General features: G+C 35.1%; 1 protein-coding gene and 1 pseudogene across 1 annotated transcript; one reads left to right on the forward strand and one right to left on the reverse strand.

Annotated features, from left to right (window-relative positions):
• Positions 1 to 47,514: 47,514 nt before the first annotated feature.
• Positions 47,515 to 52,509, forward strand: LOC120207532 (aspartic proteinase 39-like). The gene is made up of 10 exons (XM_039206982.1): positions 47,515 to 48,007; positions 48,573 to 48,702; positions 48,804 to 49,051; positions 49,456 to 49,683; positions 50,222 to 50,384; positions 50,568 to 50,641; positions 50,759 to 50,843; positions 50,976 to 51,042; positions 51,718 to 51,789; positions 51,884 to 52,509. The coding sequence occupies exons 1-10, from the start codon at positions 47,784 to 47,786 to the stop codon at positions 52,048 to 52,050; spliced, it is 1,458 nt and encodes a 485-aa protein (XP_039062913.1). The 5' UTR covers positions 47,515 to 47,783; the 3' UTR covers positions 52,051 to 52,509.
• A 1,163-nt stretch (positions 52,510 to 53,672) lies between these two features.
• On the reverse strand, positions 53,673 to 55,612 carry LOC120207490 (annotated as a pseudogene).
• Between the last annotated feature and the right edge of the window lie 9,429 nt (positions 55,613 to 65,041).

Below are 65,041 nucleotides of genomic sequence, written 5' to 3' on the forward strand. Positions count from 1 at the left end.
GATTCTTCTCAACTAGTACTAGGAGCAACTCTTCATATGTCACCAGAATTTTACTAATAGGGGTCTTCTCTCGGGTCATTTTATAAGGTTTGGCCCCACGATTAACTGAATAAGAACTCACCGTATTGACATCGACTCCTCTCTTAATGTTGATGCTATCAGAGACTCCTATCTTACCATTCCTAATGGCGTTCTCGATTAATTCCCCAGAAATAACTAGGTCGGTAAAGTTCTTGGTAGCATTTTCTACCATATGCCCCAGATATGGTGCCTTCAAGGAATTCAAAAAGATAATTGTAGCCTCTTTCTCCAGTAATGGGGGTTGTACTTATGATGCCACATCGCGTCATCTTTGGGCGTACTGCCTGAAGGTTTCGCTGTGTCGCTTTTCATGTTTTGCAACGTCCACCTGTCAGGTACCAGGTCAGTGACGTGACGATACTGCTCCAAAAATGCTCGTGCCAAGTCCATCCATGATTTAATCTGGGATCGGGTCAATTGATTGTACCATTCGACCACCGATCCAGTCAGACTATCCTAGAAGCAATGTATTAGAAGCTTCTCATTTTCAGTATAACCTGCTATTATCCTGCAGAATATGGTGAGGTAGGCCGATGGACAAGTGGTCCCGTTATATTTTTTGAAGTCTGGTGCTTTGAACTTTGGGGGCAATATGAGGTCAGGAACCAAACTTAGATCCCTTGCGTCACTCCCATAGAATTCATTGACCATCTCCTTGGATTTTACCATCTCTTCTATATTTTTCACTCTTTGGACAATCTTTTCCCTTTCAGCTAATTCATTTAGGCCAGGGACCTCCATATTAGTATAACGTTTACCTGGCTTCAGCCCAGACGCAACAGGAAAATCAACGGGGAATGAAGCTCTGACCTGATATTATGGGTTCTCGACTGTGAAGCAAACTGGTGATCTAATTTCTTGACGCGCAGAGGTGTGCTCTGGAATGTGAACATGTGTGAAACCCGGAGGATGTATGGGGTCTTCCATAGTGGTCTTTCCAACAGTCAAATGTCCTCTAAACATTTTTTCTACCTTGTTCAGTAGATCGAGATGAGAGTTTGTGATACTAGCTTCCATTTGTGTCAACTTGTTTCTCATTTCTTCTTGAATATCTTTATGTTCTCTCTCAATTTTGGCTAACTTAACCTCTATTTCTTCAAGCATTTTCTTTTGCATGCAGATGATAAGCGTCCTCGCTACTAGTGTAAACCTAGATCACTACGATCGGAAACCTTATCTTATTATTATTATTTTAATGAATGAACGATTTAATGCATGATTCGATAATGTATTGATGAATGCAAATGTCATGCAAAATGAATGTATGCAAAAGACATTGGTCCCAAAATAACTGTTCCTAGAACAATGCTTAAAAAATTGACAATGTCTCGGTACATTAGGGAAGTGAAAATCTGGTCCATCTGTAAGTTGCCTAGCTCTTGCAAGCATCTAGTACTGCACCGTCTTCAATGCTTCTACCTCACCTCTTTCTTTCAGAAGTCTTTTTGAGCTTGTTCGTGATATTCAACTATTGGCTTCAACGACGAATCTTCTTGAATTCAACTTGTTACCTCAGCATGTATACGTCCGGCTCATCTCCTTGGTTGGTAGACTCCCTCTAGCTACTCGATCTAACGTGAAGCATCTTTGAAATCCTATCGATCCTAGAGAAAGACATTGCTGTGGTATTGTTTTTCAAGAACCTTCTATATGACCAGTCATTTAGGGATCAATACCTTTGAATGATATGTCATGTCCATGCAAAAATACAATAAGAGCAGACAAAAAGAAATCAATGTTAGTAGAAACAAGACAACAAGAATCAAGTTAGTTGAAAAGATTAGTCCAGAAATGTAGTCTTAGCATTAATAAATATGACTCAAAGTTGAGACTGAAAAAAAGGCATACAATGAAAATTAATAATCTTAACCGCATGCGTTCTAGTTCTCATAGGCTATCCACATGGCTCTAGCGGGGTAGGCTTACTAAATTCTCTATATGAGGCTGGGTTCTAACAAAGGGTTCCCAAGCCATTTTATAAGATGCTAAGGTTACCCCTGATTCTAGCCCATTACAGACTTACGAATCGAGTTCGGCTCAAGGGATCACACGATATCTGGATAGGCAACTTAGGGTGCTTTCCATAGATACTTTGTCAGACCCATACAAGGAAGCCCAATGCTCCTCGTGAGGTGTGACGTTTCTCTCTACTTAGGTAAATCGAGTTAGAGCTTGGGTTCAGAGTTATGATATGCAACAATCCTAAATATTCACAAAAATGTAAGCATTAGCCAGAAAGAGATATGTTTTTTTTTTAAATAACATAATGAACCGTGAATTAAATAAGATCGAACTCATAATTTCCAAAATAATAAATATAGGGTAACCAACTCGTGGCTCAACTCTCAATTTGTTTTTAAAAACAAAAGTCCCGAGCGGAGTCGCCAAGCTGTCGCCATCATTTTTCGCCCGGGCAGGGAAAGATCGATACCGACTCGGGGGTTTTCTCTTTGAAAATCGTTTCGATATGTGAGGAGTCGCCACCAATCATTTAAGGTGAGATTGGAACACCATAAAAATCGGGTGATTTTAATAAAACATTTTATTTTAATAAAACATTTTATTTTAATAAAATATTGAGTTTTAGGGTCTGCAAAAATCCAAAAATCAGGTTCGGGAGTCAGTTACGCGTGGGGAATGATTAGCACCCCCACAAGCGCCCAAAAATTGGTACCTAGTTGATTACTCTATATTTAAAATTAGAAATTTTGAGTTCAATCTTTATTTAATTTGAAAATCATTACGGATGCAAAGTTGAAAATGATATTCGTTTATTGAGACCAATAGCATTTTCCCCTGAGCGTAAATGCGGGAGATCATCTATTGTGCCTAATAACCGGACATTGCCTCGTTTTTAAAAAACATGATGTGGTTTTGAAAGGATATCGACCTATTTAGGGAATTACCAGTAGTCACCCCCTAAGCACGATCGCGGAGGATATACTATTAACTCCTTAATAAGTGAACAGTGCCTTAAGTTTTAGGTGGTGTTTGTTTTCACTGTGCAAGCTCTTCAAACCACTTATGTCTGCGTCGCGCAGACCACGCGCAGACATTAGGCTTCGTAGACTGTTTGTTTTTTAGAAGACAGAAGCTCTTCAAACATCTGCGCGAGCTCTTCTTGGTGTAGACTTGGTTTTATGTCTTCAAAGGTCTTCAAACCTCTTCAAGAACAATTATAAAATATATTTATTTATTAAAATAATTTTAAATAATTTAATAAGGTTATTTATTTTAAAATAATTTATTTTAAAATAATTTATTATAAAATAATTTATTATAAAATAATTTACTTTAAAATAAATTATTATAAAATATGGATTGATTTATTTTAAAATAATTTATTTTAAATAATTTATTAGTATGAATTGATTTATTTTAAAATATAGATTGATTTATTTTAAATAATTTATTAGTATGGATTGATTTATTTTAAAATATGGATTGATTTATTATTGTAGTTGTATGAATTGATTTATTTTAAATAATTTATTAGTATAAATTGATTTATTTTAAAATATGGATTGATTTATTTTAAATAATTTATTAGTATGTATTGATTTATTTTAAAATATGGATTGATTTATTTTAAATAATTTATTAGTATGTATTGATTTATTTTAAAATATTGATTGATTTATTTTAAATAATTTATTAGTATGGATTGATTTATTTTAAATAATTTATTTGTATGGATTGATTTATTTTAAAATATGGATTGATTTATTATTGTAGTTGTATAGATTGATTTATTTTAAATAATTTATTAGTATGGATTGATTTATTTTAAAAATATGGATTGATTTATTTTAAATAATTTATTAGTATGGATTGATTTATTTTAAAATATGAATTGATTTATTTTAAAATATGGATTGATTTATTTTAAATAATTTATTAGTATGGATTGATTTATTTTAAATAATTTATTTGTATAGATTGATTTATTTTAAAATATGGATTGATTTATTATTGTAGTTGTATGGATTGATTTATTTTAAATAATTTATTAGTATGAATTGATTTATTTTAAAATATGGATTGATTTATTATTGTAGTTGTATGGATTGAAATAATTAATTAGTATGGATTGATTTATTTTAAAATATGGATTGATTTATTTTAAATAATTTATTATTGTAGTTGTATGGATTATTTAAATTTCAGTATTGTAAAACTAAAATTATTTAAATCTCAGTATTGCAAAACTCTTTTAAGTTTAAAAAGTCAGTTTATTTATATTTCAGTTCATTTTAGCAGTCTGCAGACGTTAAAAAACAAACAGTCTTCTTCTTGCAGACTGCAGACTTTTGGTCCACCTCTTCTGCTGCAGATGCCTGCAGATGTGGTCCGCAGACTGCAGACCTTTTACCTCTGCAAAAACAAACACCACCTTAAAAAACAATGCAATCAAGCAAAATTTTATTTAATCCTAATTATACTAAAAATAAATTAAGGTTTTTTCTAGCTTAAAGTGTTAAATTATGAAAATTAAAGAACCTAAGGGCTCAAGCCTAAAACGTAGGCTCTAATATAATCCTATTTAATTTTAATTAATTATTGAATCGAATAATCAAGAAGGACCCTCGGGCGTTTACGCGAGGGCCGACTCGAATTACCCCCTAAATTAAAAGACTAATTAAAATATAAACTAAAATTGAGGCCCTAAAATAAAATTAAAAGGAATCTAAAATAATGATCTAAAACTAAAAACCTAAAATAAAGAACCAAAATGCATAAAAACAAAATGGTAACAAGTAATTCGAAGGATTAAATTATAATTAGCAACATAATATAGGGACTAATTTAAGCTAATCTTAGAATAATGACCGAACCTAAATAAATGTAACATGCAAAACCTTAGAGGTCCAATGTCTAAAACATCAAAGATTAAATACAACAATACTTAGGACTAAAATTAAATGCAGTTAAAATAAAGGGACCAAATTATAACATGCAAACACTGATTTATGGACCAAGTTATAATGCACATAAAATATAAAGGCCAAATTAAAAAAGACTCGACTTAAGGACTAAAATGAAAATCTTGAAAAAGATATGCGGAATATGCAAAGTTACAAAAACTTAGAACAACACAAATCAGGACTGAAATGTAACACGCATAAAATTTGATGACAAATACTGAAACTTTGAAAAATCATGAACATAGATTAAAATACAATAATAAAAAAATAAAAGGATTTTCTCTGCCAATAACCCACCCAAGTACTGAAACGGGTTCTCCTCCTTTGATGATACGACGTCGTTTCAGTGCATGCATATATATATATATATATATATATATATATATATATATATATATATATATATATATATATTTTATGTTAAAAGTTAACCCTAAATTCATTCTTCATCTTCTCATCCTCACAGTCGCTCTCCACACCCTCTACTCTTTCTTTCTACAGCTGAGGCTTAGAAAGCCTCATAACCATCACCGGGCACCCCAAGTTGGTGGCACTTTTGCTTCAACCTCCGCACAGATCGACTGCTTTCGCGATGAGAGGACCGACCATGAAGGTAAACGACCCCCTCTCATCATCTCCAAATTTTGCTTTCAAACGTTTTTAAAATCACCTGCATACACACGAACAAAGTGGAAGAGAAAGAAAAATGAGAATTCGAAATGAAAAAATACCCCTGATAAACCTCTGATTGCTTAGAACTTCGAATGTTGTATTACAATTATTTTTTTGTTTGTTTTTGAATCGGGTAGCAGAAATTTCTCTACAAATTATTTCCCTTCTCTTCATTGTACACTGATTTGGGGTTTTATAACCCATTACATATGTAAAAATTAATTAAAAATGCTATTAGTGCTGTATTGGAGCAGGGCATGAGCGAATATCATGGGGCTGCTCGGTGGAGGATGGACACAAGATGGGTTTTAATTAAAATATGTTGCTGGAGAGAATACTAATAAACAAGTCATTGTGAATTAGATTTCCAATGCTGCAATTCAGCTCATGGCCCCGCTATTGTTCACACTTCAATGGGAATGGTGATGTGCACCAAAGGTGAGGCAGCAATATGGGTTTTAAAATAAAAAAATGGTGATTACAAACACCAACCAGAGTAGTTGCATGCTCTATCAAACATATACATATATATTATTTATATTATATTATCGGGTTTATCTAAGGAAATGTGCACTAATATAAGGTTAAAAACGGCGTGATCGAGAATTTAACAAGATAATCAACAAATTTGGTAAAGCATTACCGGAAATGTTGACAGACTCATAATGTTGCAGGTGGAAAACATAAAGAATTATTAAAAAATTTGATAACCAGTAAACTTTGGTTATCGGTAGGTATCGATACATATATATATATATATATATATATATATATATATATATATATATATATATATATATATATATAAGTATTCAAACTTACTTCAATGTGGAAACTATTAATTTAGAGTTACCTTTTGAATGAGTTTTAAGATATTAATTTAGTAACTATAAGCGTCTAATGACTTATTTTTATATTACGGTATATATTATTATTAAATTAAAAATAATAAACATATATATTACATATTTATTATTATCTTTAGTTAAAAATTTTAAATTTAAATCCTAAATAATATTTTATAAAAAAATCTAAATAATCAAATTTTTTTTTATGTAAATGAAATTATTAAATTAATGTTGTAAGTAGAAAATATGAAGAACCATTAAAAAAACTGAAACATAAATTGCATAGCTTCTGTATTCATACTTACTCTAAAAGTATAAATATTGTTTCGATAGTAAGCTATGTCCAACTATTGTTCTGAAAAAGTATTCATACCTATATTGTATGTATCGATACTTATATTTAAAACTTAACTGGTTAAAATAAAATAGGCGCTACTTATTATGTTAAACTACCTATCGGTTTGTTTGAAGGTTACTAAAAATGAAAACGGTAAAATAAAATATGTGCTACCTATTACATTAAAATACATATCGGTTTGTTTAAAGATTACGAATAATGTAAACGGTAAAATAAAATAGGCGCTACATATTATGTCAAATAGACGTTACCTATTACGTTAAATAATTGTTACCTATTACGTTAAACTAGCTACCAGTTTGTTTAAATGTTAATAATAATGTAAACGGTAAAATAAAATAGATACTACCTAACATTAAAATACCTACCGGTTTGTTTAAATGTTACTAATAATGTAAAAGGTAAAATAAAATATGTGTTATCTATTACGTTAAATATGCGCTACCTATTATGTTAAATAAGCGATACCTATTACGTTAAACTAGCTACCGGTTTGTTTAAAGGTTAATAATAATGTAAACGCTAAAATATATACAACTTAACCGTTTAAAATATTTTTTAAAATTCGAAAGTATGTATACTTACTCTAAAAGTATGGATACTCTAAAGGTTAATAATAATGCATCCATACTAACTCTAAAAGTATGGATATTGTTTCGACAGTAATGTAAACTGTAAAATATATACAACTTAACCGTTGGAAATATTTTTTTAAAATTTGAAAGTATGATTACTTACTCTAAAAGTATGGATACTCTAAAGGTTAATAATAATGTATCCATAATAATAATGTATCCATACTTACTCTAAAAGTATTGATATTTACTAAAGTATCGATCATCATATCATAGTAGTATCAATATTTATTTTAAAAATAATTGTCATCTAAAGATACTAATATATTAAATCTTACTGATATCATTAAACACAACTTTAATATTCCATATTGCAACCTACTTCTTTATTCAAATTAACAATATTGGATGCAACCTAGTATGCTAATATTTATTTATAACAAAATAAGAAATTGACATATTTTGTTGTCGTGAGATTTCGAAGGCCCTATCAGCTTAAATTTTGGTAACATTTTAGGCGTTACCTAATATGTTGATAATATTAATAACAAAATAAGTAATTAATATATTTTGTTATCGTTAGATTTCTAAGGCCCCATCAGCTTAAACTTTGATAATATTTTAGGTGCTACCTAATATGTTGATAATATTGAAAACAAATTAAGTAATTAACATATTTTATTATAGTCAGATTTCTAATGCCCCATCAACTTTAAAAATACGCTACATATTATATTAAATAAACGCTACTAGTTATGTTATTATGGTTAATAATATTTCCAGTAATTAACCTATTTTGTTATCGTCGGATTTCTAAGGCTCTATCAGCTTAAATTTTGGTAACATTTTAGGCGCTACATAATATGTTGATAATATTGATAACAAATCAAGTAATTAACATAGTTTGTTATCGTCAGATTTCTAAGACCTCGTTAGCTTTAAAAATGAGCTACCTATTACATTACATAAGCACTACCTGTTATGTTATTATGGTTGATAATGTTTCCAGTAATAAATCGGTTATGTTAAAGTCAATATTTTTTTGGTGCATTTTATATATGATGATAATATTCCCATTTATTACCATTATTATTGCCAACACAAATAACATTTCCGGTGAAAACATATAACATTTCCGATAGCGCTTTTAACTGGTCACCTATTTAACCAGTCACGCCTTTTTTAACCGTATATGAGTTCGCCCCACAACAGAAACTCCCTATATTATCAAGTTTTGTTAATGACTATCTTTGAGCCCTATTTAAAACTAATTAACATATTATTTATATTATATTATTTTAAATATAATTAGATTTTATGACACACATACATGTGTGTGAACAAATGAAATATTTAATTTTTAAAATAATTTATTTATTTTAATAAACATAATTTTTAATTTTCTAAAATTAACTAAAAAGTTATATTATAAAAAATAATTTAAGGTTTAAAATCCACTTATACCTAGTGTAAAACTAAAAGTTTTACACATTTTTAGGATTGTTAGATGGGAGGAAATCAAAGGATAAGATTAACTCATTGTTTTCCCCCCAGTAAATATATTCACATTTCTTAATGTTAATCTCAGCCTTTGATTTCCCTTCATCCAACTATACTAAATTGGTGTAAAACTAAAAGAGTTTTACACTATATAATTGGATTCTACCCTATAATTTAAATATTTACAATTTATAAAATTAATAAGCTTTAATAATAACTTTTGTTTTTAATAAATATTTATCAAATAATAACTTTTAACTACATCCTATAAAAATTATTAACTTTTTATTTATATATTATAATTTAATTTAATTGTAATTTCTGAATTAGAATTATGTTTATAAAATTTAAAGACATCAAATTGAAGTAGACGTTTTAAAAATATATATTTAAAAATTAAAATAATTTTTTATATAAATAGTTTATTTTTAAAAAATATAGATTATTAAATAATTATTTTTTTGAATAGTGTGAGGTGATTATAATGTAGTATGTATTTAGAATTTTTTTAATTATTGATAATATACATATTGCAAACTTAACTGTTCAGAAAATAACATTTATTTTTATCACTAAAGTCGTTCAATGAATTCCAAATTATTAAACAAATCCATTGCAAGGAACAACACTTATGGAGACTATTTGAATAGTGATAGATCGAGAATATGTAACACCCCAAATTTAATGAAATTATGGACTAAATTGAAAGTTTTAGAACCTTGTAACCTAGATTTGAACTTTTAGGGAGTTCAGGGACTACTTTGGAATTATTCCATTTTTGGTAAGAAAAAAAGGGTTAAGGTCGGTGGGATTTGAACCAAGACAGGTGGGTAGGGTGAACCATGCCCTAGTCATTAAGCTAGGGCACTATTAGTGTCAAAATTTCATTTTATTTATTTATTTTAAATATTACAGATGAGATTTAAAATCCCAAAATCAGATGGATCATAGGGACGATCAAACCAAATTTCCCCAAAATTTATTTTCTCTGTTGTCGTCGTTTCTTTCTCAAACCGTCATCCTTCAACCACCGTGTCATGCACCGTCCAATACCATTGTGACAGGCGTCCACCCACAACTAAAACCCTTCAAACCGTTCATCGTAAAAGTCCCTCGATTATCAGAAATCGATCTTCGAAATGCTTCAATAAAACCATCGCCACCTTGAACTTTATCATAATTTTACGTCATTTTTTCCACTGTAACATCCCAAAATTCGGGTCAGCGACCAAAATAGAAGTTTTGAAAACTTAGTGACCAATCTCAGAAAAGATTAAAAGTTAGGGGACTTAATTAGAAATTTTGATATTGGATTTAATAATAAAGTTTGAAAGTAATAAGGGTATTATTGTCATTTCTGCAAGGAAGATTTTTATTTCCCTTTATAAAGGGTATAAAGCACGTGGGAAAGGAGAAATTTCTCCAGAGTCTTCTTCAATTTTCTTTTTCCTCTCCACTGTGGGTTCTCGCATAAGGTGAGTTTGTCTCTAGTTAAGATTTTCTTTCGTTTTAAAGTTGGATTTTATTCTTGAGATAGTAAGAAAGCTTAAGCAAAACTTAAGGTAACTTAAAACTCAAAGAATTGGAAATTATGGAGGATTGAATGTAAGAAGTTCATAAGTGAGAATTTGAATAAGAAGGTTTAAATGAATTTGGAAGTTGAATTTGACTTGTCATATGTATGAATAAGAAGTTATAAGTGTTAGAACAAAGTTTGAATTACATGGAATTTAGTGAGATTCTTAGTTTTAAGAATTTGGATGATATATGGAAGATAATAAGGTGTTGGAATGATATAAGTTAGTTAAAGTGTTTATAGTTGAGTTTGGTGGTATGAAAGAAGCTATATATATGAAAATTTAGTGAAGTGTTGATGATTTTCGGGCTTAAAGGTGATTTTTGGGCAAGGAGGTATCGATACATATTCAACAGGTATCGATACCTCAAGAGTAAAATTCAGGAAGATATGCAAAGGGTACCAACACCTTAAGGAGTGTATCGATACCCCCTTCCAATAAAAAATATCAAATGTAATTTGGGTACCGATACATAAGCAGTGTACCGATACACCAGTGAAGGGATGTACCGATACCCTATAGTGTGTACTGATACACTTAAAAAGGAAAATGGAAAAGATCTTTCTTTTAGTTTAAGAAATGATAGATTAGAGTATGCCAAGTGGAATGTTGATATGTATATTATATGTATGATTGTGTAGATATCGATCGAGAGAAACGTCCAGGCAAGTTGACTAGAAATAGGCATCGAGATAAGATAAGGAAGCGGTATTGACTAGTGAGGCCAGGTGAGTGTATACTAGTGATATGTAATGTTTAATGGAAATCAGACTTGTGATGAGTCTGTTTCCTAGAGTAATATGCATAAAGTCATGAACATGAGCATGGTTTAATATGATTATATGATTATATGTGCTATATGTTTATATGCTTTGTATGTGATACATGATTTATGTAAAATACTATTATGTATTAATGGAAAAGCATAATATAAGTTATGTAATGATATGCTTATAAGAGACAAGTCATGTAAGTATATGCTACTAATAGAATAATTAAGCCAATGTTTATTGTGATGTATAAGAAAGAAATGTAAGCTACCTATAATTGATGTCACGAAGATATGTGACTATGAGAATACTTAAGAGAACAAAAATATAAATCAGAAGATAATAAATTAGGAGACTCTATGAAAATAATGTATAAATTAGGAGACATGAATATAATGATGATATGAACCTATAGGATAATCACTATAGGAAACTATGATATAGGAGTTATAAAACGAAGATCTGTAAAACCCTATGAGAAGGTTATAGGAGTTATATAGAGCTAAATTAAATAGATAAAATAAGCTTGTATTTAAATAATGTGAGATAAGTGATAAAGGTTATATATTATTGTACATGCTAGTATAATAAACCATGTAAACTGGTACCAAGAGAAAATGAGATAAAGATAAATAACTTTTATTTATAGGATTAATATATGATTATATGCCGGTATGACAACATGAAGAAGAGAATTAAGTTTTGTGATATTGATCCCTATGAGTATAAGTAATGTGATTACATGAACTATATATGTTTATAAGATTTGGTACATGCCATTGGATTCATGTGTATACATGTAGAAAATATATGTGAATATGAACTATGCGCTTATAAGTGATATGATCACACGATGTGATAAGAAGCTAAGAGAACATGTGTTTACGTGATATGATTATGTGAAATAAGATAAATAATAATGTCATGTTATGTGTCAAGAGAGCTAGAGGTATAGTTGACATGCCAAGAGTCGAGGGTTCCACGTGGTCCTTTGGGGCATATATGTAATTCTGTGGAACATGTATGTGGTACTTCGGTACACTTATTTGGTCCATTGTATTATGTATATGGTTCTTAAGGAGTAGTCATTCGGGACATAGTGGTCATTTGGGACAAAGTGGTCATTCAAGACAAATATTCAGTGCCCCTAGTGGGAATTATATGAGTTGTGGTGACAGCATAGTGCACAACCTCTATGTACTCACATATCTTTAGTTCTCAGAAGTATACATGGGCTAAACAAATAGATAAAATGAACATATTACCTGTAAAGTATATGCTTTTGTGATATGAATTGTATTATATGATTTATATGATGATATGTATATTGTTTGATTAAATGAGTCATATGTTGATTAAAAATATTAGGTACAAGAGGATATGATTAATACATATAAATGATAATAATATTGATAGTGAAACGAGGTTAATAAAGGAAATTATGAGTGATATGCATATGTGTACATCTGATTATATATAATGGTATATTGTTTCGTGTGAAAGTATGATATGAAATGTTCATGCATGGTTGGGTATATAGAGTTCATAATATACGTGTCTTATGTCTTACTAAGTCATAGACTTAGCGTGTGATTATTTCACACATAGGTTTCGAAAAGTAAGAGAAGAAACTCAGAGGAGTGAGACATGTCAGTATCTCCTTTACGAAATCTAGATCATAAAAGTATTGATTAATATGTATTTTATTCTTTTGAATATAGTTGGCATGTACTAATAGAATGGAGTTGAATACGCTCTGATATGTTTTGTAAAATTAATTGATTTTAATTAATGTAAAAAATCATTTTCTTGAATTATTAAATTTGAATATATTTTGACATTTATAAAGGAAAGGTTTAAAAAGTCAATGTGCACCTCGGACTCGTATTTGGGTCGGATACGGATTGGGGGTGTTACATTTAATGGTATCAGAGCTAAGGTTTAGCCGATTCTAGGCTTAAATCGAAGTCAAATGAGTTTTAAAATGTGTACATGCCAACTCAAAGTGAGAATTTCTGATATGATAGTGTAAGGAGTATGTTATCTTCCTAATAGAATAAAAAATTAGTAGGAGATAATTATGAGAATGGTCGAAATGAATCGAGAGGTGATAAAACTGATGATGGTAGTAATTCACCTACCCTGGCTAGGCAGGATGAAGAGCAGACACCTCAAGAAGTTCCTCGTAAGATTAAGGTGTATTTCAGAAAGTTGAAATCATATCAGAATAGTGATCGAAAGTTTCTATTGTTTTGAATAAAAAATAATCAGGAGTAGTTTCGTTATTTAATGAATAAGATGGAATATGGTGAATAAGTGTCACCATAAAAACTTTAAAAAATCTCCACTGTTTTGAAGTGAAGAAGTTAGATAAAGTAGTCTAGTTACTATGTGGAAGAATTGAAATATAGTGAACAGATGTTAACATAAGAATGATAGAAGATTCAGGGATGTGGTTATTAGTTAGAAAAGTTCTAGAATAAGTATTCGATGATAAGTTTATCAGATATATGAAGTCAAAGTTTATGAATTTGAAATAGATGAATCATAACGTGTATGGATATGAGTGTAGTTTGATAAGTCGAAGAAATTGTTGTTAGGTTAATTCAAAGGAAAATGATGTATGTAAGTGATGTGTGGAGGGTTTATGCCTAGACTAAAAGAATATTATTGGTGTTGAAATTATTTTTTTTCAAGAAGTGGTGATTTATGTTAAATATCTAGAGAGATCTCAGAAGGATTAAGAGAATTAGTATCTCACAGAAATCAACACCATCGAAGAGAGACAAAGATTATGATTTTCAAATACAGACTCGGTTTGAATTTGTTGTATTCCATGTCAATGGATCAAATCTGACGAAAGTCAGACTCATTTAAACAGTAGAGTCTTGTACTGGAAAATTAAATAAGTAGTTAAAGATAGATATGAAGTTAAGTTTGGACATGAAAGTGGTGGAATGCATTGAAGTTCTGGTAGGAATTATATAAAGTGAAATATAAGAGGAATTTTAAATGGATCAAGTGATATAAATACTGTTTTGTATGAGTTTAAGAATGGGAACATCGATGATTGGTTTATGAGATGAAGGAAGTTGTAAACCTTGAGTTTGAATACCGAAAATTTCATTATGAATGAGTATGGGTTTAATAAGTGAATTACACTGGTTTGATTTTAACTAAAAGGATGTATATGATTAGTTTGATTAGAGTTTATGCCCTAGATTGAAAAGTTGTTACTGATTAGCTGTAATGGTATAGATAATAGAGTTCTAAGATTTAAAGGAAATTTAAAGTTAAGTTAATCAAGTATGATATAGATCTGGATGTGGTTGTGTATTTTGATCATATAGATATGATGTAAGCAATGAGATAAGTATTTATATGTTTTAAAGGGAGCTTTAAGGAAGGAAAATATAAGTACAAGAGATGGTAAAGAATGAGGTTCTGTATAAGTGAAGTTGATTGACAAAGTTATAAAGATGTGATAAAGATGGGTAAGTAGAGATAAGTATAAGTAATAGGAAAAGAGTATGTGAACATAAAAGAAAATATATGATATGTGATATGAAAGATTGTTGATTTTGCAAAGTATGTCTAAATCATCTATAATGAAAATTCAAGGTTATGTTTCTTGGGTTAAATAGATGTAGTTAGAGAAATAAAGAATGATTTTTGTGTCTTAAGGAAGTTTAGAGACAGTCAATTGATGATGAAAATAAAAGTTTGGTTATTATTATAAGGAATTAGAGATTGACGAGGAAATAAATTGATTTATGATTTTGAGTGATAAGAATTAATGTTACTACATACATGATGAGTAACATTATATGGATTTTATAAAGGTCAAAGGAAAGTATAGAATTGAAGGAGTGAAAAGACAGAAATTTGATTGAGTTCTTTGGGAATTAAAGACAAGTTATTAAGCACAACTGTGAAAGATTATAGTAGAGAAAGTAATATGGGAAAATTTGAAGGTATATGTAGATAATGTTTATATCGATATTTACAGTGAAAATTCGAGGATGAATTTAAAGGAGGGGAGATTTGTAACATCCCAAAAGTCAGGCCAGTGACCAAAATAGAAGTTTTGAAAACTTAGTGACTAATCTGAGAAAAGATTAAAAGTTCAGGGACTTAATTAGAAATTTTTAATGTTGGATTAAATAATAAAGTTTGAAAGTAATAAGGGTATTATGGTTATTTCTGCAAGGAAGATTTTTATTTCCCTTTATAAATGGTATAAAGCACGAGAGAAAAGAGAAATTTTTGTAGAGTCTTCTTCAATTTTCTTCTTCCTCTCCACCGTGGGTTCTCGCATAAGGTGAGTTTGTCTCTAATTAAGATTTTCTTTTGTTTTAAAGTTTTACTTTATTCTTGGGATAGTAAGAAAGCTTAAGCAAAACTTAAGGTAGCTTAAAACTCAAAGAATTGGAAATTATGAAGGATTGAATGTAAGAAGTTCATAAGTGAGAATTTGAATAAGAAGGTTTAAATGAATTTGGAAGTTGAATTTGACTTGTCATAGGTGTGAATAAGAAGTTATATGTGTTAGAACAAAGTTTGAATTACATGGAAAATTTAGTGAGATTCTTAGTTTTAAGAATTTGGATGATATATGGAAGATAATACAGTATTGGAATGATATAAGTTAGTTAAAGTGTTTATAATTGAGTTTTGTGGTATGAAAGAAGCTATATATATGAAAATTTAGTAAAGTGTTGATGATTTTCGGGCTTAAAGGTGATTTATGGGCAATGGGGTATCGATACATATTCAACAGGTACCGATACCTCAAGAGTAAAATTCAGGAAGATATGCAAAGGGTACCGACACCTTAAGGAGTGTATCGATACCCCATTCCAACGAAAAATATTGAATGTAATTTGGGTACCGATACATAGGCAGTTTACCGATACACCAGTGAAGAGATGTACCGATACCCTATAGTGTGTACCGATACAGTTAAAAAGGAAAATTGAAAAAGATCTTTCTTTTAGTTTAAGAAATGAAAGATTAGAGTATGCCAAGTGGAATGTTGATATGTATATTTTATGTATGATTGTGTAGATATCGATCGAGAGAAACGTCCGGGTAAGTTGACTAGAAATAGGCATCGAGATGAGATAAGGAAGCAGTATTAACTAGTGAGGCCAGGTGAGTGTATACTAGTGATATGTAATGTTTAATGGAAATCAGACTTGCAATGAGTCTGTTTCCTAGAGTAATATGCATAAAGTCATGAACATGAGCATGGTTTGATATGATTATATATGTTATATGTTGATATGCTTTGTATATGATACATGATTTATGTAAAATACTATTATGTATTAATGAGAAAGCATAAAATAAGTTATATAATGATATGCTTATAAGAGACAAGACATGTAAGTATATGCTACTGATAAAATAATTAAGCCATGGTTTATTGTGATATATAAGAATGAAATGTAAACTACCTATAAGTGATAAGTCGTGAAGATATGTGACTATGAGAAGACTTAAGAGAACAAAAATATAAATCAGAAGATAATAAATTAGGAGACTCTATGAAAATAATGTATAAATTAGGAGACATGAATATAATGATGATACGAACCTATAGGATAAGCACTATAGGAAACTATGATATAGGAGTTATAAAACGAAGATCTATATAACCCTAAGAGAAGGTTATAGGAGTTATGTGGAACTAATTAAATAGATAAAATAAGCTCGTATTTAAATAATGTAAGATAAATGTCCGCTCTTTGTGAGTACTCTAAATGAGTGCGGATGTGTGTGCAAGTATACACAATCGAACAAGTAATAAAGTGATAAGTAGAGTATCGTCTCCACAGGGAATTAGGGAAGTCAAATAGGTTTGTCAAGGAACTTTACTTTGTCACCTAAGTAAAGTTAGTGATGGTATGTACAAATGATAATGTTGTGGTAAAATGAGATGGATGTTGTGGAAATGGAATAATGGTATGGTAGCAAATGGATATATTGTGGCAAATTAAATTGATGCATGCAAACAAATGGAAATGCCAAGGCAAAATAAAAAAGCAAATACTAGATTTAATACATATAGGACTTTAGCTTTCTCACACGACAAGCTACTATGGGAATGAGTGGTAGGAGTCACTAGGAAAATCTAAGCCTATTTCTCTTAATGGTATTTCTTCTATGCCTAACCTGCCCGACAGAGTCTACAGAGGTGCCATATGCTATCTCTAGTAAGGGACTCGACAGATTAAAGATGCTCTGGCAAATCCGATTGGCGTAAACCCCTGCAGTGATCCTATTGGTTCAGATAACAGGATATGTCTCGACAATACCTTTTTGCGGCAACATTAACATCTAACCTATCGTTTTTGTACAGCTCCTTTTAGTCGAATGAAATCCTAGCCTTATCTCTAAGGTGGATTAGGCCTAGTTACTACCTAGAACCCCTTGTTTATATAGTTCCTCCCTAGTTTCTCTCGAAGACTAAAGATAAATTGCCAATGCATTCTCTCGAACCCTCAAGCTCTCCTAAGGAAAGGCTACTCTCGTAGCTCCTACAACCTTAAGGCATTAAGTTTCAAAAACAAAACAGAATAAAGCATATAAAATCAACCATTCATTGCAATAAAAACTTAAACATCCAAGCGAACTCCCACCAAATAGGATTAGTTCATGGTGGGGTTCGAAATAAACAAGCACAAAACAAGTTTCATTTGTTCCTTACAACCCAACAAAAAAATATGAAAGTAAGAACTAAAGGGAGGAGAAAAAGCCTTCAACGTGCACTTCCAAATGCCTTCCTCAGCCACCAAGAACTGCTCCTAGCGAACTAGCTCCTCTCGGATGCTTAGAATGCCACTCCCTTCGGCTTGTCAAGGAGAAATACCACGGCAAGTAGGATTGACGGAGAAAGGTGAGACATTCTCTCTCTAACTTTTTAAGCTCAAATCTGGGTGGAACCAAAGTCTTCTTCATTGTGGCTTCATCCTCTATTTATAGGGGAAAATAAATCCTAGGACTTGGTGTTAACTATCCTAGAAAACCCTAAAACCATGGTTAAGTTACTTGTAAGTCGAGCAGGACAATCTATGATGTAACCTGGGTAGTTGGCTGAGTGACCGGCATAATCGTGTCGTAGGCGCCCAAGGACAGAAAAGATCTGCAGGGTCAGACGGTGTCATCAGCAGAACCGGCGAGCAAAGCACCGATCCCTCCAGGCGTATCTTCGAGGTGGATTTCTTGGGCAGAGGGCACGGAGAGTCGGGGACAGCTGGCTGGAAAATATATTCTTTCACCATGTGCGCTCTCGAAATGCCAGTCTAACTTGTCATTTTTATTTAGGCCAACAATATCCTTATGTCACGGCATTTTCTTTCCTCTTTCCTTGCTTTCAATACCTACATATCATCAGACATGTACCTTTCCTATAAAGCAGCACCGTAGTAAAAATAAATTATCACGGCAAACTGAAATTCTCCACATGCAACTAAATGCTTCTAAATGTATCTATATGGTCCTAAATGAGCCTTTAGACATTCAATAACTTAAGTTAAAAGGTCCCAAAATGTGACCTTTTATGGAGTTATCACACCCCCAAACTAAAGCTATTGCTTGTCCTCAAGCAATGGATAGTGATAAGTAAAAACAAAAATACCATGACAAGTTCAAAAGCAGAATAGTCTTATGGGATAAAATTTCAGCCCTCAACACATATGGCTTCAACATGCTAGACTAGGTTTGAGAAATCTAGTATTGTCCCCTAGAACAAGATTCTTTGTGTGGGTGTGTGTATTTTTGTATCCAGTCCATGCTTAACAAATTTAAAAATTTTCTACGCAAGCTTTCTTAATTTGCTATGACATTTTCAAAATCAGCTCCCACATTGCCTTTCTTTTCTTTTATTAGTTCTACTATGAGAGGAGTCAGCCCATTACTCTACCATCCCACACTCCAGGTGAAAGGGAGCATATCTTCCACCCCCGAGCTAGTCAGGTAGAGTCATCCCGTGACATTTTTCATTCACTCATATGCCATGGCATAGCGGAGTGTCCCTCTATAGATATGCCTAGGCGTTTATTTATAACTTCAAACTTTTTTAAATCATATAAACGGGGCTTTCAACAGTCAAAGTTTTATGCCACAACATTTTAAGAATTCTCTTATAAAAAATTTCTAAGTTTCTCAAGCATGGAAAACATACAATCGTGTAATCAAGGGTTTCAAAGAAGCAAGTCCTAGAGTTGATTCTATTATCCTCAACCAGTCATGTACATTTTATTCTAGCCATCAAAATCATAATCATCGGACATCCTTAACTAATTCCAAAAAACTATTTAGGCAATTACTAATGTCATGGCATTTTTAATTTACTGCTACTATCATGCAATAATACGGGAACCCTACTTCCCCTAAGGCGAATGCAATGCAAATGCAAGGTACCTTAGTTTTACATGGGTGGTGGTCCAACAGTTGCGTGACGAATGCACTTTCTTAGCTTAGCGGGGCTAGAATCTTCAGAGTCAGACACAGGTGCAGCTAGAGGAGTGCTAGGTCCTTTTGGAACTGCTGGGAGCAGGGGCTCCTGATGCTGAGATGCCTTCCTAAGGCAACGTCGGCTCCTACGCAAAGGAGCTTGTCGTGGCATCTCGAATTGTGACTCATTGGCTGACTCTGTGGGTTGTGGTACCTCAGGGTGTTCTTCGTCCATTGGTGCAGCAGGTTGTAGTATATCAGGGTGTTCTACCGCCAAGGGTTCAACATGTTGTGCTGGTTCTGAGATATTAGCAAGTTGGAGGTTGGCTTCTCGGTATGCATCAGGTGACACAGAATGGACTGGATCAGGGTCAACGGGCTCTTTTACTTCAGTGGGCTGGTGACTGTCTTTACTGGATGAGTGTTGAGCAGCAGCTGGAGCAGGGTGCGGTGCTTCTGCAGATGCCTCGGCATCCTCATTCATTGGCGCGAGTATATCAGGGAAGACAGGAATGGAAAAGTTTGTGTGCGGGAGGAACTCCATCAAAGCGCTGGTGAAAAATTCATCTCGACGTTTGGCATAGGCAAAATATGTCATCAGTTTTTCGGACAACTGCCCGATATGCTCTTGAGTGCGCTGGACTGCCTGTTCCATGGCATTTGAAGTTGCCCTGGCATATGGAAATGTTGTAGCTCGAGATGTGGTTGCCTCTTTTTCCTTCCCTTTGGCTTCCTTGTAACACAACAACAGAGGGATTTTGGCTTTGGTAATGGCAACAATACCCGGTAAAAGCTCATCAAACAATTATTCAGGAACCTTCTTTTTACGTCATAAAGCGGTGATGAGATTTGGAAATACCAGGGCACTTGCAGGTCGCTTCAGGCACAGATGAGCATGGTCCACAATAATTTTCCCTACATCGATGGCTCGCCCGAATATGATGGAATGTAGCAAGAGCATCCGTTGGCAGGATACGGTAGTGTTGTGGGAAGTGGGTAAGAGTTTGTGCAGCATGAAATGATTCCACAATTTCACTTCTGGAAGTAGCCTCTCCCGGTCCACGGTCTTGCGGCTCATTTGCTGACCATTCCATTGCGTGTCGGGAAGACAGAGGTCTTCCAGGATGTCTTGGTAAGTTTCGTTGTCAGCTTCTTGAGCGAAACTAGCATGACGGTCTTCAGCAACCTGCAGTTTAAAATAGTGATTAATGGCAGAAGGAGTAAAACGAATAGAAATGCCGGAACTATCACGGTATGCTGATTTGGCTTGGTGATGTTTGAATAAAACTTCTTCACTATAGTTGCATTGACGGAGGCATGATGCTTGGTAAATTTTTGCCACTTATGTTTGGTGACCACATCAAGCACTTCGCTCCCCAGGTCGGTATCCTCATTCTCGGGGAAGATAAACCCCAACTCGAAAAATACTCACCGGTTCTTGATAGTTTGAAATCGTTTGCGGGCGGCATCATATATAAAGTGAGGTGGTGAGGGTTGTGGAGGGGGTCTTGATCGGACCATCGTGAAAAGGCAAAATGAGGAAGAAAACGTGATCGGTTATGGAGGCTCGGTCAAACGGAAAAGAAAAGAAGAAGATAGAAAGTGAAAGTTAAAAGAGATAAAGTAAAAAGTGAAAAAGGGATACAAACAAAATGAAGATTTTTGTGGGGACATGCTATAAAAAGGTGGGGGTTAGGCAGGAAGAAAACAAAAAGGAAGAAATGATAAAAAAATTTAATCCTAAGTGAAAAGTGAAAAGTTCTCTCCTTTTACTATTCAATGTTTGCCGCCCAAATTTTTCCAAGCTTCTTCCATATGATTCATGTGCTCTCTATATGAGTTAATCCTTGCAAAAATATAAAAATAATTAATTAAAACAAGAAATATTAAAATAACGGCAAGAAAAGAATAATTTATGTACATAAGTAAAATTAAAATGCAACAACATCCTTAAGATGTCAGACCAGTGTCGACATCGTGCAAGAGCAGCGCTAACTTGTCATGCGCAGGTGGGATTCCCTGGTAGGCCTTTAGGCATTGGCCATTGACTTTAAAGATGGATCCATTGTAAACGTTCTTAATATCAACAGCGTCGTAGGGGTAAACATGGTGAACTTCAAAAGGTCCCGACCAACGTGACTTTAGTTTACCAGGGAAGAGTTTGAGCCTTGAGTTGAGAAGCATCACTTTCTAGCCCACATGAAAATACCGTGGCAAAAGCATTTTGTCATGCCACTTTTTGGTTTTTTTCCTTGTAGAGCTTGGCATTTTCATATGCTTGTGCTCGAAACTCCTTCATTTTATTTAAATCGAGTAATCGTTTCTCCCCATCAAGTTGTGCGTCGAAGTTTAACTTCTTGATTGCCCAGTATGCCTTGTGTTCTAACTCAACTGGGAGGTGGTAGGCTTTTCCAAATACCATCTTGAAAGGCGACATTCCTAGAGGTGTTTTGAATACCGTCCTATAAGCCCATAATGCTTCATCGAGCTTGGGGGACCAGTCTTTCCTTCGAGTGTTCACCACTTTCTCAAGGATCTGCTTGACTTCTTGATGGGACACTTAAGCTTGCCCATTTGTCTGCGGGTGATATGCCGTGGCAATCTTATGTCATACTCCATATTTCTGTAATGCCTTGGAAATTAATCTGTTATCGAAATAGGTGCCCTCATCGCTAATGATGGCTCTCGGTACTCCAAATCGAGTGAATATATTCTTGTGAAGGAACTTGAGCACCGTCTTCGATTCGTTCCTCGGCATAGCAATTGCTTCAACCCACTTCGAGACGTAATCCACCGCAAGCAAAATGTATAAGTCTCCAAAGGAAGATAAGAATGGCCCCATGAAATCAATGCCCCAAACATCGAAAATTCTGTCTCCAGAATATTTTGTAGCGGTATTTCGTGTTATTTGGAAATGTTCCAAATACGCTGGCATCTGTCGTACACTTTGCAAAATTCGTGGGCATCTTTAAATAGCAATGACCAATAAAATCCCGATTGGAGGACCTTTGCAGTAGTCCTTGAACCTCTAAAATGCCCTCCACATGTTGTTGTGTAGCAATGGTGTAAGACATTACTTTGCTCTTTTTCGGGGATGCACCGTCGAATCATTTGATCAGCACATTGCTTGAACAAGTACGGCTCGTCCCAAAAATAGAACTTGGTATCATGCGAAAACTTCTTTTTACCCTGGCTGTTTAGTTCATAAGGAAAAACACCACTAACAAGAAAATTAACGAGGTCAGCGTACCATGGAATTGTCGTGGCATATAAAATTTTCTCGTCAGGGAATTCTTCTTTAATATAAAAAATGTCATGGTATTCGGAAATGTTCTCTAGCCGAGATAAGTGGCATGCAACCTGATTTTCAGTACATTTCCTATCAATTACCTCTAAGTCAATTTCTTGCAAGAGTAATATCCACATAATCAGTCTAGGCTTGGTATCTTTCTTGTTCACTAAGTATTTTATAGCTGAATGATCAGTGTGAATTATAACTTTGGTGCCTATCAAGTATGGCCTAAACTTGTCAAATGCAAATACCACGACAAGTAATTCTTTCTCAGTGGTCATGTAATTCAATCGTGCATCATTTAAGGTATGGCTAGCATAATAAATCACATGAAAAATTTTACCTTTACGTTGCCCAAGCACAGCTCCAACGGCAAAATCACTTGCATCGCACATTAATTCGAACGGTGCCATCTAGTCTGGGGGAACTACGATTGGTGCAGAGATAAGTCTTTACTTCAGCTCTTTGAATGCGCTATGGCATTTTTGATCGAACACAAATGGTTGGTTATATTGCAGCAGGGTGCACAAGGGCTTGGATATTATGGAGAAATCCTTAATGAATCTTCGATAAAATCCAGCATGTACAAGGAAACTCCGAATGCCTTTGACAGAATTTGGTGGGGGGAGCTTCTCGATCACCTCGATTTTGGCCTTATATACCTCAATGCCCTTTTCAGAAATCTTGTGACCTAGAACAATGCCCTCTGTTACCATGAAGTGGCATTTTTCCCAATTCAGTACAAGATCAGCCTCCTCGCACCGCTTCAGTACCTTTGCCAGATTGGCGAGGCATTTTTGAAAGTCGTCTCTAGAAACAGAAAAATCATCCATGAAAATTTCAAGATAATCCTCAACCATGTCAGAGAATATGGCTTGCTTGCAGCGCTGAAAAGTTACCGGGGAATTACAGAGTCTAAAAGGCATTCTTCGAAAAGTATAAGTGCCATAGGGGCACGTGAATGTGGTCTTCTCTTGGTCCTATGGTGCGATGGCAATATGGTTATACCCCGAGTAACCGTCCAAGAAACAATAAAATGCCTTGCCAGCAAGTCGATCCAACATTTGATCAATGAACGACAAAGGGAAGTGATCCTTCTTGGTCGCCTTGTTGAGCTTACGGTAGTCCATACAGATTCGCCACCCGGTGACCGTGCGAGTAGGTATCAACTCGTTATCTTCACTCGTTACCACAGTCATGCCTCTCTTCTTGGGCCTGCATTGAACAGGACTTACCCAAGAACTATCTGAAATGGGGTAAATTACTCCAGCATCAAGCCATTTAAGAATCTCCTTCATCACAACTTGCTTCATGATTGGGTTCAATCTTCATTGTGGCTCTATGGATTTACCATGGCATTCTTTCGGCAGGATTTTGTGCATGCAGATTGTTGGATTTATTCCCTTCATATCTTCCATCGTCCATCCTAACGCTTTCTTATGCTGTGACAAAACACTTAGCAAACTAGATTCTTGGTTAAGAGTGAGGACAGAGGAAATAATCACAGGCAAAGTTTTATCACTACCTAGATAAGCATATTTAAGACGCTGTGGCAAATTCTTAAGTTCTAGAGTAGGAGCATGTTGTAATGAAGGCTTGGGAGGAACAAACTCTTCGAAATTAAGAGGTTCAAAATGCGTACCTAGACTAGCCTTGAGAAAGTTAGCCTGCTATTCATCGGATGAAAAATCGTTAGGCTCTTCGGCCTTTAAGTTTTCCAGTAGCCTCTCATTATCATCCAAATAAATGAAATTGTCATGGAAAAATTGATTTGCTTCTTTTATAATTACTGTATCTACTTCAAAAATGCTCTGGTATTCTTCAGAATCATCCATATACTTAAGTGATCGGAAGACATTTATAATGACATGTTGATCGGCCACTCACATGGTCAACTCCCCTCTCTCACAGTCGATGAGAATGCGACCGGTAGCTAGGAAAGGTCTCCCCAAGATGATGGGTGTTGTGGCGTCGACCTCACAGTCCAGAATAAAAAAATTGACAGAAAAAACGAATTTGTCGACCTGTACGATGACATCTTCAATTCGCCCATCTGGTCAAACATGTGAACGATCAGCTAATTGCAAGATGACTGAGGTGGGTCTCGCATTTCCTATCCCGAGCTTGACGAATATTGACTTAGGCATCAAATTCACACTTGAGCCAAGGTCACATAATGCATTCCCAACAAATTTGTCTCCTATTGAAGATGGGATGATGAAGCTTCCCGGATCATGTCTCTTTGGTGGAAGCTTACTTAAGGAAGAGCAAAATTCTTTTGACGTGGCAATTGTTTCATACTGCTCAACCTTTCTCTTCTTAGTAATAATTTACTTGAGAAATCTGGCATATGTGGGTATTTGTTCCATCGCCTCTAAAAAAGGAACATTGATTTGCAGTTGACTCAGAATGTCAACGAACTTCTTAAACTGGATATCTTCATTATGCTTCTTCAGTCTTTGCAGAAAAGGAGGTGGGGGTCTGGCTTCCTATACTGATGTGGTGCGAACAGAAGTTGCCTTGACATTTTTATTTGTCCCCTCAGTTTCTTCACCTAACGAATCCTCAGCCTTTTCCTCTTCTACTAGTGCTTCTTCTTGCACTTCTTAATCAGCTTGCTTGGTTACGAGGGGTGACTTATCCTTCGGTCTTCCCCCAAACTTGTCTTCAATATTAATTTGTGTACCACTTCGGAGAGTTAGCACACTGCAGCTCTCCTTGCCATGAGGTTTGGTGACTTCATTGTCACTCGATAACTGTCCTGGTTTGCGTTCTTGTAATGCCGCGTCAATTTGACCAACTTGACTCTCCAGTGCCCTCAGCGACGAACTATGGCTCTGAAGTAGGGCCCCTTGATTTTTGATGGAGGTTGCATGGTCTTGCAGTATTGTTTTTGTTGTTGTAATAAACTCTTGCATTGTGGCCTCCAAAGAACTGATAATTGATGAAGATGGCCCTCCCTTGTTAGAATTATGCCATGACATATTCGATTGATAACCCTGGGAGTCATTGTAATTCTACTGCCGAGTTGGTTTATGGGCATTGTTGGATCCTTGATTTTCCCACGAAAAGTTTGGATGCTGGCGCCATCCAGGATTATACGTGTTAGAATAGGGGTTATTGTTACCTCTATTAAAATTGCCCACAAAGTTTATGGATTCTTGATTGGTCGGGCAGTCACTCTCATTGTGATTGTCGTGGCATAATAGACAAGCTGAATGGGTTGCCTTCACTTCTCTCAACTCACTTAGCCTTTGCAAAATTTTTAGCATGTTGGTGATAGTAGCAAGTTGGGCGGACACGTTATCTTTAGAATCTAGCTCGAAAGCTCCGTGTGACTTACGCCCAGCTCCAAGTCGTGTGGATGGAAACTGATAATCATTAGTGACAATCTTATCCAGAATGTCAAATACCTCTGCTAGTGATTTGTCAAGCAGCATCCCATTTGCTGAGGCATCTAGTATCATCCTCATGGGCGCGTTAACTCCATTGTAGAACATCACCACTTGTGTCCAATCTTGAAAACTATGGTTTAAACACTTGTGGAGCAATGCCTTATATCGATCCCAACATTCATACATCGACTTGTCATCAGCTTGACGGAAGGAAGCAATGTCGTTCCTTAATTGGGTGTTCATATTCGTAGGATTATATCGTATCAAAATTTTTTTGCACAGATCTGTCCACAACTCCATTGAACCCGCAGGAACGCCACTCAACCATGCCCTTGCACAATCGCGCTGGGAGTATGAAAACATCTTTAATTTCAGAACATCTTCGTGCACCCCTTATTGGCGGAAAGAATCGTATACCTCCAAGAAGTTACGAATATGCTTCCTGGCATCTTCATTTGGCATTCCCCCAAACTGTCCGATAGAGTTCAACATATTGAACATGACGGGTTTGAGTTCGAAGTGGGCTGCCTGAATATCTGGGGCCACAATTCCAGGATTTAAATCCTCTAAAATCGGGTTTAAGTGATCACGAATGGCATGAGGTCTGGCTGCGTTTCCAGCATTTAAATTTGCCCTGGCATTCTGATCCTCCTCATGACCAATACCTTGATTTTCGATTTGGTACATGTTTACACGTTGAGCGCGTCTTCTTTATCTAAAAAGCCTATCGATTTCAGGATCAATCTATTTTAATGGTTCTTCAGGGTTGCTTCGGGTCATGTACCTATAAAAATAAATGACGAAAAATTAAGGAAAGTAACAAGTAAAGCTAACTAAAAAGCAAATATGAACAAGTAAAAAAATGCTATGACAAATCAATTTAACTTCTAGTTGCCAATTCCCCAGCAACGGTGCCAAAAACTTGTCCGTTCTTTGTGAGTACTATAAATGAGTGCGGATGTGTGTGCAAGTATACACAATCGAACAAGTAATAAAGTGATAAGTAGAGTATCGTCTCCACAGGGAATTGGAGAAGTCAAATAGGTTTATCAAGGCACTTTACTTTGTCACCTAAGTAAAGTCAGTGATGGTATGTACAAATGATAATGCTTTGGCAAAATGATACGGATGTTGTGGAAATAGAATAGTGATATGGTAGCAAATGAATATGTTACGGCAAATTAAATTGGCACATGCAAACAAATGGAAATGCCAAGGTAAAATAAAAATGTAAATACTAGATTTAATATATATAGGACTTTAGCTTTCTCACACGACAAGCTGCTATGAGAATGAGTGATAGGAGTCACTAGGAAAATCTAAGTCTATTACTCTGAATGGTATTTCTTCTATGCCTAAACTGCCCGACAGAGTCTACAGAGGTGCCATATGCTATCTCTAGTAATGGACTTGACAGATTAAAGATGCCCTGGCAAATCCGATTGGCGTAAACCCCTGCAGTGATCCTATTGGTTCAGATAACAGGATATGTCTCATCAATACCTTTTTGCGGCAGCATTAACATCTAACCTATCATTTTTGTACAACTCCTTTTAGTCGAATGAAATCCTAGCCTTATCTCTAAGGTGGATTAGGCCTAGTTACTACTAGAACCCCCTGTTTATGTAGTTCCTCCCTATCTTCTCTCGAAGACTAAAGATAAATTGCCAAGGCATTCTCTCGAACCCTCAAACTCTCCTAAGGAAATGCTACTCTAGTAGCTCCTACAAACTTAAGGCATTAAGTTTCACAAGCAAAATAGAATAAAGCATAGAAAATCAACCATTCATTACAATAAAAACTTAAACATCCAAGTGAAATCCCACCAAATAGGATTAATTCATGGTGGGGTTCGAAATAAACAAGCACAAAACAAGTTTTATTCGTTCCTTACAACCCAACAACAAAATATGAAAGCAAGAACTAAAGGGAGGAGAAAAAGCCTTCAACGTGCACTGCCAAATACCTTCCTCAGCCACCAAGAACTGCTCATAGCGAACTAGCTCCTCTCGGATGCTTAGAACGCCACTCCCTTCGGCTTGTCAAGGAGAAATGCCATGGCAAGTAGGATTGACAGAAAAAGATGAGACCTTCTCTCTCTAACTTTTTAAGCTCAAATCTGGGTAAATCCAAAGTCTTCTTCATTGTGGCTTCATCCTCTATTTATAGGGGAAAACAAATCCTAGGACTTAGTGTTAACTATCCTAGAAAACCCTAAAACCATGGTTGAGTTACTTGGGAGTCGAGCATGACAGTCTATGATGCAACCTGGGTAGCTGGCTGAGTGACCAGTATAATCCCGTCGTAGGCGCCCAAGGACAGACAAGATTTGAAGGGTCAAACGGTGTAATCAGCAGAACCGGCGGGTAAAGCACCGATCCCTCCAGGTGTATCTTCGAGGTGGATTTCTCGGGCAGAGGGCACAGAGAGTCGGGGACAACTTGCTGGAAAATATCTTCTTTCACCATGTGCGCTCTCGAAATGCTAGTCTAACTTGGCCTTTTTATTTAGCTCAGCAATCTTCTTATGTCACGTCATTTTCTTTCCTCTTTCCTTACTTTCAATACATGCACATCATCAGACAAGTACTTTTCCCATAAAGTAGCACCGTAGTAAAAATAAATTGCGACGGCAAACCGAAATTCACCACATGCAACTAAATGCTTCTAAATGCATCTATATGATCCTAAATGAGCCTTTGGACATTCAATAATTTAAGTTAAAAGGTCCCTAAATGTGACCTTTTACGGAGTTATCAATAAGTGATAAAGGTTATATATTATTGTATAGGCTAGTATAATAAACCATGTAAACCATGTAAGGCCCAAACTACATGCACAAACACAAACATATTTATAATAAATGATTTCAAGTACAATGATTAGTCTGAAGAGCAAATAACCTCAGAATCTCTAAATTCTATTTATCATCTTTAAAAGCTTTAATACTGAAATTACCTGATTATAAAATTACCCCTATAAGGTAAAAATAGCCCGGACTGACATGAGAGCGAAAGTACCTTGAGAATTCGTATTATAATTCGATAAATCATTATTTTATCTGTTAAATTTCTAATCTGCTCGAATAGTCACTGATAATTGGATCCTAACATTTGAGAAGATACAATACTTATAATTGTTGATTTGTCAACAAGCACCTAAAGACTAAAGTATTGGAAGTACAATTCATGTTTGAATTATTCAGAAAAATTGAATTAAATGGAAATACTAGATGGAAGGAAAGGACTGGAATATACTTGAGTTGTAATTTGACCAAAATGCTCTTGCACTGCAAAAAGACCAAGATTACCCCTAAAAGCAAAAAATAACGTTGAACATATTTATCTGACCAAATTATCAGAAAAGGTACATATGTTTGGATTGATCAAAAGTATTGAAATGTCCTCGAGCTACGAAATAACTAAAATAACCTTCAATGTTCAAATGACTAAAATACCCTTAACTCTAAAGGAACCATAATACCTTGAAGTGTAAGATGATCGAATTAACCTCGACTGTTAAAGTGACCCATTTTTCTAATGACTTGAAATAAGTGGATATTATTGCAATTTATGAATAAATTAAACACCATTGAAATATTTGTTCATCAAGTGAAGATATGGTCGATGTTGATTATAAAGGAGGTTCGTTCAACTAGTGCGATCAGTTTTGGGGAGGGAATACCTATTCGTCTTCATAAGATCCATTCAACGATGATTCTGAAGATGATCAGTTCAACTAGTGATGTTAGTATTAAAGTGTGAATATACTTGAAGTACATCGGTTTGACTGGTTGGCAAGTATCATAATACTAGGATTTGTTCAGTTCAATTTGACTCGATATCCTGATAAATCAACATGAATCTTGATTACCATGAATCATCATTTCATCCTTATTAAAATAAATTACTAAGAATTCTCCAAGAACCAAATGTCTAAAATACCCCCAATTTCATGAATAATGGATCACTTCGGTCATATTTGAAATTTTAAGTAACTATGATGCAAAAGATTCTGAGTACCTTCCTGATTACTTAGTGTCTCCGAAAAATACCCAAATATTATATGATCTTGATAAATTATTTCTTGAATGATTGACGACTCTGTTAGCTATCAAACCCCTTTTTATAGTGATCTTAATTTTCAAATCCTATTAAATTACAAAAGTTTCATGGTCCCTACATGATAAATACCAATACCTCATGAAAATAATTGGATCCTCTAGTGTGTTCCCTATGTACTACATGATTGTTTTATCTATTTTGAAATGTGTTTCACCAAAATTTATGATTTACTAATTTATTGATGTTTTGATTTACTTTTAAATGAACTATGGCTACATGACATGTGTTCTCTGATTTCCTGTTTTCACTTGAAACTATAATTGTTCCTGGTTTATGGATCATGAGATCTAATGGTTACTACTTGAATTGTTTTATTGGGACATTATTTGGGTAGGTTAGAGTATGGAGGTTCAGCTCGGTCAAACCGGTAATTCCTTATATAGGTTCAGACCGATCGAGCTAGTAATTACTTATGGACCTAAGGTGACCATTGAGTAGGTTCTGAGGCCCCGAAAAATTTTCTTGGGTAGGCTCTCGGGCCCCAAGACACTCTATTGGGTAAATCATGGGATTGCATATAGTGTGTGAGTGGACATTCATGTGATTTAAATAACTACATGATCATTTTTACAATATACTACTGGATCATGATTTTGATATTATAGGGTACTGCTAAATATGATTTCTACTGAGGACTGTATGGGTATACTGGAGTACGCAAGTTCAACTCGGTCAAACTGTTAATTCTTTATATAGATTTAGACTGATAGAGCTGGTAATTCCTTACGGACCTAAGAAAACCCTTGGGTAGGCCCATAGGCCCTAAGGTACTCCCTTAGGATGGCTCATTTGATATGTGCTTAAGGTAAGTCCTTATGGATGTAATTCTAGGGAAATGCATAAAGGTGTTCGGTTGGAGGGTGTTACAATGGTATTAAAATATGTTTTAAACTACTAACATTTTTAAAGGATCTATATACACTACTTTGTTTTGTTGGAACACACTAGACATCCTATTTCGATCTCCTGAACTTGGTTCTTTGAATGTTTCTTATGAATTGAAATCTTCATGTCTTTTACTCAAAGAAATATCAGTAGAACCACAGCTCATCCCGAAAACTTGTAGACGACTAAATCAATAAGGAAAATTTATGTTTTTCACTTATCTGCATGTCCTTCAGTATCACTTGGTAGTTCTGTATTATTGAGCTTCCCAAAGCTCATCTTTTACTCTCTTTTTCAGGTTAAAAGAATTGATCTGGTGCAACTATCGACATCTGTAATGGGAGTTCCTTTGGCTTGGGATAAAGAGTATGGTACAAGTGTAATTAGGGGGCACGTAGGTCACATTTTATTTTTATACCAAATATGAATGGTTTTTCTGAACTTGTATTTTAATTATAAATTATTTTATGACTTTACGTGTTTTAACAGATATTTTAAAAAAATTCGAGTTTTTTACTTTGGGTCGCTCTGATGGCCCTAATGTGACACATCGGATCGGATCGAGTCACCCGCATCGATCTACGGGTGTTACAGAATAGGAGATCATATTTTAGTTTATTCGAAGAGATATTAATTTATTTGTAGATTACTTGACTGCATTGTCTCGCAACTCACCTATAAGAGAGCAGTTCCCAATAGAATTGTTACAGATCGTATTGCATGAGGTAGATTATATCAAGTGAAATTTTTTTGGGTTATTCGAGTTGACTAGTCGTATTTTATAACTCGAACTTAACTTGAAATTTTTTCAAGTCGAGTTGAGTTTAAGAAATTTGAGTCGAGTTATTCGAGTTTCTATATTAATTTTTTTATAATTATTTATATTATTATGATAATGATTGATTCTAATTTTTCGACTTTGTCTAACCATGTAAGATATATATTTCATATTCTTTTCACATTATAATGTTATTTAATATATCAAATACAATATAAAATTATAAAATATATTCATACCATTATATTTTAAAGAAAGTATTTTGAGGGTAAAAATATTTATGAGAGTAGAAAGGAGTTAATGAATTAATAGGAAGAAAGAATTTGCAAACAATTGCAATCAAAAGATCAAATTGAGTAAAATGAAAAGTTAAGGGACTAAATAAAAAAGAGTCAATTTTTAATTAAAAAAATAAGAATTAAAGTTACATAGGTATTATATAGTGGTATATGAACATGTGATTCAAATTTGGTGAAAAACGAACTTAAAATACATGATGAATTGAAGAAATAAGAAAATTATGAAAAATTGAGATACTAAATTGAAAAATAGAACACTTGTTGTCAAAAAGAGAAATTGAAAGTCCATATGTATTCTACAATGATTTAGGAGCAATTGATTCAAATTTGATAAAAAAAATTAACTTAAATTAAAGAGAAATTGAAGGAATAATGAAATCAGGGATTAAATCATAAAATTATCAAAATAATTAGTTATTTTTTTTGTTTTTCGAGTAACTCAAAATTTTAAAAATTCAACTTGACTCAAACACGAAGATCGAATTGATAATTCGAGTTGACTCGAATAACTAGACTCTCATATGGCAGCCGAATTGATAACATGAAAATCATAACTAGACTCGAATTGATAATTCAGATGGCAGTCGAGTCCAAGAAGATTCTCATATCTAGTTGTTGCGAGACAAGCTCCCTCAAGAGAAATGAATTCTCAAAGATTCTCTTAAATTTTACATTTTTCGAGTATAATGTTTTTCAAATCTTCAAGCATACATTAATGAGTGACAACGTTTGATTTTCAGGTTTAACCTTCGAAGTTGAGCCTTCATGGAAGAATAGTGAAGCAGAATCACACCAGAAGATTGTTCGAGTTATACTCCCCGAAGCAAGAGGGAGCGAACCCATAGGAAGAAGATTGTTCGAGTTCTACTCCTTGAAGCAAAAGGGAGCGAACCCGTCGACAGAAGATTGTTCGAGTTCTACTCCCTGAAGCAAGAGGGAGCGAACCCGTAGACAGAAGATTGTTCGATTTCTAAGCCCTGAAGTAAGAAGGAACGAACCCGTAGGAAGAAGATTGTTCGAGTTCTACTCCTTGAAGCAAAAAGGAGCGAACCTGTAGACAGAAGATTGTTCGAGTTCTACTCCTTGAAGCAAGAGGGAGTGAACCCGTAGGAAGAAGATATTTTGAGTTCTATTCCTTGAAGCAAAAGGGAGCGAACCCACTGGTTGAAGATTGTTCAAAGAAGAGGGAGCATATCCTCATCAAGTTTCAAAGCATGAAGATGGAACTGGATAAAAACACACCATCTTTTGATCTTTGCTCTATTCTCGTTGCACGACAATGAACAAAGAGGGGCAGCTGTAGATGCTCGTTTTTATCCGGGGCCGAGTCGAAGCAGACTCAAAGCAATCACAACCTAACCTGACCTTGAACCAGTTGCGGGCCCAATTCAAGCCCAATGGACGACAGTTGATTGCAGAGGAAAAGAGAGAGGTTAATGTTGGTTTTTAGCAGTTTTTTATATATACGGAAGGGGAACACAAAAAGGTGGGGGGGAACATAATAGATTACACAGAGCATTTTGAAGGAGAGGAGACAAAAAAAAGAGGGAGTCCTTTAGATTCGTTTTTTTTATAGAGCAAAGCAAATATGAAAACGGTGTAAATAATATTCCATCGCCGGTGTTCAAAGAGCAAGCAATATAACGAAGATTTACCCTACCTTTTTTTTGAAAGCGATACAAAGCAGATTCAAAATTTAATTCCTGTAAGATTTTCTTTTCATGACTATTTACAGTTACATTTTTTTATATTTGTTTTAATAGCTTTTAAAATAAGTACGAAACTCAAAATAGAAGTGAGAGCGGTTGGGTTTACCTTCGGGTATGTGTGTAGTCGAAGTAAGTGAGTGATAGTGATTAAGGTCCTTTCTTAGAGATTACAATGTCGTCGGAGTAGGGGTTTGCATGCGTATGAGAGGCTCGGTTTTGAGTTTAAATCTAAGTAGAGATGGAAGGGTGGTGTAAGGTCTCGGTTAAAGTCTCCTCTACTTGGTTTTAAGGTGTAGGCGCATAGGAGAAAGTTCTGGGCGTTGAATGGTGACCAGGTTTGTATGGGTTGAAAGGCCGAGAGTCTAAAGCGGTGTTAGAGTTTCAAAGGTAGGTTTTTGTGCTTTGATGGTTAGATTTACGTAAGGGTTTTTTAAGTAAACAAATATAATCAGAAAATGAGAGATGAGTTAGGTTGTTTACCTTTCAGTCCAGTTACTTCGTTGGAGCTTAGGTCGATGGCTATGGTGTTTGAAATTTCAATTTAGCGTGGGTGAAAGAGAGAGTTGAAAAGGAAAGTGGAGAGTGAAGCTGCGGCAGGGGTAAGTGTTTTGGGGGTTCCAACGTGAATTAGCCTAGGTTTAAGCATAGAGTTAGGTTTTATATAAAATTGTTGGGTAAATTAACTCTTAGTCACCATAACTTTAGGGATAGATTATTTTTAGGCCTTCTAGATTTATGTGTTTTTCTAAAACAGCCGCTTATTTGTTTAAATTTTCTTAGTTGTTTTAAATGTCTAGTGTCATTTATGTTATTTTCCATGTTATTTTAGTTTAAACCGAATAAGATAAATTTTATATCAGACCCTGTAATTTTAGTATTTTATGTTTAGGTCACTGATTTATTTTTGATTTATAAATTTAATTTTACATACATTTAAATTTAATCATTACATTTATGTATATATACACTTTTTAAATTTATAGTTTGGCATGTTATGTTTTTTATTTTTATATTTAGGTCATATGTGTACATAATATGTTAATATGCATTGATTTTTAATTAAAATATACGTATATAATTTTTTGTATATCATGTTGTATGATATTTTTAATTTTGTTTAATTAATTTTTGGCATGACATATTTTTTGCACAATTTGTATGATATCCTCATTTGCATAACTTGACATATTACATAATCAGACTAAGGGTAATACCCCTTTAATTTAAAATTGTTTTAAGTGGGCAATCATAACTGATTTGAGGTCCGCTTTTAATGATTTTAAAATAAAAGTGTATCCCGAAAGTGAAACAAAAAAATTGATTCGTCACCTAAAATTTGTGAACGAGAGAAAAGGAAATGTTCGTTTATTTAAATATATCGAGAAAAGGTTGTTATATCTTTAAGATCTGGTCTCGATATTTGTAAATAATCAAACATTCTTTATCTTTCTAAAACGACTTGGTAATTTTAATTTAATTTGTTTGAGTGCTATTGAATTTTTTTAAATTTACGTCATTGTTTTATGGGATCAAAAATCAAATTAAGTTCGAATTTATAAAGTTCATTGCAAAGGCGTTAATTAATCGACTAGGTACCAATTTAGGGCGTTGTGGGAGTGCTAATCCTTCCCCACACGTAACTGACTCCCGAACTCGAATTTTGGTAACGCATACCTCAATTTGTTATTTTAATTAAAATTAATTTTTATTTAAAATGACAAAGCATTTTTGGGTGCCCAATCACACCCTAATCAAAGATTGGTGGTGACTCTTCGAACCGTCTTTTTCGATCGTAAAGTAAATTCAAATTTTTTCGAAACGAGAAGTCTTTTAAATCGCATATGTTTTTAAAATAAAAAGAGACAATTAAGAATTAATGTGGTTTTTAAAATCTCACATTTTTTCGCCTTTTAAGAAAAAATCGTTTCGACAACTTGGCTACTCTGCTGGGGACTTTTTTAGAGAGTCAAGCCGATAGTCGATTAATTAATTGTCTTTGCAATTGAAAGTTATAAATTCGTTTTAATTTGGTTTTTGATCCCTTGTTTGGTTTTTAATAAGTTTTGTTTGTATTTTGGTTTTTTTTAATTTAATTCGATTAACAATTAAATAGTTGTATTGATCTGTTTGCTAATGGTTTCAGAATAATTGTGTGTTTTGGGAATTGATTTTGAGTGTTTTTATTGTTTGTTTTTTCGCTTTTCCTCACACACTGCACAGCTGCATTTTCATGACATGAGCTAAAACCCCGCTCCGTCTTAATTAAGTAGGAGTAAGAGACTATGCCCTCGTGTGGTTTTCACCTCCGCATGGGATAGTGGATCGCTCCTGGAGCTCACGCCTTATGGTCCTCGTGATGGTAATCACTTCCGCATGGACATAAGGAGGTGTGTTCCCTCGAAATTGAACTCGATCCCCTAAAGCCTGTGATGGGCCAGGATTGAGGGTTCGGCAGCCCAAGGGGACACCGACAAGGACAATTCGAGAACCTATTACTTTAGAACTGAACCCAGCATATAGTGAACATAGTGCCTAAATTTAGGTCGAGCCTAACCCGAACCTTAAGAGTCCCGTGAGGAGGGTACACAAGGAAAAGCTTTTTGAGTCATTCGATTTTGCTTTTTGAATAAATGTATGTGAACTAGAAATCATGCGGTTAGGTTTATTTTTCTCGAACAAGCATGCAAATTAGATATCATGCGGTTAGGATTTTTTGTGAATGTCAAAGTTTGGGGTAGATATCATGTTGGGTAGGATCAACTAAAGTATGATTGGGTAGCCAGCATGTGAGGGTAGGTTTTATTTGATGTTTATGGTACTTATTTTGTTGTTTATATTATGTGCACTAACCCATTTTTGTTCTATGTCTATTTTATTTGGATTTTATTGCATTTACATCTTCATGTCATTACAAGGTGTTAATTCACAAGTGGTTGACTAATGAGAAGGCTAGACATATTGAGACAAGAAATTCTCAACCATGTAGTCAAAACCGAGAGATCCAAAGATGTTCGACTGATCATGAAGAATGATATCCGTTGAATGAAGAAACCAAACTGATTGAAGACTTCCTTTAATGGGGAAAAGGCCAAGATGTTGACTCAAGAGATAGATACAATCATACTAAGGACAAGAAGACCCTTCACAAAGACATGAAGACCACTTCGTATTAAAAGTAAACATGGAGACCTCACGATTCGATTTAAAGACATCTGGCGTCATCAAAGGTGATAAAATTCGCCGACAAATTTGGGTTCAATTTTAGATTCCATGAAGAATATGGCTCAAGGAAATGAAGAAATGAAGAATCACATTTATATTTTGACTACATGGTGTTCTGAATTCTTGTTGTCTAAATGAAGGTTGTTCTATGGTGGTCACTTTTAGGATTAACACCTTGTGCATTTGCATTTGCATTTGCATTCTTATTAGCTTCAATTTTTTTTTATTTTTTTTTTGCTATTGTTGTTTTTTGTCCTTTTGTTATTTTATTTGTACTAACCTGTTTTTTATGTTGTTTTTCTCTTTGTCTGCATTGCATGGTCATGACATATTCAAAAGGTGTTGATTTGTGAGTGGTCATCATAGTAAAAGGTTTTCATGACGGAAAAGGGGTTTCGTGATCAAACAGACTATAACACAGTCAAGAAATGGCATCCTGAGAAAGCTTCGAAAATAGTGGAGATTTGCGCACATAAAAATCATATGTCTGACGAAGAGCACAAGGAGATAAGAGAGATAAAAGAGAAGATGTCCAAGATGATGGATAGAATAGATGCTTTGTCTAAAGGAAAAGAGACTTCTACCAAAGAAAAGAAAGAGCTCGATGAAAACAATCTTGAGGTGTCAAATACGCAAGGGACTACTTTAGAAACTGCTGATTCTGGCCAAAATGAGAAATCACGCACAATCATTGTTCGTATCAACAAATTGTTTGGAAATGCCAAGGAAATAGTGGCAACTATAGAAGTTCAGAAGGATGAAAAGAAGACATGCAATCAAAACTCGTTGGTGTTTGATAGACTACTCCCAACATCAGGGAAAATAAAACTGGAAACTTCAGTTCAACCCAAGTTGAGAGGTGACTCTCGTTGTGATTCCATCCCAATATCATATAAGGAATTGTATGATGAACTGTTAGAAGCCCGAGAAGTGGCCCTGCATTATGTGAAACCTTTGCAGCCTCCATATCCAAGTTGGTATCACGTCAACGTTCGTTGTGAATATCATGCTGGGATTCAAGGACATTCTATTGAGAATTGTTCTACCTTCAAACGTCGAGTCCAACTTCTACTAGATCATAGAGTATTGGAGTTTGAATTGAAAGGATAACAGGAGTCGCTAAACTGAAGAATGATGCTGAACAGTGGAGAATGAATTGTAAGGTGTAAGAAGGTCGAGCCGAGAAGTTTTCTCATGATTTACAAATTAAAGAAAAAAGATGCAATATAGCTGTTGATAATTTGGGAAGATATCATGCCAAAATTCAAACGTTGAACAGATCCATTGCCAATATGGAAATCTCATATCAACGCCACAAACGAGAGAATGACGCTGATCTAGAAGTCGTTAGAGCTAAGAATGAGAAGTTGATGAAGATTGTGGATGATTGTAGTGATCTTATACAAGAGCTTCATAACCAAAATGGCTTTCTTACAAGGAAGATTCAACAGCAGTGTCTACAGCTCCGAGAATCGACACTCAGGATAGAGAAAAGAGACAACGTCATGAAAGAAGCTATGACCTAAGCAAGCAATGTGGCTCAGAAATGGGTTAATTTAGCTGGCTTTGTAAGAGAATTGAAGCAGATTGACAACTCGACCCCCGAGCATAAGTGGAAATTAAATTGGCTTTTGAAAGAGATAAAAAAGTTGGGAGTGAAAGCTGTCCATTATATGTAAAGTTTGTTTGATGTATCGAGACCTTTGTGTTCAATGAAAGTTGTTTTAAGATGGTCACTCTGGAATGACACCTTTTGTATTTGCATTTGGCATTTGCATTTGCATTACATGTATTTATTTAAGCATTTTACATGCATTAATTATAAAAACACAGAAATAATTTATGGAAGGTTATGTGACAGTAATAACAAGATCATCCATTCATACTACTTCCTCATCATCATGAACAAGCAAATGGAAACAATGGAGCAATCTCATAAGGGGATCACAAGATCAGTTGCAAGAGCAGTTAGTCGGGTCACAACAAGATACGGGGAATCAATCATCGGGTTCTTTGCAAGGCGTATCGAATCAAATGATCCAGGTACTAGTACCACAGGCTGCTAGTAAAGAGAAAATAGAGGATAAAGGAAATCAATCTCATCAGACTGGTACATCAAGAGTGATAATTTGCCCTGGAGCGTCTAACTCAGACCTAGGGATGAGCCTCGTCAATTTTGAGCAATTTGAAGACAAATTCAGGTGGTTGAATAAAGCCATTGAAGATATGAAGATTGTTAATGCCCCTCACAAGGAGTTAGAAGCTAGAGAACTTAGTTTGGTCCCTGATTTGGTCATCCCACATGAATTTAGGGTGCCTAATTTTGAGAAATATGATGGCACTAGTTGTCCCATAATTCATCTAAATATGTTTTGTAGAAAGATGGAATGGTACCTAAATAATGACAATATGTTGATTCATTACTTCCATGATAGTCTTGCTGGGCCAGCTATAGTATGGTATAACCGTTTGAACAAAGAACAGATCAAGACATGGGTCAACCTAGCTGATGCTTTTCTGGGACAATATCAATATGTTAAAGGCTTAGCCCCAAAACGTCATGACCTTCAAAGGATAAGAATGAAAGCTACTGAGAGCTTTAAAGAATATGCCCTAAGATGGAGAGGAGTGGCAGTACAAGTTCAACCTCCTTTGTTAGAAGAAGAAATATCATATATGTTTCACGATTCTCTTCCAGCTCCTTTCTTTGAGTTAATGTTGGGAAAGTCGACGAATAACTTCAAGGATCTTATGACAGCTGGAGAGTTAATTGAGGATGCAATCAGCAAAGGAAACTTGAAAGACACTTCTAAAAACCCAACCGATCAAAAGGAACAAGCTGATGAGGTGAATGAATGTCACGTCCAGAGCTCTCAAAGTCGTAAAAGAAAAGGGGTAACGGGTTACTCGAGGCGTCCAAAGAAAGTCCCAAGATCGAAAAATGCTTTAAAAGTGTTCCAAACTCCTATCTCAGATCTGTATCCCCATTTGATTGAAGGTCAATACCTCACACCGAGGCCAGTGAAAGTGCAACCAGACCCTTCTGCTCATAGCTATGATCAAGATAGTGTCTGTGATTTCCACTTGGGGGCATTGGGACATTCTACGGGAAACTGTAGGCCGCTGTTAAAAGAGATAGAGATGCTTGTGGCAACTGGGACGTTAACAGAGGAATTGGTGGAACAGTGGATGACGAGCTTGAGTGGGGCATCAAAGAATAATATGTAACATCCGTTTGAGTTAAGTATCACGACATTAGATGGGTAATGGGGCATCCTAATTAGGAAGAGATCATTTCATTCATTATGGAGCTTTATTTCATTTGCAACATCATGTTTGAACTTGTTTTTCATCCTTTCTCGGCTTTTTTATAATGATGTTTAAATAAATTCATGTTACTTTGAGGATGGTGAGCATTGAATCGAATTTGCAACTTGAAATTCTTTGAAAACCTACTGAATTAAAAACTCTGTAAATTATTAGAGTTATAAATCTTTGACAAGATGACAAGGTTGAAACCTGATAAAACAAAGACCTTTACCTTATCTCCAGAAGATACAATCGAACACCATACCCTTCTATTGTAGGGACCGATATAGCCTTCTTCTATCATAAGGAGATGAACAATAGGTTTGGTATTCAGGTATGTATAGGAGCGGACAACATGGGGCATCTTTTGTGTATGATGTTACAAAACCGAATAGATTACACTTCTGTTGATGACGTTCAATGATGATTATGATCCTTACAAATGGAATAGTCGAGTAGGTGAATCTAGTTTAGGTCAGTTGTTTGGAAATTGAACTCTAACGATGAGATTTTCTGACTTTCAACGACACCTAGACTATGACAGGTTCTTCTTGACAAGCTTAAGAAATTGGACCCGTATACCCAAATTATAATATTATATGTATACAATAAAGCTTGAGATGTCCCTCTAGAGCAATTGGTTAAACGCCCCGGCTTTATGGACGTAATTTAGCTAGCCTAATAAAGGTGATGATATTATATATATACAATAAAGCTGAGCTATTCCGCTAAAGTAATTGGTTATAGAGGAAACTCGAAAGCCCTGGCTTTATGAATAGATTATATTCAAACCATGACCTTGATCGGGTACCTGGCAATTTGGTGTATGCTCCACTGTGATTGTCAAGTCAAAGACTTTTTGATGAGATGAACCCTTCAGCTAGCCCGATAGAGGCAAATTACAATAAAGTTGATTTCAGCTAGCCAGATAATGGCAAATTAAATCAATTTTATGAATAAGGAGTTTCGGTAAAGATGGACTAAGGGAGTTAAGGAACACCTGTTATAGTCAATATCACACGAGCACTCAGGAATTTCATTTTTAGACCGATATTTCTATACTGCCTTTGTTAGAGGAGTCTATGAGGCTTGAACAAATGGAAGATTTCAGAGAACTGAAATAGAAGTGTTCTAGAAAGTCTAGTAATTGATTATGCAAGTTGCGTCATTTTGTCCGTATCCGATTAAAATACCAAGCCAAGAAAGAGGTGCATGTTAAAATGTTCACGAAGACTGAGAAAGAAGTGAAATTTTGGTGGTCGAAACCTTTTAAAAAAAAAAAGAAGCCAACCTGTAGCCAACTCATCAATTTTGACACTTGTCAAAGAGTTATAACTCTAAAAACATTAAAAAGAGCTATTGATTCTTTTTAATATTCTTTGAACTCATGTTTATGGTTTGATTTGATTGTGAGCTTGAATTAAGGGGCAATTTTTTGTAAAATTCTTTCATTCTTTGATCCCTAAAATAAGAGAAAGAGAAAAACATTTTCAAACAAAGAGCTATTGATTCTTTTTAATATTCTTTGAACTCATGTTTATGATTTGATTTGATTGTGAGCTTGAATTAAGGGGTAATTTTTTGTAAAATTATTTCATTATTTGATCCCTAAAATAAGAGAAAGAAAAAAAACATTTTCAAACAAGACAGTCTCAAATGTCAAAGGACCTTGAAGGTGAAAAGATTCATTCTGCCTCTGTTGTAGAAAAAATAAATAATGCCAGAATAGTGAAACATTTCATAGTATTGAAAGCAAGTGGTCTTAGAGATTAGAAAGACTAAAGAATAAAACTTGTGACATTTCCTTGGGACGTTGTCAGTAACCTGCCAAGAAGAATATGGTCTCATTATTCAGAAGGGGCACATATTACAGCTTGTATAAAATACAAGACATTTGTTAGAATAATTGGTCAATTCTTAAGTGTTTATGACAATGTGAAGAGACTCCTTCAAACTACTTGACAACACTAATATATAGTGACACCAGAATGAGAACATTCAAGTTAGGATATGTTGGACAGGAAGAAATCCATGAGTACCCACTTTGGGGCATGACTAGAAACCCAGATCATGTTGGGATGACAAGATTCAGACCAAGAAGATATTGAGAATGAGTCTCACAACTTGAAGTGTCAGGGGCATACCATGAATTTGAGCAGAGCTTACCTTGTAAAGCAAACCAACCGAGCATCAATCAATGGAAGAGTCCAGAAAGAACAACTCAGAAAGCGTAATTGAGCCAAGGACAGAAATGGGGCAACTTAGTGGTATTTCTGATCATAGCAAGAAGTTGAGAGAGAAAGCAATTTCTCTGAAATGAAGATAGAAAACAAAGAAAACAAAAAGATAGAAGATCAGAAAGTTCTTTAAAAATGCAAGTTGGAAATTATGAGTTATACGGATATCTAAAGCAAACCCCGGAGAGGAATGATCAAGTAGAAGAAGACTAAGTTCGCCACTTTGAAGTCAAGTGAAGATGGAATCGATATTTATGCATTCATGAGAACATCATTTGCATAAAAGAAAATACATTACAATGATACATTTCATTGCATTCGTGTTTCATGCATAAACACATGATTTTGACAGATCTTCCAGTGAAAAGAGAAGATGCAGGATGTTAAAATCCCGACAATTGAAAAGTAGAAGTTAAACATCAAATACGGGGAATTATGTTTAGAGAGGCAGAACCTGAGGAACGCAGGGGTCAATCCACATAGGAAGCATTGCTTTGAAGCGGGGCACGTGGACCGACCATTAAGTCATTTTATGAAGTGAAATGAGAAATATTTCTCATTAAAATATGAAATTTGAGATTTTGAAAAATAAGAAAGGTTTCTTACCCATTAAACAATTTAAGTCCTTTGGGCCATCAGTAAGGCTTTCGAGCATGATGATTAAGTCTTTCAGGTAATTTGTAAGCCTTCACCGAAGAGTAGTGAAGCAAACCCATCAATAAGTGTCATCAGTAAGTCTTTCGAGCATGATGATGAAGTCCTTCGGGCCATCAGTAAGTCTTTCGAGCATGATGATTAAATCCTTCGGGTAATTTGTAAGCCTTCACTGAAGAGTAGTGAAGCAAATCCATCAGTAAGTGCCATCAGTAAGTCTTTCGAGCATGATGATGAATTCTTTCGAGCATAATGATTAAATCTTTTGGGTCATCAGTAAGTCTTTCGAGCATGATGATTAAATCATTCGGGCCATCAGTAAGTCTTTCGAGCATGATGATTAAATTATTCGGGTCATTTTTGAGTCTTTCGAGAAAGATAATAAATCTTTCGGGTCATCCATAAGTCATTCGGGTAGGATGTTTTCACACCAAGGTGATAAGTCATTCGGGCCATTTTAAGTCTTATTGGAAGAGCGTTGGAGTAAGCCATCAAATCATCAAATGTAGGAGAAAATTAAAGGTTCTCGAGTATAAAGAAACGGATCAATTGATTAAAAAGAAATGCGCACGAGGAGTCATTAACAAATTCAAGGTCCCAGGAAGAGAGAGATTCAGATGGCAGCCGAGTCCAAGAAGATTCTCATATCTAGTTGTTGCGAGACAAGCTCCCTCAAGAGAAATGGATTCTCAAAGATTCTCTTAAATTTTACATTTTTCGAGTATAATGTTTTTCAAATCTTCAAGCATACATTAATGAGTGACAACGTTTGATTTTCAGGTTTAACCTTCGAAGTTGAGCCTTCATGGAAGAATAGTGAAGCAGAATCACACCAGAAGATTGTTCGAGTTATACTCCCCGAAGCAAGAGGGAGCGAACCCATAGGAAGAAGATTGTTCGAGTTCTACTCCTTGAAGCAAAAGGGAGCGAACCTGTCGACAGAAGATTGTTCGAGTTCTACTCCCTGAAGCAAGAGGGAGCGAACCCGTAGACAGAAGATTGTTCGATTTCTAAGCCCTGAAGTAAGAAGGAACGAACCCGTAGGAAGAAGATTGTTCGAGTTCTACTCCTTGAAGCAAAAAGGAGCGAACCTGTAGACAGAAGATTGTTCGAGTTCTACTCCTTGAAGCAAGAGGGAGTGAACCCGTAGGAAGAAGATATTTTGAGTTCTATTCCTTGAAGCAAGAGGGAGCGAACCCACTGGTTGAAGATTGTTCAAAGAAGAGGGAGCATATCCTCATCAAGTTTCAAAGCATGAAGATGGAACTGGATAAAAACACACCATCTTTTGATCTTTGCTCTATTCTCGTTGCACGACAATGAACAAAGAGGGGCAGTTGTAGATGCTCGTTTTTATCCGGGGCCGAGTCGAAGCAGACTCAAAGCAATCACAACCTAACCTGACCTTGAACCAGTTGCGGGCCCAATTCAAGCCCAATGGACAACAGTTGATTACAGAGGAAAAGAGAGAGGTTAATGTTGGTTTTTAGCAGTTTTTTATATATACGGAAGGGGAACACAAAAAGGTGGGGGGGAACATAATAGATTACACAGAGCATTTTGAAGGAGAGGAGACAAAAAAAAAAGAGGGAGTCCTTTAGATTCGTTTTTTTTATAGAGCAAAGCAAATATGAAAACGGTGTAAATAATATTCCATCGCCGGTGTTCAAAGAGCAAGCAATATAACGGAGATTTACCCTACCTTTTTTTCGAAAGCGATACAAAGCAGATTCAAAATTTAATTCCTGTAAGATTTTATTTTCATGACTATTTACAGTTACATTTTTTTATATTTGTTTTAATAGCTTTTAAAATAAGTACGAAACTCAAAATAGAAGTGAGAGCGGTTGGGTTTACCTTCGGGTATATGTGTAGTCGAAGTAAGTGAGTGATAGTGATTAAGGTCCTTTCTTAGAGATTACAATGTCGTCGGAGTAGGGGTTTGCATGCGTATGAGAGGCTCGGTTTTGAGTTTAAATCTAAGTAGAGATAGAAGGGTGGTGTAAGGTCTCGGTTAAAGTCTCCTCTACTTGGTTTTAAGGTGTAGGCGCATAGGAGAAAGTTCTGGGCGTTGAATGGTGACCAGGTTTGTATGGGTTGAAAGGCCGAGAGTCTAAAGCGGTGTTAGAGTTTCAAAGGTAGGTTTTTGTGCTTTGATGGTTAGATTTACGTAAGGGTTTTTTAAGTAAACAAATATAATCAGAAAATGAGAGATGAGTTAGGTTGTTTACCTTTCAGTCCAGTTACTTCGTTGGAGCTTAGGTCGATGGCTATGGTGTTTGAAATTTCAATTTAGCGTGGGTGAAAGAGAGAGTTGAAAAGGAAAGTGGAGAGTGAAGCTGCGGCAGGGGTAAGTGTTTTGGGGGTTCCAACGTGAATTAGCCTAGGTTTAAGCATAGAGTTAGGTTTTATATAAAATTGTTGGGTAAATTAACTCTTAGTCACCATAACTTTAGAGATAGATTATTTTTAGGCCTTCTAGATTTATGTGTTTTTCTAAAACAGTCGCTTATTTGTTTAAATTTTCTTAGTTGTTTTAAATGTCTAGTGTCATTTATGTTATTTTCCATGTTATTTTAGTTTAAACCGAATAAGATAAAATTTATATCAGACCCTGTAATTTTAGTATTTTATGTTTAGGTCACTGATTTATTTTTGATTTATAAATTTAATTTTACATACATTTAAATTTAATCATTACATTTATGTATATATACACTTTTTAAATTTATAGTTTGGCATGTTATGTTTTTTATTTTTATATTTAGGTCATATGTGTACATAATATGTTAATATGCATTGATTTTTAATTAAAATATACGTATATAATTTTTTGTATATCATGTTGTATGATATTTTTAATTTTGTTTAATTAATTTTTGGCATGACATATTTTTTGCACAATTTGTATGAAATCCTCATTTGCATAACTTGACATATTACATAATCGGACTAAGGGTAATACCATTTTAATTTAAAATTGTTTTAAGTGGGCAGTCATAACTGATTTGAGGTCCGCTTTTAATGATTTTAAAATAAAAGTGTATCCCGAAAGTGAAACAAAAAAATTGATTCGTCACCTAAAATTTGTGAACGAGAGAAAAGGAAATGTTCGTTTATTTAAATATATCGAGAAAAGGTTGTTATATCTTTAAGATCTGGTCTCGATATTTGTAAACAATCAAACATTCTTTATCTTTCTAAAACGACTTGGTAATTTTAATTTAATTTGTTTGAGTGGTTTTGATTTTTTTTTAAATTTACGTCATTGTTTTATGGGATCAAAAATCAAATTAAGTTCGAATTTATAAAGTTCATTGCAAAGACGTTAATTAATCGACTAGGTACCGATTTAGGGCGTTGTGGGGGTGCTAATCCTTCCCCACACGTAACTGACTTCCGAACTCGGATTTTGGTAACGCAGACCTCAATTTGTTGTTTTAATTAAAATTAATTTTTATTTAAAATGACAAAGTATTTTTGGGTGCCCAATCACACCCTAATCAAAGATTGGTGGTGACTCTTCGAACCGTCTTTTTCGATCGTAAAGGAAATTCAAATTTTTTCGAAACGAGATGTCTTTTAAATCGTATATGTTTTTAAAATAAAAAGAGACAATTAAGAATTAATGTGGTTTTTAAAATCTCACATTTTTTCGCCTTTTAAGAAAAAATCGTTTCGACACCTATGATAAATTTAATTAAAACTTTAAATAATATTATAACAAAACCCAAACATAGAAAAGAAAACGATATATTAAACCATGTATTATCAGAACTACATAGAAATTTCACTGCAAAATCGTTGCCAACTGAAATTTATTGTCAAGGGCACTTTCGTCTTTCCAGGTCTGCTTCTTTAACGCCTATATTTTTTATCCCCCAATTTAGCTGGCAAAGTCATCAGAACACAATTCTCATTTCTCCAAGTTTCTTTTCTAAAAAGAATTCTCTCTCATTGCTTAAACATTCCTCTCTTTTCTTTTCTCTTCTCAATGCACAGAATCAAACAAGGTCGATCTTTTAATTTCAATCTAACTTTATAAAGAAATACGCCCCCCTTGTTTTTCCTTTTTTTTAAAAAAAAAAACTTGGTTCGTAAAGCCTTTTGCGAAATGCGGGCTCCCAGTCTGCTGCTGATCTTGGAACTTTCAGCAGCGTTGTCGGTGGTTCTCTGTGTTGTTATCCCACTGGAGAGAGCTTTTCCTTTGAACGGTTCAGTTGAGTTGAGCCAACTTGTTGCTCGTGACCAACTCAGACACTCACGAATCTTGCAGGGTTTAGCTGGTGGAGTCGTCGACTTCTCTGTTCAAGGATCCTCTGATCTCTATTCCGCCGGGTGATTTTCGCTTACCCTTTTTTTGTTTCTTTATTTATTGTTTTCACTTTTACGGCTTTAAGGTTCTCTTTGGGTTTTGCATTAATAGGGCTATTTTTGCTCGTCAGTGAATTTAACCTCATAATTTTTTTTATAACTTTTATTCCTTAATCCGAATTATAGTTTATGTTCTTCAATGGGTTTTCTTTGATGAATTTGTAAAGTACGAAACTGGCTAAATTTAGGTTCTTTTTACTGAATATTGCGATTACGTATTTACTTTGTTTTCAGCTTTATCTTTACGCTTCTTTTGACAGCTGAAGACGTGGAAGATAATGAATATTGAAGGAAAAGAAGAAGATTACTTTTTAACCCCTTTGGGTTATCCAAAGATGAAAACTTGTCTTCTTTTTCCTTAATTTTTTTTGGTCCTATCGCTAGTGTTCTTGTCATTCAATTTTGTCCATGTTCTCTTTAATTGCCTTTGCTTTTCATCGATTATTTTAACACCTATTGGAATCTAGATAGTTGCATTGATTTTGTTATTGAATGTTTTTTTTTTGTATTTATTTATTTGTTTGTTTAGGCTTTATTTCACAAAGGTGAAACTTGGATCGCCTCCTAGAGAATTCAATGTGCAGATAGACACTGGGAGTGATATATTATGGGTGACTTGCAGTTCTTGCACTAATTGTCCCCAATCCAGTGAACTTGGAGTAAAATTCCTTCCTTTTACCTCAATAATTTTGACAAGTTTTTGGGGGAAAGTGACAGTTGAGAATGTAATCGCTAACTTGTTTTGTTGTGCACTGTACAGATTGAACTCAGTTTATTTGACTCTTCAAGTTCATCATCTGCTAAGCTGGTTTCTTGTTCGGATGCAGTGTGTTCTTCAGAGTTTCAAACAACTGCAACTCAGTGTTCTCAGAGTAATCAGTGCACTTACTCCTTCCAGTATGGAGATGGAAGTGGGACTTCTGGTTATTATGTAGCTGATATGTTGTATTTTGATGCTATTTTGGGACAATCTTTGATTGCCAATTCTTCGGCTCTTGTTGTATTTGGGTGAGCTTCCATGAGACAATAGAAATTTTCTTTTTGCTGATAATATAGGATTAGAAGGAACCATAAACATTCAGATAAATGGAAGACAAGGAGGAAATATAATAAAGGGGCCAATCATGTTGGTCTATTATGATCCTCAATTACAATGGTGGAATTGAGCAACTGGAATGAGGTTAATGTCAAATTAGTTGAGTTCTGCTAGTGCACTTTTATTTTTCCATAGAGGAAGGAATGTAAACTTCATCATTTAGTTCATAGTATATTTCATCTTCCAAAAAAGCAATTTTGTTTATTTCTTCTGTTGGCTATGTCTTTCATCAAATAATAACTTAATTGCCGTTTTTCTTATGTTAATCTCACCATGTTATAAAAACTTATTCCTCTCTGGACATTGTTGGAAACAGGTGCAGCACATATCAGTCTGGTGACTTAGCTAAGACAGATAAAGCTGTGGATGGGATATTTGGCTTTGGCCAAGGTGATCTGTCTGTTATATCACAATTGTCATCACGGGGAATAACACCTAGAGTTTTCTCACATTGTCTGAAAGGAGATAACAGCGGAGGGGGTATAATGGTTCTTGGTGAGATTTTGGAGCCAAGCATTGTTTATAGTCCACTTGTTCCATCCCAGTATGTCCTCTTTCTTGCATACTTTTTGTAGCCTTTGTACTTGCTTCTTTTACTATGATGGTTTTGCTCTATTTTCTTGAAGTGGAACATTTTCAAATATTCTTGGTAAAGCAGTTCAGATATGTTCATGCTGCAATGACATAAGTTTTCTTATTCCCTCGGTCGGTCTAAATGGGTCAGATGCTTTTGGTTGTTTTGAACTTTATTCTGCTTATTAGTGCATGTTCCTTATATTACCACTACTCCTAGGAAATGTTTGCAAAAGCTTGGCCTTTTTCCTATCTCATATCCTTTTATCTCCCACTCTTTCTGATAGTGGGACAGGAAGGAGTTTAGGCGTATGAAGGGATATGGAAATGCCGTAAACTTGCTTATTTGGTTATTTATTTTTTGATGGTGAATGGATGTTTTCATGAATAATCTCTGGCTTTACTGTGCCAACATTTCTTTTGCAAACATATGATCTTTCAGTTTCACTTGGAATATATGGCTACAAATTTTGTAGCAGGTTGACAATTTCCTTGTTTAACATTTTCAGGCCTCATTATAATTTAATTCTACAGAGCATTGCTGTCAATGGACAGTTGCTGCAAATTGACCCAGGAGTTTTTGCAACATCTAATAATCGTGGTACTATCGTCGACACTGGAACAACTTTGGCATACCTAGTGCAGGAGGCATATGATCCATTTGTTAGCGCTGTAAGTATGAATACCATGAATGTTTTTTTCAGTTCTCGTCAAACTAAAAGCAATGTAAATGGTGACATAGGAAACAAACATCTCTTCTGAGATTGCCACCCTGAAAGCATTAGGTAATTAGTTATATTGCATTACTTTACTAGTAATGTGCTCTGAAGTTGACTTGCATGTTTGAATTTGCAGATAACTGCTACTGTTTCACCATCTGTTACTCCCACCATTTCTAAAGGAAACCAGTGTTATCTAGTCCCCACCAGGTCAATTCTATAGCTTTATCTCTTATGTCGTAATCTCATACCTATCTTTATTTTTTGTTTTCCCATGCACCTAGCAGCACTTTATGTAAATGAGACTGATATTTACTTTGTATTCAGTGTTAGTGAGCTATTCCCTCCTGTTAGTCTAAATTTTGCGGGTGGTGCATCAATGATGTTAAAACCAGAAGACTATCTTATACACGTAAGTTTTTTTTCCTTTTCTTTTCTTCTTCTTTTGGTCAATTCTACGTAAGTCATTATGAAGTAAAAATGACTGCTTTTATGGAAATTCAGCTGCATGTAGTGTAATGGGTCCTTTTTTGTTTGTTTGTAGCAGGATGGTGGTACAATGTGGTGCATTGGTTTCCAAAAGGTTCAGGGTGGAATGTCAATTTTAGGAGGTCAGTTATGGTTTTCTTTGAATTGAATATAGCTTGGAGTTTGGGACTTATTTTTGTGTTTTCTCCATAGTATATATCGAGTGCTAGTGACTTTGCATGAACTCGTAAAAATCATCAAAGTTGAGACTTTTTTATTGGAGGTCTTTGGCAAATTGTACCTTTACTGAACTCATGTCATAATTTTGACTCGTAGGAATCACCAAAATATGGTTGTATACTTTGGAATTTTCACCAACTCTTTTAATATGGATAGTAAAAGGGGAACATTCAATTCATATAGAATCAGTCTAAAATTAAATTTATCATTATTTATTTGTTATTATATATCATTTATGTGAGGTTTATTATTGGAAAAATATTAAAATAGATCCTTTCCTTTCCACACTCAAAATTAATAATCTAAAATTGATGTACTTACAAGGATTAAATACGAAAATGGGGTTTTTGTTGATTTTATCCTTATCCACTGAAAATTGAAGAAACTTTCTTTTCGGCCTATTCACATGATACCCTAATCATATGATATCTAAGCTAAAAATTTCCATGGAACTATTATCAATTCGGGTCTCTTGGACCCTATTTCGTGCCTGCTATTTTGCACTAGTGATAATTTCACCATTTTGTTTACTTTCTTACAGATGAATGTAACCACTTTGTGGCTTACTCATTTTGCAGATATTGTGTTAAAAGATAAGATATTTGTATATGATCTTGCTCATCAACGAATTGGATGGGCAAACTACGATTGTAAGTTCAGTTCATTAATTATATTATATCCTTTTTTATCCTGAAGTTTTATTGCTTCAGTTTGCAACATTGTATCTGAAATTTAACTTGTTAGGTTCGTCATCTTTAAATGTCTCCATTACTTCCAGTAAAGATTTCATAAATGAAGGACAGCTGAGTGTGACTAGCTCGACCAGCGAGATGCTATTCAAGCTTATGCGTTTGAGTTTTGTAACTTTCCTAATACAACTGTTAGAGTTTGTGGAGTTCCAGTTTTTGTAATTTAAACCCTACAGTCTGGAAAAGTTCATTCTTTCTTCAGTCTATATAGTGGATTGTCCGATCTTTATTTATAGTGATCGGAAAGGGTAGTTATCCCCCACAGTGTAAGATTCTCATATGGCCTGGATTGCTTGTGAACAGATGGGGACATCTAATCTTCTTACAGATAGCTTGGCTTGCTCCTTGTAAAGGACCATTGTTCAGGCATTGCGAAAGCTGTATATTATAATCTCTCTACCGGAATCGAGGTGTAGCATGGGTACGAACAATGCTTGCTTCAGAAGCAGGAAAAAACGGGTACTCGTTTCTCTTTTCCCTGTCACTAGATTGGGTTTGGATTTAGTCAGAGATGCAGAAATGGACAATTAGTGTCCAAGTTTGAAGTCAGTTTTGTAAACATCATTTGTTTGCCTGGTTTTTGGTGAAATAGGCAATTAATGATGATACTTTTTCATTTTATTTCTTGTGTTAAGCCATATGCCTAAACCTTATTGGTAACAAGCAAATGTAAGAAATTTCTTTAAAAATCCTTCATTTTGAATGTTATTTCATTTTGGATGAAGAAAAGTGATCAAGTCCTGATTTTAAAGTACAAAATTCAGATTATGCTAAGCAGGCAACTGGGAAGGTGTTTAAGAAATTCTATATGCAGGAATAGGGGCGTAAACGAGCCGAGTCGAGCTCGAGTATTGTTGAGCTCGACTCGACTCGAAAACTCTGAAATAAAACTCGACTCGAAAACTCGCGAGCTTAAAATTTTCAAGCTCGACTCGAACTCGAAATCTTGAACTGAAGCTTGAGTATCTCGAAAAAGCTCTAAATAAAAAAAAATCTTAAACTTAACTTGATTGAAGCCTCAAATTAAAACTGGAACTTGAACTTTAAATACATGAAAATTTTATTGTATTTTTTAAAAAAAATCAATACATAAATGTTAATATTATTAATAGTTTATTTTTTAAAAAATAAAACTTAATATATTATATTTTTGAGTTGTTCACGAGCTTTTCGAGTCGAATATCAAGTAGTTCGATTCGGCTCGTTAAGAGCTCTAGTCGAGTTCGAGTCGAGTCCATTCAATCTGAGTATTTATCGAGCCTTGATCGAATCGATCTTGAGTAGTTCGTGATTTGTCTCGTCTTATTTATAGCCATATGAAGGAAGGGCACAAAACAAAGCAACGCAGAACATATATTGCACAAAACAAGTCTATTAAAAAAAATTATATATCCTCTTAATATAAGTCATCTTGATTTCAATTCAATTAAAATTATCAAATTACTTTTATTTTAAAAGATATTTAATATTATTATGAAGATGCTTATATTTTTTAAATATTTTTTATATAAACAAGTAAAAAAATTAATATTTAAAAATTGATTCAAGACCAATAACTTTTATATACAAAATTAATTCGGATTTAAAAATATTTTTTGTTGCTCAGAGATGGATGAAGTTTGGATATTATATATTAAACACCAAGTTTATACAAAAGAAATGAAAAGCAAGTAGACTAGTGAAGCCAATAGATAAGAATAAAAATAACCAAAAGAAGAAGCTATTTTATTTGAAGTTGAAGAGAATAATGTTCTGCTTTCCCCCAATTGTCAGCTTTTGTTTCTTGAATCAACCTTAAGTTACTTTAACAGGAGTTCTGCACCACAAATCCATGGCTTAAACCAAAGTGTCACAGACAATTGAAAAGCTACAAAAGAATGCATAATTACTTACCCAAATGGGGTTTGTTTGATGGACAATAGCTCAACATCCAACTGCAGGTTAGAGAAAGATGCAGAAAATGAGGGGACAATACTAATATTTCAGAAACAGATGACTGTTACCTCAATCGTTGCATTTGGAGGGATTTCCTGAACTCCCTTTTTTCCATATGCTAGCTCTGCAGGAACTATCAGCAGTCGCTGGAAACAACAACCTATTGGTTATACTCTTGAGGAAATGGTATATGCATATGTGTATGTATACACAAGAAAAGGAAATGGTATGTGTATGTATACACAAGAAACATAGATGAAATGGCAAGCTACAAACAGGTGTCACCTGTGTCACCTGCCCTCCGACCTGCATCCTTCAACACCGAGGTCCAATCCCTTGAGCACATTTCCTCTTTCAGATTGGCCAATATCAAATCCATAAGGCTGCATGAGTTCAAACATATCAGTCTGATCATTTGTGTTAACTGCACTCTGCATTAACGTCATTGCTAAACAAATTTGTACGAATACGAGACGGAGTTTGCAGTAGAAGAAAGCTTTAGCCACATTTAGGCCAAGTATCTCTTAACATTATTAATCTCAAAGCTGGGGTGGATTTCTAAACTTGAATTTATAGTCTGTGCATCAGGTTAGCAATCAAAACATTGGATCGTGCAGGCTCGAGAAACAAAATCCCTGTTTGATCTTCTGGCAGAAGATGTCCCCGAGTCTCTAAGCTGGATCAATAGAATATTACAATTCTGGTTATAAGGCACAAGAAAGGCTATAACATCTTGCTCTTACCGTTCCCCCTCCGATACCAAGTCCTTGTCTGCTAGTCATAAACGTGACGGCTCTCCATTTGGCAACATAGTGAACCTACTAATAAACAACCATACCGCATCAGTAATATTCGAACTTATGGGGATGAACAAACACAATTAACGGAATGTTTTCAGATTTATCAAGGGCGATATGTATGTTTTAAGTGTATTTGAGATTCTCTCCTATCTCATTGTATCACTTTAGCTTTCATCAAATACTAGACAGCATCAAAATGTCACCGTTGACGTTTGATCATTGATATTAGAGACTCAGCGGTCCAACATGGTGGAAGTATCCCAACTTTAATGATAAGTAATTAAGCGACATTCGCGGTTCATCATTCCGGTAGGAAGTAAAATGAAAACTGATCATAAAGTTACATCATAGAGTATTTTAACGAAATCTAACTAGTTCACAACCGTACTGCAATCCGAGACCCCTTAACAGCCTTGACTCCACTGCCGACCTTCAAATCATAGTACCTGGAGAATATTGTGAGAGTCAAAATTTGTATAATCACTTCCATTGTAGAACATACAGAAGAAATCAAATATGCTATTTCATTGTTTTCTCCTCTAAGCCAAAGAAATTAATATATATGTAAGATGTAGAAGAGGTACAAACTTGAGCCCATTGGGAAGAGTTATGAATTCACTCTCAGGTATTTTAGCTCCTCTGAGCTGCAAGAATCAATATAAAATTGCATGAATTATGCATTGTAAGGACTATTTTTTTTAATAGACATTGTAAGGACTAGATTTACAGCTCTTCGACTTGTGCTAGCTGCCTCGGCCACATCAGAGACATGCATTGCAGCAACTGAATCAGTCAAACAAAGTTCATTAGAACAATTAAACCTATAACCACTTACCCATTATTGAGTAACTTATTTAAACCAAAACACCATGAAAGTTAACTGATTATGAGAGTTGAAACTAATGGGAGAAAAGTAGTGGTATCGATGTTAAAGAACTAACCAGCTGTGAGGAGAGAAGCAAGCAATGCCCTTCTTCCCTCCTGTTGCAAAGAAAGTGTAGACACCCGTTTTTGTCCGGGTTATAAATATTATATTTAAATTATATTATTATTATTATATTATTATTATATTATTATTATTAATGTTACATATTATATTTTACAGGATCCAGACCCGGTTACAACACCACAACCGAGCTGCCCACGTGAAATCTGCAACAAATCCACCAAATTCAAAGAATCATTCATCCACCGAAAGTTTAAGCAATTTTCCAAGTCAAAAACAAAATACCTAATCCATTACCTACCCTCACTATTCCTACCTAATGATGCAACAAATGAAGAAAAAAGGGAAAAAGACAAAATGACATTCAATGATAAAATGGAGATGCAATTATGAGAGACCAGACGGAGAGGAGGCCAAAACGTGAGAGGAATGAGGGAAAAAAAAAGAAAACAACACTTCTCGTAATCTGTCGGATTCTCGCCGGAGATCGGGATCTCGGATCACCATTCGGAACGGTCAAAAGTTGCGGAAGGCCATCACGAACAACATATTGAAAAATCAGGACGATCAGACGGTGGACGGTGACGGATCGGAGAAAACAAATCCGGGCGGTTTTTAGCCTCTTGCCGGTGATCGGAATATTTGATCAATATTCCGAACGGTCAAAAGTTGCGGAAGGCCATCACGAACAACATATTGAAAAATCAGGACGATCAGACGGTGGACGGTGACGGATCGGAGAAAACAAATCCGGGCGGTTTTTAGCCTCTTGCCGGTGATCGGAATATTTGATCAATATTCCGAACGGTCAAAAGTTGCGGAAGGCCATCACGAACAACATATTGAAAAATCAGGACGATCAGACGGTGGACGGTGACGGATCGGAGAAAACAAATCCGGGCAGTTTTTAGCCTCTTGCCGGTTATCAGAATCTTTGATCAATATTCCGAACGGTCAAAAGTTGCGGAAGGCCATCACGAACAACATATTGAAAAATCAGGACGATCGGACGGTGGACGGTGACGGATCGGAGAAAATAATTCCGGACTATTTTTAGCCTCTTGCCGGTGATCGGAATCTGCGATCAATATTCCGAACGGTGAAAAGTTGCGCAATGCCAACACAAACAACCTATTGAAAAATCAGGACAATCGGACGGTGGATGACGGCAGATCAAAGAAAATACATCCGGACGGTTATCTTTGTATCTTTCCTGATTTTCACACTTTAATTTCTGTTATTTTATTTTAATCTTTTATTTTCTGTTTTTACCATTTTAATCCTTAAGGTTCATGTTTTGCGCTTGGGTCATTTTCCATATGAGTCATTTTCATTTGCAGCTTAATACATTTTAGTCCTTAAATAGGTGTTTTTGTGTTTCTGATTTCGTCTCCATATTTTACGCGTATTCAATTTTAGTCCTGAGTGGTATTGTATTGAGCTTCTGTTCTTTATACATTGAACTGTTAATTTTCGCATGTTTCATTTTAGTCCCTAGGTCGAAGTTTGCATGTTTTTAATTCTGTCTATTTATTTTATGGTTCATTTAATTTTCGTCCTATTGTTGATTTGTTTATTTTCTGTTGTTTAGATATTTGACCTTCATATTTTTGCATGTTGCACTTTAGTCATGAGTGTGTTGGGATTTATTCTGTTTTTAGTCCCCTGCAATAGGAATAGTTTCATTTCAGTTCTTAGTATTTAATATGGTATAATACTAACATTTCTACCTTAATTCGTATTTTATTTATAATTAGGTTATTAAAGTTTTATTTGATATCATTTAGTCCTCGTTTTAATAAATATATTTATTTTCTGAAATTTATAATTTGTTGTATTATGTTTTCGTTTGTTTTGTTTAGGTCATATTTGTTCATTAAATATAACTATGTATATAGTATATATTTTTAGTTATAAAATGTGTATATAATTTTTATGGAAATGTCACATTGCATGATATTTTAAAATATTGGTTTAATTAATTTTTATATGACATCATTTTAGTATGGTTTGCATGTTAGCCTCACGTGCATAAACTCAATGTATTTACATAATTTAATTAAAGGTAATATCTTTTTAATTTAAAATTATTTTAAGTGGGTTGTCTTAACTGATTAGATATCCGCTTTTGATGATTTTAAATTAAAAGTATATTCCATCAGTGACACCTAAGAAATTAATTTATCGCTTTTAAAATTTGGGAATGGAAGAAAAAGAAATATTCGGCTATTTAAATTTATCGAGAAAAGATAGTTAGAACTTATCTAAGATCTGGTCTCGATATTTGTAAATAATCGAATATTCTTTATCTTTCTAAAGGCCTGGTAATTTTAATTCAATCTATTTTGGGTTCTTTTGAATTTTGTAAAATTCATGTGGTGTTTTGTCGGGGATCATAAATCAAATTAAACTCGAATTTGTAAATTTCATTGCAAAGACATTAATTAATCGACAGGTACCGATTTAGGGCGCTGTGGGGGTGCTAATCCTTCCCCACGCGTAACCGACTCCCGAACTCGAATTTTGGTAATGCAGACCTAAATTTGTTGTTTTAATTAAAATTAATTTTTTTTATTTAAAATGGCAAAACATTTTTGGGTGCCCAATCACACCCTAATCAAAGATTGGTGGCGACTCTTCGAACCCGTATTTTTATCGTGAATGAATTCCCAAATTTTCGAAACAAGAGGTTTTCTAAAATCACATTGTTTTTAATTAAAATTCAATCGTAAAGAGAATAATTAAAAATTGGTGTGGTTTCCAAAATCTCACCCGGGACAAAAACCGTTTCGACAGAAAGAATTGCAGGCTTTGAGTTATTATCATCAGAACATGACATTGTGCCTTGACATTGCAAAAAAAATGGTTCTCTTTGGTAGTCTCTTCCCTGAGATTCAAACAATTGTAAAGATCATTTCAATATGATTCATATTCATCCTATTTCAAGAAGACTGCCTGAAAAGGGAAGTGAGAAGAAAGGGTTGTGGAGGAGAAAGATTATCGTTCGAGTTCTACTCCCTGAAGAAATAGAGAGCGAACCCGTAAAAAGAAGATTGTTCGAGTTCTATACTCCTTGAAAAAAAAAAGAGCGAACCCGTTTGCAGAAGATTTTTCAAGTCTCACTTACCTTGAAGGAGGAATGGGACAAATCCCTTATCAAGTTTCAAAGCGAAGATGAATTTGGACAAAAACGCGTTGTCTTTTTATCTTTGCCCTATTCTTGTTAACACAAGAATAAGCAAAGAGGGGCAACTGTAGACACCCGTTTTTGTCCGGGTTATAAATATTATATTTAAATTATATTATTATTATTATATTATTATTATATTATTATTATTAATGTTACATATTATATTTTACAGGATCCAGACCCGGTTACAACACCACAACCGAGCTTCCCACGTGAAATCTGCAACAAATCCACCAAATTCAAAGAATCATTCATCCACCGAAAGTTGGGCAGTCTCGTAGGAAGATTATTGTTCGAGTTCTAGTCCCTGAAGAAAATTGGGCAGTCTCGTAGAAAGATTATCGTTCGAGTTCTACTCCCTGAAGAAATAGAGAGCGAACCCGTAAAAAAAAGATTGTTCGAGTTCTATACTCCCTGAAGAAAAAGAGAGCGAACCCGTTTGCAGAAGATTTTTCAAGTCTCACTTACCTTGAAGGAGGAATGGGACAAATCCCTTATCAAGTTTCAAAGCGAAGATGAATTTGGACAAAAACGCGTTGTCTTTTTATCTTTGCCCTATTCTTGTTAACACAAGAATAAGCAAAGAGGGGCAACTGTAGACACCCGTTTTTGTCCGGGTTATAAATATTATATTTAAATTATATTATTATTATTATATTATTATTATATTATTATTAATGTTACATATTATATTTTACAGGATCCAGACCCGGTTACAACACCACAACCGTTTCGAAAAATTAAAATTCAATCGTAAAGAGAATAATTAAAAATTGGTGTGGTTTCCAAAATCTCACCCGAGACAAAAACCGTTTCGACAGAAAGAATTGCAAGCTTTGAGTTATTATCATCAGAACATGACATTGTGCCTTGACATTGCAAAAAAAATGGTTCTCTTTGGTAGTCTCTTCCCTGAGATTCAAACAATTGTAAAGATCATTTCACAGCTTGGCGACTCTGCTGGGGACTTTTTTTAGAGAGTCAGGCCGATAGTCGATTAATTAATTGTCTTTGCAATTGAAAGTTATAAATTCGTTCTAATTTGGTTTTTGATCCCCTGTTTGATTTTAATGTTGTTTGTTCGGAATTTGATTAGCAAATAAATAGTTGTACTGATCTGTTTGCTATTTGTTTCAGATTAATTATGTGTTTAAAGAGGATTGATTTTGGAGTGTTTTGTAATTGTGTTGTTTTATTTTCGCTTTTCCTCACACACTGCACAGTTGCATTTGCATAACATGAGCTAAAACCCCGCTCTGTCCTATTTAAGTAGGAGTGAGAGACTACTCCCTCGTGTGGTTTTCACCTCCGCATGGGATAGTGGATCGCTCCTGGAGCTCACGCCTTATGGTCCTCGTGATGGTATTCACCTCCGCATGGACATAAGGAGGTGTGTTCCCTCGAAATTGAACTCGGTCCTTAAAGCCTGTGACGGGCCAGGATTGAGGGTTCGATAGCCCAAGGGGGCACCGACAAGGACAATTCGAGAACCTATTACTTTAGAACCGAACCCAGCATATAGTAAACATAGAGCCTGAACTTAGGTCGAGCCTAACCCGAACCTTAAAAATCCCGTGAGGAGTGTACACAAGGAAAAGCTTATTGGGTCATTTATTTTCGTTTTTGTGAATAAATGCATGCGAACTAGAAATCATGCGGTTAGGTTTATTTTCTCGAACAAGCATGCGAATTAGATATCATGCGGTTAGGATTATTTGCAAATAACAAAAGCATGGAGGTAGATATCATGTCGGGTAGGATTTACTAAGCATGATTGGGTAGTCAGCATGTGAGGGTAGGTTTTATTTGTTACGATACTCATTATTTTGTTGTTTATATTATGTGTACTAACCCATTTTGGTTTTATGTCTATTTTATTTTTAATTTATTGCATTTGCATATTCATGTCATCCAAAGGTGTTAATTCGCAAGTGATTGACTAATAAGAAGGCTGGTCATAATGAGGCAAGAAATTCTTAACCATGTAATCAAAATCGAAGATCCGGAGGCGTTCATATGATTTATGAAGAAGGATATCTGATGAATGAAGAAATTTGAACCTGATTGAAGACCGATCCACAAAGAAAGACATCCTGAAGATGTTCCCTCAGGAGATAGATGCAGTAATGCCAAAGACGAGAAGACCCTTCACAAAGACGTAAAGAGCACTTTCCATTGAAAGTGGAGATGTAGATCCCAAGATTCAATCCAAGGACAACCGATTCATCAAATGTGATAAAATACGCCGACCATTTTGGAGATGCAATGCTAGATTCTATGAAGAGTACGGTTCAAGTAAATGAAGAATCACAATTGTATTTTGATTACATGGTGTAAATAAATCTTGTTGTCTAAATGAAGGTTGTTCTATAGCGGTCACTGTTGGGATTAACACTTTTTGCATTTGCAGTTGGCATCCACATTTGCATTCGCATTGCTTTAATTTAAGCATTTTTACATGCATCAATCATGAAAACATGAGAGTAACTCGTGAAGGAACTATGGCAGAGAAATATTGGGAAAGTCCAAGCATCACTATAATACAAGGGAGAGAGCCATGGAAGATAGGATTGCTCAAATTGAAAAAATTCAACTGCAGTTGCAAGATGATCTAAGGAAAATGCAAGAGGACATGCTTAAGGCTCAAGAAGATATGCTGTCTAAGTTGGCAAGTTTGTCGGAAGGGAGAAACCCAGAACATGGAAATGCCCCTGAGCAAATAACTGGAGAACCACTTTATCCTCCAGGGTTTACCCCAGTACAGTCTCAAAATGTCCAAGGAATGTCTGTCCATACCAAAGTGCACATCAATCTCGTTGGCGTTGTTGTGAATCTTCAACCGGAACCTAGTTCGCACCCCGAAGAAAGTCCATGTCACCAAGTCTCGGACCTTGATGAAGAGGCCAAAAAGAATGAAAACAAACAATTTCGGGAACAATTCGAACAATTAGCAAGTGAAGTCCAGATTATGAATGAAGGCACCAGTATGTATCGATTGGATGCTAAAGAGTTTAGTTTAGTTCCTGATTTGGTCATGCCTCCAAAATTCAAAACTCCCGACTTCGAGAAATTCGACGGTACTAGATGCCCTTCTGCCCATATTACAATGTTCTGCAGAAAAATGACTGGGTACATAGGGGACGATCAGCTTTTGATCCACTGTTTCCAAGAAAGCTTGACAGGCTCAGCTTTACGATGGTATAACCAACTAAAAAGAGCTGATATTAGGTCATGGAAAAACCTTGCTAAATCCTTTCTCGACCAGTATGAACATGTGAAAGATGTCAGGCCTAACAGATTGGTGTTGCAAGGAATAAAGAAGAAGCACAGTGAAAGTTTCAGACAATATGCTCAGAGATGGAGGGAGGTAGCAGTGCAAGTGCACCCACCATTAGAAGAGGAGGAAACGAATATGCTTTTCATTAGTACTTTGAAGGCTCCTTTTCTCTCTCACCTTATCGGTAATCCTTCCCGAAGTTTTTCTGATATAGTTACGACAGGAGAAATGATCGAAATGGCAATTAAAAGCGGGAAGCTCGAGGGAGGAGAGTCCAGCAACAAGCCACTAAAGAGGGAAAAGGAAAATGAAGTCACCAACGTGAGCCAGTACTATTCCAATAACATCACAATGTCCCAATCTCAGGGAACGGTAGCACCACCTCAAAATGACAATAGACAAGGGGCAAGGGACCCGAGGAGAGGGAGGCCTCAATTTGATCCAATTCCTATGACTTATAAGGAGTTATTTCGTGATTTATACGATCGACATCTAGTCTCTCCTTATTATGTGGTACCCATACAACCTCCTTATCCAAAATGGTACGATGCTAATGTTAAGTGTGATTACCATGGTGGGAATCCTGGACATTCTATTGAAAATTGCACTGCATTCAAAAGGGTCGTCCAAGCTTTGAGAAGGAGGAATGTTATCAATTTTGGTGACAGTGGATAACCAAGTATATCCCAAAATCCATTTCCAAACCATGCAGGAACTGGAATTAACGCAATCGCTGAAGGAAAATGATGAGTTTTGTATTGAACAATCGGACTGTGGAGAAGCTGCCTGTAGTTTATAAATCTTTTGCAGAGGAGCGCGCTATAACTTTTTCCTATTGTCCATACCCTGGGGCAATAGGTGATATGATGTAAAGGGTTAAGCTGTGTGTTTTTACTTGCTTTTAATAAAGGATGCATTCCATTGGTCCAAAATGGCAAACATTCTCCCATGCATTTCATTTTTGGTTGTATAATGTATATATTATTTCTTTCTACTTACTTATATGGGAAAAGATTCTCCCATATATATATATATATGTATGTATATTCTCTTCCGGTATTCTTTCAGGAACTCAGATATCAATGATACAAATGCTAATGATTCTGACCCGGAGATTGATTTCGAGATGCCCATATGTCAAGGGGAAGTCAAAGGTTGTGATGACAATGAGGGATGTGAACTACCTTTGGAATTACTAAAGATGGTGGAACAGGAAGATAAACAAATTCTGCCTCACGAAGAGCTTACAGAGATCTTGAATCTGGGTACAAATGAGGAAAGAAAGAAGTAAAGATTGGTACCACCCTGTATGCTAGAAGGAAGACATAGCTTGATGGAGTTGCTTCAAGAATTTAAAGATGTATTTGCTTGGTCATACGAAGATATGCCAGGTTTGGATACAAGACTGGTTGTCTATAAACTGCCGATAATGCCTAATAGTAAGCCCGTACAACAGAAACTGAGAAGAATGAGACCTGAGATGCTGCTCAAAATTAAAGAAGTGAAGAAACAATTTGATGTCAGTTTTCTCGCAGTGGCCAAATATCCTGAGTTGGTGGCGAATATTGTCCCAGTGCCAAGGAGGGATGAGAAAGTTCGAATGTGTATCAACGACAAAGATCTCAGCAGAGCGAGTCCAAAGGATAATTTTCCTTTGCCACATAAAGACACTTTAATGGATGATACCGCTGGAAATTCTTTATTCTCATTTGTGGGTGGTCTCCCTAGCTACAATCAAATTAAAATGCACTTTGAAGATATGAAGAAAACGATGTTTGTCACTAATGGGGGCACCTGCATTGTATGGAAGATTAGCCCGTTGGTAAATCCTGTTGCCTGAATTTGATATCCAGTTTGTAAACCAGAAAACGGTTAAAGGGAGTGCCATAGCAGAATTCATTGTAAGTAGGGCTTCCGAACAATATGAACCGTTGAATTTTGATTTCCCAGATGATGATTTAATGGCTATCTCGATGGAAGAAACAATTGCATCCACTAGGAAATACTGGAAGATGAACTTTGATGGCGCTTCAAATGCCTTGGGGCATGAAATTGGGGCAATCTTGGTCTCACCAGATGAAGAGCATTATCATTTTACCAGTCGGCTCAATTTTGATTGTACAAACAATATGGCCGAGTATGAAGCTTGTGTCATGGGTCTTAGAGCTGCTATTGAACTCAAGGTGAAAATGCCCAAGGTATATGGTGATTCAGCTCTCGTAATCTACCAACTCAGAAGAGAATGGGAAACAAAAGATCCCAAACTGGTGGAATATCGTAAATTAGTCTTGGAACTTATTGAAGAATTTGAAGAAGTGACTTTCAATTACCTCCCCAGAGAAGAAAATCAAGTGGCAGATGCATTGGCTCCTCTGGCAGCAGCCTTTAAGATGAACGAGCATGCAAATATGATGCCTATTGAGATAAAAGCTTATGAGTGTTCACCCCACTGCTTTAGTATTGAAGAAGAAGAAGAAGCTAGAAGGCCTTGGTACTAGGGTATCTTGCAATATATAAGGTATCAAAGTTATCCCGAGTAGGCGACCAAGAATGACAGCGGGATATGTGCCCAATGAGGAGACCTTATACGAGAAAAACTTGAATCAAGTCCTATTAAAGTGTGTGGACATTGAAGATGCCAAGACCATTCTTGAAGTACATGAAGGAGTATATGGCACCCATGCTAATGGAATTACGGAGATAGAATGCACACCCCTCCTCATTAGTTGCATGTGATGACAACCCCTGTGGCCGTTTTCTATGTGTGGGCATGGATGTTATTTTGCCGAAAGCGTCAAATGATCATCGCTTTATTCTGGTAGCAATTGATTACCTCACCAAGTATGTAGACGCAGCTTCCTATGGGAGTGTTACCCAGTCAACGGTATGTAAGTTCTTGAAGAAGGAAATCATCTGTAGATATGGCTTACCGGAGAGGATTACTTCTGACAATGCATAGAATTTAAACGTCAAGATGATGAAGTCTGTCTATGAACAATTCAAAA

This window comes from Hibiscus syriacus, unplaced genomic scaffold, assembly GCF_006381635.1.
Source record: "Hibiscus syriacus cultivar Baekdansim isolate YM2019G1 unplaced genomic scaffold, ASM638163v2 tig00014862_pilon, whole genome shotgun sequence".
Taxonomy (NCBI): Eukaryota; Viridiplantae; Streptophyta; class Magnoliopsida; order Malvales; family Malvaceae; genus Hibiscus; species Hibiscus syriacus.

Bases quoted from the DNA above. Each gene is read 5' to 3' on its own strand.
- LOC120207532 (XM_039206982.1), top strand. From the start codon at position 47,784: ATGCGGGCTCCCAGTCTGCTGCTGATCTTGGAACTTTCAGCAGCGTTG. The intron at 48,008-48,572 runs GTGATTTTCGCT...TTGTTTGTTTAG, and splicing joins TCTGATCTCTATTCCGCCGG to GCTTTATTTCACAAAGGTGA. The intron at 51,790-51,883 runs GTAAGTTCAGTT...TTAACTTGTTAG, and splicing joins TGGATGGGCAAACTACGATT to GTTCGTCATCTTTAAATGTC.